A 72,089-nucleotide genomic window follows, 5' to 3' on the forward strand; every position below is an offset into this window, starting at 1 on the left:
AAAGAGGGCAACATTACGAGGGACAGAATTAAATCGACACACGGACTCGGCAAATGTGCATGTAATCGCAGAGAGAGCGAATGCCTCGAACCAAGGGTCAAAGTGGGTCGGGTGCGCGAATTCTGGTTATGTGCAGCACAATTTTTCACCACACACTCCCACGACACAGAGAGTGAGAGAAGAAACTACAAAAACGAACCCCGAAAACCGTGATCGAATTATCGAAGTGATAAGTGGTGAACGAGGCAACATGAGGAAAGTAACGCATAAATGCGTTCGAAACCGCTACCTAGCGTTTCCCAGGATTTAACAAAAACAAAAATGAATATTCGTCGGAGTCATGATGTATCAGAACCGATGTAACGCAATATCGATGTTTAACGCTTGTTTAATTTTCTTTGCTCAATTCAAAATAACCATGTTAAGTTGTGACACGTACGCGCGCGTTGTAAGGAATAGCAGCAAAACTTGAGGACAATCGATGGTTCATGATGGAAGAAGGGTATACATTTTTTTAAAAATAACCCGTGGCCATTTGACCACTGGTCATTTTTAAAAGGGCGGAATGTTGTATACTAACCCTTCTTCCATAATTGAGATTAATAATATTTGATGATTTTTATATATTATCTTTTTACTTGTTTTTTTAATGAGTGAAACACACCAAGCGCAGCAAACTGCAAAACACCAGGTGTTGTTAAGTAATGAACCGGAGGAGGGCTAGGATGGCAGAATTTACAACGTTGCTTCAAGGGAAGATAAGGCCTGATGAACGGGCACATGTCACCCGTGCAGGCGGCAGAGACAGTGGGAGTGTCAGCCAGACATAGTTAAGGCAAAAGCCCAATCATCCTGCATGGTTTTAAAGTAACGTCAAAATTCGAAATTCAACAACAGAGTAGGCTAAATTATCGATCCTCGCGCTCGCTCAAACTGGAGACCAGGCTGCGAGCTACATCAATGAACCATTGCCCATTTGCTAATCCAATACTGAATGTTAATATTACTGAAGTCAAAACGAATTCTATGACCTCAGCACATGGGCAAATAATAGGGCAGTGTCGACTCAAAGGCAATGGAAGAAAACAGAGGCGCCTTTGTCTAAATCACAACCACAGAAAGCCAGGAATCATCACTGATTGTGTGTTCAGGAATTCCGAGCTAGTTAGAACACGTGCACAGGGGGGGAGCTGATGTAAACAACCCTGCGCGTCTGGATGTGAGGGGGCCTTTGACCTGAAAGTAAGAATAACACTCCCAGAGCAGAAGGTTGGATGACCACAGTGAGACGAGAATAAGAGTGGTGTATATCTCTCAAGGAGGCAGACCCAGCTGAACAACAAGGCTGCGGGGTCACCAGAAGTTCGCATTCGCCTAGTTAAGACAAAAAGCTCAATTATTCTGTATTGCTATTAAAGTAACGTTAAAGTCGGAATTTAACAACAGGGTAGGCTAAAGTTATCGATATTCACACCCACTCCAATTAAACCAGGCCACAAGTTACGCCTACTGAACCATCACCATTATTAAGTCAATATGAAATGTTATTTCCATACTTCAATACTTTCTATACAATTCGACCCGAAGCATATGACAATCAGAACCTTCCTAAGTCAAAATTGAATCGCACCCAGACAGGAGCGAATAGTCAATATAAGGTTGAAGAGGGAAGGAAATCAAGAGCACGGCGAACTGCAAACGTAAGCAAAAAGCCGGGAACAACACCAGCCCAGCAACAGCGAGTGGGGCTTCGACAGGCCATAAAGTAGAATAATAACTCCCGGGGTCAGGGGACACAAGAAGAAGCAGGCAGACAAAAACCAGAACTGACTCCAAGGTTCAACCGCCCTCACCTACTCAGGAGGGACGGAAATTAATGAGGCCTTGAATTAACGGCAGCTGGACTGCAACAACAACGGCGAGCAGAGATAGGGTGGGGCAAAGACTGCGGGCTATGGAATGCAACTTCGTGTCAGTAAAGCCCTGACAAACAAGTTAAGTTAAAGACATCACAATACATAATATCGCACATAACATCAATGTTAACGCTATTCACCGTAAACTATATTCCGCTTATATAACCATCCAGGCACCAAGGAATACGAATTCCTAGGATCAAGAAACTTACCCCTTAACCTAAGATATCGGGAATAAATTAATAGTAATAAGTATATGCATGAAAAGACAAAAGTAAAACTTATGGAAAAGCCAGGATAACGGGATGAATCACCACCAGGTCGAATATAAATACATAATAAAAAAAAACAATGTTAAACCCAGGGTCGGAGAGAAAGGGAGATCCCGGCCGTCTTTGTATCCCCGCAGCGCGGGATAGGAGTGTGTGTACGCTCGGGGAAACACCTACACTTGGGTCGGGAACCACGATGGGAAACGACAGACCTTAGGTTACATACAGAATCATAACTGTGAAATAGTAAGGGACAAATGTTAACTTAAAACTTTTAACCATTTCTTTGTGCGCCGGGTCGGAGAGAGTGTTGCCCCTCCCCCCAGGTTGTGCAACACGAACAAAGACGCCTATGAGACGATTTGTAACGTCTGTGTTTTGGGTTCATGAAGAAGGCCAGACAAGAGATAAATTGCACCCAGACAGAGAGACGACTTCGAGACAATTTGTAACATCTGGTTGTTTGCTCGTGGGTTTTATGGAGGGAGTTGACAACGGAATATACCGTCAGTGATGCACACAAGGACATACGGACACACACATGGACACACCTGCCTACGGACAGATCCTGACACAGCAAAAATCGGAAGCCCCGCCTTGTGGGCGGGATCCAGGGGGATTTTTCAGCATAAAGGAACGGATCCTGAACATTGGAAACCAGTGCGACGGGAGGGTCCACTCAGAAGCTCGACCGGGAGGGTCGACTCAGAACGAGTGCGACGGGAGGGTCCACTCAGAAGCTCGACCGGGAGGGTCGACTCAGGAGGAGTGCGACGGGAGGGTCCACTCAGAAGCTCGACCGGGAGGGTCGACTCAGGAACGAGTGCGACCAGAGCGGGTCCACTCAGGAGTGCGACCAGAGAGTCGACTCAGGAGCGAGGGCGACCAGCGGGTCGACCCAGGAGCGAGCTCGACCGGGAGGGTCGACTCAGGAGCGAGCTGCGACCAGCGGGTCGGCTCGACTCATCTTCAGCTCGTCAATCTCTGCTGCCGCCGGAGATCTCCGCTGCCGCCGGTGGTGAGCGTCGCGACTTGGCGACGATCCAACGCTGCACGCTACGAGCGAGTTGTGGGCGCCACCTACCGACCGGGTTCCGAACTGCGACAGCGTATCAACAGCCATCCGAGCCAATTCACCACGGTGACAGGAGAGCGCCTGATACGTATGACGCGCACCGCCCCCTCACCACACGACCACCAGGCGTCTGTTTGACATAAAGAATCGACTCCGAACACTGACTATTCAAGACAACTCTTACCACTCAAACACACTCGAACCCATAAGTCATCCGTGGCTGGGAAGGCATCACAACGAGACCGAGTGGTGGCCATCCGTCGTATAAGAGTATTCTTAATTTTTATCTTTAATATTTAGTGGGCTGTACTCTTAATCGCATAAATTCCCAACAGATCCATCAATACGAACTGATTCTTGGCACCTCCTTCCGCCGAGCCACGCTCACGTGGGGAGTGGTGGCCACCGGATCCTTATCAGGTGATCTGGTCCCCAATTAGTAAACTTGGTATAAGATAACGATCTTCGGAAAAGGAGCACCGTCGCAGGCCCTTACTCCGAGCCGTTCTGCTGTCAGATAACCTGCCGATGTATCTGTTGAGATTGGTGCCTTTAAGAATAGTAACTGTTTTGATTGTGTTTTTTTTTTATCGCCGTATAATCTTTCAAGTATCCTTCAGTCATAATCGCCGCACGTACTCGCATCCTCTACAGAATATTCAACTGTCCCGTGACCCAAGGTGTTAACAACGTGATAAGGGTTGCGTATGATCAATAAGGAGTGCGGTACTGCGTGAACAATATTGAGTATAATCATTCATTAACGTTAAGGTTTTCTTAGCATAGTATTTGCATGTTTTAACGACTCTCTCTCTCACTAACAACCATCGCGTTATGCGGGATCCATGTGCAGTTGTCAAAGTGAAATCAGACAATCGTTGATGATACTGTATTGATGCCGTATTGACGTTCCCGGATTGAGAGTTCGCATACTATATCATAGTTAAGGTTGAATTAGTAATAAATTGATCAATACAGAAGTGGTTGTGTGATTCTTTCCTGAAATCTATGCATAAGATCTGCTTCTGCGTTGAGATTTGAACTTGGTGACCTTAATAAACACACTAATACATACTCAGTAAATGTTAAAGCGATAACGGGGTGAACCGGGGTCTGGTTATCATAACGACTTGCGTTATCATAATTACACCCACTCGCATAATTAATACGATTACCTCTCGAATTGGCATAATTAAAATGTGCGTAATTACATAATTAACATATTTCCGGATAATTACACATTTGGCCAAATTTCATTAATTATTATTATTTCCACTGAATATTCATAACCCACACATACAACATAATAATTCACCCACGCACGCATACAACATAACAAATTTTCATAACCAACATATACAACAGCCATATGGTATGATTATTAAGCATGTGTTTGCAATAACAACGTTGTATAAGTAACTTAGTAAAGTAATCACACGTTCCATAATTTGATAGTGTTCCTATGTGCTGGAGAGAGATGGGCCACAGTCTAAATTAATAGACCACAGTTACAGCAGTCAATCAGCAGCAAGCGTGCGGTGGGGCAAAGTGTGGGTACTCCTTCTTCCAAGACATCTGACCTGCGTGGAAGAGTAGGCCAATGATGCCCTCTCAACGCGGATATGTAGAGCACCTCTAGAGGATGCCTTCCACCAGCAGTGCTGTGAGCGAGCAATTGCAGGGCTGCACCTCTCCTCTGGTCGATGTCAGTTGCAGTTGTATACATGTACCGTTGAACTTCTTTCGTACCGTATGCAGCCAACTGTGCTAATAGGTGCGGGGAAGGGCAACAGCAGTTGATTTTTTTAACTCCCCATCGGTCCAGACCTTGTGAGATCCGAAACGCGCATTGACGTTGGGAACAAATTTGTGAAAGTATCTGGTTGTTGCGTTCCTCAACTCCTTGGTCCGGAAAACGTAAATCAGCACATTTGCGATTGGCACGAGAAAAATGGAAATCTGAAATGCGCAGCGCAGGTTCCTCACGAAGTCGCTTTGGAAGTCCTTCACGATGCGTGGCACCAACGTGCATATGAACACAGCCGAGAAGCAGATGGCGAGAGCCGAGAAGTGCGTGACCAAAGTGTAAAATGTCTTCCTGTTGAAATCACTGGACTTCATTCGGATGCACTGCTGAATGATTTTGTAGTAGCTGCAGGCTATGGCGCAGAGTGGGAGCGCGACAGTCGAAGCAATGACCCACGTGCCGTACGCCTCGTTCACGCCAGTGTTTGAAGTCGCCAGTCGGAGTATCCCCGCGTGATCGCAGAACATCCCCTGCACGTGCTCATCGGCCTCGCTGAACTCCAGACGTTTCAGGAGAACGTTGATGACAATTTCTATGGCGACGCTGACCATCCATATGAGCAGCGAGCCGAGCAGAGCCCTCTTCGTTGTGACGATGGCGTGGTAGTGCAGCGGGGAGCAGATGGCCACGTAGCGGTCGAAGGACATGGCGGCCAGCGTGAAGAATTCATTGGAGACGAAACAATTGACCCAGAACATCTGCGCGAAACAGAAGACGCGCAAGATGTGCTTGTCGCGCGTCAGGAAGATGTGCAGCTGCTTGGGCACGACGCTCGTGCTGCCGATGATGTCGCCGATGGCGAGGTTGCACAGGAAGATGTACATGGGCTTGTGCAGCTCCGCGCAAGTCGCTACCACCACGAGTACCAGCAGGTTGACGAGAACTGTGATGAGGTAAAGGGGCAGGCACATGCTGAATATGAGCAGAATCACTTCATGGGAGGCTTCAAATGTTGAAAGATAGAAAAAAGAGCTGCTGTTTTCCATTTGTGTGCGAGTTTGTTTCCTTCTTCCCTGCACGGTGCAATGAATGTTGAGATTGAATGGTTTAACTCTCTTAAAGTCCTGAAGTAAAAGAGAGAAGAAAACAACAATCAAACGTGCAAGAATGTAATAGAGACATTACTGGGAACTTAATATTCCACCGAGTGACCTTTATGTTTTTCAAATGATACCTGCACACACATTGGCGTTGCTCTTACCACCCAGATCACCCAGCATCAACAGTACACCAGATGGCACTGCGGGTAATGCAGCGAGTATCACAGTGCTGCTGAAATTCGGTGACTTTGTGAGAGCCAGCTCAAGCGAACAGGCTGGCCGCTGTGCAACCCACAATACCCAGGCGATTAGTTATAATTACACATCTCATTATCGGTAACGTGGTCAGAAATAGCTTACGCCGTGATACTTTGCGTATCAAGGTGGTAAATGTGCAGCCCTGCAATGTCTTGCTCGAGCCTCCACTGACAGGGACCTGTCGAGAGCCCCCTCCACAGGGTATTTGGCCTGCTCTTCCACACTGGCCACATGTCTTGGAAGAGGTTGGGGATCACCCACACTTCACTCCATCGCGACCTGCTGACCAACTAACCCGTGCAGTACCAATTGATACACAGGTGCTGGGGTCATAGAAACTTGCTCCATTAAACACAAACCAAACTATGTTTTAAATGTATCAGGTAAGGCCCACTGAGCTATGTAGATTGTTTTCAGAAGTGACCTAGTCACAAATGATAGGTCAACGAAGTGGGTTGTCACGTGGAAATTTATAGCAGCCAAATACCTAAACGCATGTTGATTTTAAATGTGGAGAGAAAAAACCCGGAGAAGCTGGAGAATAATCCAGGCGACCACGGGGAAAACAGGCGAACTCCAAATATACAGGCGTCAGGGTCGGGATGAAAGCCACGACCTCCTGTATACCAGTCGAGGTAGTTAACATCTCCTAGCCACCATAGCGCCCACATTGTTTCACCTGCCACGTTGGCTCACCACGGCATCATCGATAGTTTTACGGTAGCCACTCTATAGAACTGAGTTTGATTGCCAAATTGTAACAATCAAGTCACTCGCAATTACACTTCGTAATTATATTACTGCATTTGAATAATTGATTCTCATCACCAGTGCACTTCAAACACAATGTAATAAAGCCTCTACAACAGTTGACGATTATTCGGAGCATCCCCGCTGCTCCAACAGCTGCTTATTAAAAGCAGCATTTGCTGGATGTGTGTTGTCTTGTCGATACCAACTGCTACAATTTTCCATTCAATAGTTTAATTCTCACTCTCGTAGTTTATAACTGCGAGGATATTTTCCTTTGTAACCGACACGTTTTTGCCATGTCATGAAATAAACGTCGTAATCGGAAACAAGTTAGCAATGTTCCCACCATGCCCAATGGCATGCCTACATCCTTTTAATGTAAGTTTGAAAATAAGACATCGCTCAAGCACAATTTGGCCTTGTCTAACTCTCCGCTCGAAAAAAATAACACCTTCCTTCCTTCCTCATATATTGTCCCTTCACGGAGTGTGTCTGACTGCTGATGAGTCAGCGGATGTTGAAACCTGTCGAGGGTGTTTCACTCACGTGAGACAAATGCTTCTGAAGATGCACTCCCCCCCCAAAAAATGTGTGGCCGATTCGATTGCGTATGAATACCGTTTATATTCACGTGACAGGAGTGACGCTTGATGATTATTTTGGTTTATAATTATCAAGCCTTGTAACTGTAGTGTTAAGAATATGGACGGTGCGAAAAAAGTTCAACGTGCATCGAACCGGGAGTCTTACCTCTGAGCTGGGTTTCTCACACAGGAATGTCCACCGCGTGTATTGGCAGCATATTTATATACAATACATATATATGCCGCTGCGAATCACGTGGCCACTTCCTCGAATGGCTTGCCAGGGGTAAAATGTTGTTTTAATGAACCGTTCCATATTAAGATACCTATTTTAATTTACAACTGCTTCTGTTTAATTGGATCGCTCACACAGCTGTGCCAAGAATCCCCGAAGGTGGCTATAGTTGCAGACTGCGTGGACAGCTCGCTGTTGATGCTGCTGTGAGCCAGTTGAGCTGCAGTGGAAGTTGTATTCCTCTTACCCAAGCAGAAACTTCAGTCGGAAATTATAAAGACGGATTATTATTATTTGTGTTACTTTTGTTGTTGTTGTTTACCACCCAACAATTTCCGGAGTGAATTACATAATTACCAAACGGGAAATTATATTTAGTTTTACCTGTGATTAAATGTTTCTAGAATGTGTCAATTGTGTGCCAATGAAATACTGAATTGAACAGCAACAAAAGATTAGGAACATAATACCTGTTCCTATGTTATCTCAACAGCCAGGTTTCCCTTGAAAATAAAATATTTAGGACAGCCAACGCTCACTATTGCACTGCATGCTTTAACACTCACGAATACAACATTTGAACACTTGGTTTTGCTAAAAATCTCCCCGTTTAACGTGTGAAAGGTTTTAACTAAATAGTAATTATTATATGGCTAGAGGAGGGTGGGACGTTGCCAGCCCCAGTTGCTAGCATTGTCGAAATTCCTGCTTGCAACCTTCATCAGCTACAGTAGATGGCATTGTGTGATGCATGGTTGCTACCAGAATAAAAGTATGGTAGGCGCATCTTACAGATGACATGCCGACGGTCAATAGGAAGATCCACTCCATGGTAGGTCCTGGTGTTCAGGATGTGTGCCCACATTCGACATCATGACCCACTCGGGAATTTAAAGTCACCCAAGAGGATGAATCATTCCTGAAGGGCCACTTTAGCCAGTACCTGGGACATGAGGTCATAGAAGGCATCTGACTTTTTAGCCTTGTCTGCATATCTCCACTGATATGTATCTGCTAGGGAGAGTAGGGCACCACCACCATCCCTCTCCTCCCGTTAATGGGGAGGCGAGTCCACAGTAGCCTGGGGCTCACAGCTTCCCACACCTCGCATCCAAGCTCCCACACCTCTTCATTCTTTTGTTCAAAATAAGTAATATTTAAAAACACGTTTTTAAAAACACGCTTTAATGAAATGTACCTTACTAGTAATGGAAGAACTCCACGACTCCAGTAAGTGGCCCCGAAGCTTGTCATAACGTAAGGGACCGTGGTGAATTACAGCCAACGTCAGGTGACCGTGGACAATTAGACCCAAGCCGAAAATAACATATGAAAAATAATGTTTTAAAATATGTTTTTATTTAATTTTTTATGATAGAATATAGTATTGTCATCAGTATGACATAAGTATACCAATTTTGCAGTCGATACCACATTGGGAAGTGGGTAATAATTGAGTTAAAAGATTTGAGGATACAACAACGACAACAACGACAACAACAACAGAGTGATAATTGTTTTTTTACCCTTCTATCTGGCAACAAAACTGACACCTTTTTACAAGGAGTCATGTTTGCATAGACCGCAATACCTGCAGTCATCTGGTCCAACCCATGTGAGACTAGGCTCTAAGGAAAGCTGTCTCGGGTGTGGACCAATCAACTTCAAGGACAGTGCACATTATCAGAGTTATGTCCTTTGTTTGTATTATCACTGCAGGTATTGCGGTCTATGCAAACATGACTCCTTGTAAAAAGGTGTCAGTTTTGTTGCCAGATAGAAGGGTAAAAAAACAATTATCATATTTTTTACTGGCAAAAGAGGTTCCCATAGTGTAGTTAACAACAGAGTGAGTTAAATAAAAGTGTGTAATAATAAGTCCCACTCCCTGTTGTCTGGCAGTTTCCGACGCTGAGTGGAGAACTGTCTACCGCTCATGGTGACTGGAGTCAGGACTAGACCACCGGATCTGGAAGCGGTACCGGTCCAGCTCCCGACAGAGGAATGGAAGCCTCTCCTCTGTCGTGAGCATTCGGATCGTCATAGACGTCTTGTAATGCCACAGCCACAAAGCCGCTCTGCGGGCGCCCCACCTACGACCCCACTACCACCAAGCGACAGGGCTGACGTGGCTTCCCCCTCACCAACCCCCCGCACAAACACACACACACTCACCCCCACATAGAGCCTCGCGTGGAAGCCACCTGGCCCACAGGTTTTCACCCAGGAGCCCCCCTGTAGGGAGAACACACTCCACGGTTTTCCCTGAGGCCAGGGAATTGACTGAGGCTTTCCTCAGGCTGAATTACTCTGCGGCGCCGTGAATTAACATGGAAATGCACGATCACGACGAGGCTACGCAGCTACCGCGGATATAAAAACACACCCAGGTCGGCAGGCAGGTAGGGGGCGGAGCCACAAACGGTGGGAAAACAGGGCCGCCCCTCTGATTGGTCGGGCGCTTAGCGGCAAACTCAGATGCGGACGTCGCTGAAATCAATGGTCCGAGTGGAGCAGGGGTACAGGCGAGCGATCTAATTGGCCGGAAAACCCAGCGCTCTGATTGGCCGGCGGATCGGGCTCCGCACTCCCTTTGATGTAGGTAACGAAAAAAGAATGATAGAAAAGGGCAAGAGGCTCTCTTCTGCTGGAGTGGAGATTGGAGTAGTCACCTAGCCGGCCACTAGAACGTCCGTGAGACGTGTCTCAGCGCAGCCAGGCCCCAGGAGGACTTCGTGCAACCTTGCCTCTCCACGGCTTCCCATACATCCGAGCTGAACCGTGAGTACGTGAGGGAGAGTTGGAATTTAGGGTAAAATTGGAAGGAGGTTAATTTCCGGTAGGCGAGGTAGATCGGGTTTAGACGGCCGGGAGATAGATTAGCCCTGCCCTGCTGATTCCGACTGATTTGGCGAGAGTGATTCGCAGACACGCTGAGAATAAATCGTTAGTAATTGATCACAACCTCGTGTGATTTCTACGAGTGTGAGGGAAGTGCATGGTGGTGTGTGTGCGCTCACTGTAACGTGTGGCTGGGTGCACAACGTCCCGGTGGAAGAAACGCTGCACCCGCCGGGCTCCGCGAGGGCGCGTCTCGTCCTGTGGCCCCTGACCTCCGCGCTGCATGTGTGGGCATAGATGTGAACGATAGGTTAACGCGTGGACGTTACCCTCTATTCGGTTATCATTACGCTTACGCTGCGTTAACTGTTTAGTATGTGCCCACGGTGAGCAACGGCAGACTCGCAAGGGTACATGTGGGATTATTCATACGGCTGTTGTTTAGCGTGTACCCACGGGGAGTGTTGAAAATGCTTGGTGGCGTGTGGGTACGATCGCCGTAACGTGTGTGTTCGGTGCTCCACGGGTGTATGCTTCGTTCTGGGGCTGCGGACACCCATGCTGTGTGCGGGCTCACACTCACCGCGAACACCCGCCCCCACGGCCCTTTAAACGAGCGCTATTATCCACCCACGGCGGCCGTACGTGTACGCGTGACGTCACTGCCCTCCGACCTCTGACCCCCTCCCCCCCCCCCCCCCGTTCAGCGTGAGTGATTGGTGCGCGGGGTTGTGAGAGCGGAGACGTCGCGTTTGAGTGGCGGTGCGTATACGTGTGAGGGCTGTGGTGTGCCAAGGGAGTCTCCTACTAATGTTTGAGGGAATGCACGAAGACAGTGGGTGTGAATGACCCGAGGTGGCCCAGGGCCAGCCAGGAGTTGTGTTTCGCAGGGTGGAAACAGCAGCAGCGATGGAAGAAGAAGAGGAGCAGGAAGGGGGAGAGGAATCGGGAGCCAGCAGCCTCAACATTCTGTCTTCCCCAGAGACTCCAGCACAAGCTGAAATAGGTGTTTTCATCGTGGTTACTGGTAAAAGTTCGTGTTACACGTGAAGGGGTTACCAGACCCACGCACATTCTGAACTTGTTGCATACGCACACAAACAGACATGTACACCCCCATTTGTACGCCCACCCCCACGAACACCCACCCCAGCCTCACCCCCCCCCCCTCTCAGATAAACTCCACTGCTCTTACCCGCACACTGCACCATGTGCCACACCCATACACTGCACCACACACACAGCAACACAGCACCCCACATCTCCATACCTTTTTCCATAACCACGCTCCCCTGCTCCTGAACTTTGCACCCCTGACCTTGCGCCCTTCCCCCCAAAACTTCGTGCCTGTCCCCCAGAGGTCACAAACGGGTTTTGATTCCTTACCCGTACCCGTACCCGGCCGGGTACGGGTAAGGGTAGCCGTTTGCAGGGGCGGTTTCTTCATTAGGGCATCACCAATGTCATTCAACCACAGAGTCATGCTAGCCGTCACTGTGCCTCTGGATATAGTCCAATCAGCGTCATGTCACGTTCTGTGGAGTACCGCCTCTTTTTGGGCGATTTCACTCTGGCTGAGAATCGCCCCGAGTGGCCCCATAGACTTACATTCAAAGATGTTTTTTTTCGACCGGGGGGCGCTGCAATGCATTCTCTATGGCTTCCGGGAGGGCTCGCCCTAACGTGCTTACGTCATCATACGTAAGCACGTTTCATCCAACAATATAATTTGTCGCCACCTAGTGGAATCTTTAATAAAAGAAACTTGAGTGGATTTTATTAATAGTGAGTATAGAAACAAACAAGATGTATTGTAAGAGTCACTTTATTTTTCATTAATATTAAAGAAGTGTAGTTGCCTTTACATGCTTAAGCTGTTAATTTATCCATTGCATGGGTGGACCTTATCCTTATAAATCATTCAGACATTTGCCCCCCCTGAGAGATTTTGCAGGAGCCGCCACTGGCCGTTTGTGACCCTGGTGCGGCCGGGTACGGGTAGCCGGGTATCGGGTAGGGTACAGGTAATTGCCGTCCCCCCCCCAACCTCGCCCCCCTCCTCCCATAACCCCGTGCCCCTCCCCCCAAATCTCACGCCCCTCCCTCAAAACCCCGTGCCCCTCCCCCCTATCACGGCCACGCGCGACGCACTGCTGAGGGCGCGCGCTCCCCCGGCTTGCTGCGCGGCCTCGCGGCCCCAGGGGCAACCTCAGGCACAAGGAGGCCCCTGGGGCGAGTCGCTCACAGGCGATGCTCCGGGGGAGTGACAGAGCAGGGGCGGGGGGTGCAGCTGTTTCAGGGCACAAGCGAGGGATGGTGGTGCCCATCCGATTTGGTGATGGTTTCTATGCCCCCCGCCCCAAGGTGTATGATTACACGGGCAGGTTGAGTATTAATGTGTGGAGCGCGGGCGATGTTTTAGTGTTCCCCCAAATAAATGGATCACGATCCCTCTGTGGTTGATTAAAGGAGTGGAAGATCGACAGCGGTTTGCCTTGTGGGGTGGGTTACCAACCGTGCAAGTCGAGTGGCGACTGCGCGAAACTTCAGTGTGGTGGCTATTCACCTCTAGGCTGCGTTCTTGTTATGTTCACCTGGTTATGTATGTAAGACACTAAGCTCTTAAGTGCAGATACGTATATGCAGATAAACGTGTGTGTGTACACGTGTGTATGTGTGTGCACGTGTGTATGTGTGTACACGTGTGTATGTGTGTACACGTGTGTATGTGTGTGCACGTGTGTATGTGTGTACACGTGTGTATGTGTGTACACGTGTGTATGTGCAATGTGTGACCAATTTGTCTCGCGCTTCTGGCCCATTGATCTTCAGCGACTGAGAGGGCGGCGGGTTCGTCAGCGTGACCTCGCGTTGTCACACTTCACGAGTAACTCTTCCGCGGTGTATTCTTTGTTTCAACTCTCCCGTCAATTTATTTGACCAATTTGCAGCGCGCCCGCGCCTCCACTCTCCCACGCGCCCGCCATCGCACTCAGGAAGAAGACGACGGCGGTGATGGTGTTGTTGATGTTCATGAGCCGCAACGGCGTCCGTTTATTGCCACAACCACCAACAGCGCCCAGCAACGTGATCACGCAGCCTCGCAAGACGCAAGCGCTCGCCCACCTCCTCCTCCTTAAACCGCTCCCTCTCAGCTGTTGAGTCAATTCGCTGTCCCCTGCGCATCCCCGCTGGAAAGGCACTGGGTTTAAAGTCACCGCGCCGATCCACCCTCCCTTCCCGAGACAAATCGCGAACAGGAAAAAGGGGGGCGACGACTTCCCAAGTGCTGCCCGAACGCCCTCGGCAAATCGCGACATCGGCGGTGTCCACGCGCCGCGTGCAAGTCGAGGCGCGGTGTCGTTCGAGGGCGCGCCACGCACATGCGCGCGATATATTCACGAACGTAATCACCACACATTGTCGCATACCCAACCATCGTCAACCCGTACGGTTTACCCCGTATTCTTCTGCAGGGATATTGATTTTCAAGTTCAGACGGCGTACAGCCGTTTCAATACGGGCAAAAAAATGTTTTTGATTTTCTCCGTTGTGATGGGACTTTTGTAGGATGAACGTTGAGGTTCATAATTGTAATGAGGTAAGCACTGATAAGAGGTTGACATGTATGCATATGGATCGAGTGGTAGTATAAGCGCAATGTGATCATAACACGGCGACCAGATATAGATTTCTGGCCACTGCTAACAGTGATGAGTGACATTATAACTGGCCTAGGCACCCCCTATGTCAAATCAACAATATAAACAAGAATAATAGGGTTTTCCCCTTTTTTCTGGCAACAAAACTGAAACCTTTTTGCAAGGATTCATGCAAACAAGCCTCAAAAGAAAGCCGTCCCTTAGTGTGGACCAATCAGTTTCAAGGACAATGCATATATTATCATAGTATGTTTTTTGTTTAAATTTTGACTGCAAGTATTGTGGTTAATGCAGACATGAATCCTTGTAAAAAGGTTTCAGTTTGTTGCCAGAAAAAAAGGGGAAACCCCTATTATCATAGTTTTTGTTTCTGGCAAAGGAGGTCTAATGATAAAATATAAACAAGCTCATGGTATAATGCTCCGCACGCAATTCGCAATCTCCTCTACATACTAAAAGGACCAGGAACTTCCCTACCAGGCGTCGTTTCTCCACGGTCGCCCCCGTTCTGACTGGAACGCAATCACACGGCACTTACCTCGCAGCATTCAATCGACACGATGGCCCACCTCTTTCGCCTGGCTTTCGAGTGGCACTGAGCCCCGCGGAGTTACGGTCATTGAAGTCCGCGGAATATCGCGTGCGTTATAAATTGGTGCACGTTGAACAATGGCCGTAACTCCGCGGGGCTCAGTGCCAGAGGCCGTGTACGGATTGTATCCAGCTCCGCATGGGAAATAGCCAGTGGAAACGCAACCATGTCACGAGGACCCCCTGCGTTGGCTCGGCTCAGATGTGCCACCCTTTGTCCAACCTTAGATTGGCAGCCGTTTTCAGTGTGAACCGGCATCCATCCATTCCATGCCTTCCAGCAAATTGAACAGAGCAATATATTTCTGTTTCGGTAGAACTAATGGAGAAAAAATAGAAATCGCTCATCATTCCTGCGTGGACCTGAAAAAGTGTGAATAAACGTGAATACATCAGTAACATTTTTTGACGTTTAAAATTGGAATTTAAAACAGCACGAAATCACGCATGCTGGCCAGACATTTGTTGCAAATATAGCAGTTCACCAGGCTCAACACGGACAGAGGAAGCCCCATGCCTGCAGCAGCAGCGGTGAGCATGTAATTGTACAAATGCACAGGAGGTTACTTTCCACCCACTCTGCCACTGAGAGTAGTACTGTTGGTCACTTGACATTCAAATTTACGTTTGTAATTTTCTGAGTTGGAATGTTTGTCCACATTCAGTGCAGGAACCAAATTGAATGTGAAGTCTGCTCCTCGTGTAGACATTGGCATACTAGGCTGAGACCGCTACGCTTGAAAATCCCATTTCATCACAAGCGGCTGCCTGAATTCTTAACCCTTGAATCTCAGAGGCACTTTGCTTAGCTTCACGCTCTGACCACAGCCACCCAGGCACCTCAAGGCATCAGCATTAAAAGACCATCATCCAGCAGTGGATAACAACTGATGCCTCCGATTTGCACGGTTGGCAATGTATGGTGCGAAAAAAGTTCAACATACGTACAATGATAAAACATTATTCTAAAATCAAATTAAATTCGGTAAAAACGTACGCTAATGAAAATATTATATTATATATAAGTGGTGCCCAAACACAAATAAAAACAGAACTCAATATTTTTCCAAAAAATGCTCCTTATATTTAAATGACCAGGCAGAGAGGCTGATTAGCTGTTCCACAAACATTCGCCGACGACGCAATACATTTAACTTCGTCATGAGCAGGGCTTAATATGTCACTCAATCTGTTCTGTGTCGCTGGTAGATTGGATGCGCCCGTGTGACTCTGGTAGCCAGAGGCGGAGTGAGAGGCACAGGGAAGCTGACCTGGACAAACTGGCCCTAGGTTCAGAGTCAATGATGATGGTGCAGGTGGTGTAAACATGAGATTAGCACTGCCTCAATGCTCATTTGAGCAGAGCATCACTTTTACTAAAGCTTCTACGTGAGCGACATTTTACCCTGCTTTAGGACGTTGCTCTGCGCTGCGTGCCTACGCACCTGACCGTTCAGGAAGAAGCGTTCAAAACCGATACCTTGTGGACCTTCGCTCCGCACAAATTGCTCGGAATAATCGCACGGAGCCAATGCGTCATCTCCTTCCTCAGCTCCTTCGTTCTGAACACGTAGATGCTGACGTTGGCCATGGGGATGAAGAAGGTGGAGAAGCCGGAGGCGTAGCGCATGTTCCTCGCTTGGACGCTCTGCAGGTCCTTGACCACGCGCGACACGAGGACCGAGAGGAAGATCGCGACGAAGAAAACGGCGAGCATGAAGAAGTGCGTGAGAAAGGTGTTCACCGCTTTCGCCTTGAAATCGCTCCGCTGCGTCCTCACGCACTCGACTGATAACCCTCGCGTACGTGTACGCGATCAGCAACAGCGGCACCACGAAGAGCACCACGACCATCGCCGTGCTGTAGACCGCCTGGAGCTGCGTGTCGCCCTGCGACAGCCGGACGAACCCCATGTAATCGCATATCACGCCCTGTATCTGCCTGTCGCCGTCTCTCAGCTTTAGCGCGTTGACGAGAATGGTAAGGGGCACAAGCACAGGCCCCCACGAAGCCCCAGATGGCAGCGATGGCCATCAGCGTCCGTTTGCCGGTGACGATGGCGTGGTAGCGAAGTGGGTGGCAGATGGCGATGTAGCGGTCGACGGACATCGAGGCGAGGGCGAAACACTCGATGCCGACGAACAGGTTCATGGAAAACATCTGCGCGATGCAGCAAGAGCGCGGGATGCGCGTGTCCCTCGTCAGAAATATGTAGAGCTGCTGGGGCAAGCTGCCCGTGCAGCCAATGATGTCGGCGATAATGAGGTTGGACATGAAGGCGTACACGGGCTTGTGCAGCTGTGGGCGCACGACCACCGAGAGCAGCACCAGGAGGTTGGCGAGCAGCGAGGCGACAAAGACGGTCAGGCACAGGGTGAATGCGAGCACGCGAACGTTGTAGGGAGCTTCCAGTGTCCCCAAGATGACATAGGAGTCGTTGCCTTCCATCACGCGCAAGTCCTACAAATGGTATACGGTCATCCCCTAAGGCCTGCGTGGGAGTGACATTTATGGGCACAAATTGCAAGGTCTTGGTTAGTATAGCAGTTATGTCTCAATTGAACATTTATGAATTCTGTAAAAAATACTGCAAATAATACATTGAAATGAGATACAACCACATTAGCTGTTGTGTTCAACCACCACACTGCAGGCCACCTCCCTTCTCTTTCTTACCTCGCACAGCTCCCGCTTTGTAATTCCCTCCTCCCCATCATTGTTTCTTACCCCTCCCCCCCCCCCCAAGTCTCCAAAATAACTAAAAAAATTGTCTTACGTAGAAAAAAAAAATCCATTCGTGCGTTATCTGTTGCTGGCCGCTTGGTATGTCGGGCTTTTGGGCTGCGCTCGGCAACCCTAAAGATGACGATCCGAGCATAAAACCGCCGGTTTTCGGTTCCACTTTGAGTGGCGCGACGCCTCTGCCGTGACGTCGAGCGATCGCACGCGAACGCAGCGGCAGTGTTACACCCTGAATAAAGCGGATACCTCTCTCTATCTCTTTCTGGTCAGCACTTTCCAAGAATAGCCTCTGCCTGTTGAAGCGGCAATTTAGATTGGGGTTTACTTCGTTTTTTTGGCGTGAACGATTATCGTGAAAGTTTTCGCAAAACAATTTACAATTGATTATTATTTTTTTATTTAAACCATTCCTGGTTTTCAGATTCATACGCTATGTTGGTTTTCATTTTACAAAAAAAAAACCCGCAAATGCTCCACTTGGCTCAAAAGTGCTCGCACACTGGAGCGAGCACCGCTAAAATTAACAAAGTACCACCGTGCCTACGTGCGTGCCATTGCACTGAGCACTGTGCGACAATGCTGCATCCCGCCTGCATGCTGTCATTGTAAGTAAATGCGTATTGTTATATTATTGGAAGCGTTCGTACCTGCGGGTTACGGAGTTTGTCAAATGGCTCTTCGCCGTGGTAGAAATAAAGGTGGCCAGTCCCCGCATGTGTTGGAATCTAACCTCGGCGCCAGGTGTCTTGATAGCGACGGAAGTTGCGGCGTGCCGACGGAGGGAAGATTTTTATACACCGCAGAGCACCACGTGGTCACGTCATCTAATGGGTGTGGCCAACGATGTTTAATTACCCCTTCTGCATCTCGGCGGTTTTCATGGATGTAACGACTCCCCGTGCGGCCAAAAAAGATGCGTGTGTGTGTGTGTTTTTTTAAAAATATAAACTGCAGTCTTAATTGGTTCACCGAGCGCTCGTTCCCCGGCGCGTTCCAACGTCCTGGCAGTTTAGTCTGCAGTGGAAGGTCGCTCGCTTGTTGATTTCTGTAGGGAATTTTAAAAGAACGAACCTTCTTATATATATATATATAGGTAAACACACAGACAATGTCTCCTGCCTACGTCTGTTCCAAATATAAAACACACAGGCATTATAGAGGTTTTTTTGGGTTTGATCGCATGACTATAAATGTGTCATTAAACCCGCCAACACTCGACACAGCCAATTAGTAAGGTTTCTCACGTAAACAGAACATTCCAATTCGTTACTAGTACAGCACACAGCAAATCCACAACATTTACAATCTGAGTACGACGTTTCATCAATAATTGCAACTAGCTTCATCAGGCGACAGCCAAATTTGTGGAGAAATCCTGTTTCGTTCGTTAAATTGAGGGATAGATGTGATAACGTCACTTGTGAGCCCCTCTTGTACAAAGGGGGGGAGTTAATGAATGCACATACATGACATCATATGGTAATCAACTTGCATTATGCAATCACATTATGCATGCACATTGTTCTTGTACCTCCTGTCGTTCGCGTGCAATAAAATAGTAATACAGTAAAACCTTGGATTGCGAGTAACTTGGTCTGCGAGTGTTTTGCAAGACGAACAATTTTTTTTAAATAAATATTAATTTGATAAACGAGCGAGGTCTTGCAATACGAATAGTACGTATACGCTTTGTCTGCCGAGCGTCACGTGATCACAACTGATATAGGAGTGCTTTGATATACGAGTGCTTTGGATTACAAACACGTTTCCGGAACGAATTATGCTCGCAATCCAAGGTTTTACTGTACCTATCATTATCTGCGTACACGTATAATCCCCATTGATGTATGGAGACTTTTATAGTCATGCATTCAAACAAAGTATTATTTGATAATTTGCTTCCAAGCAATACTAAGCCTGTAGCTATCCAAACAGTTAATTAATTTGTATTTATCTCAAATTCGATAGATTATCTAATTAGTATTGGCCAGTAGTAACTATTTTGCACAGAACTTAAACATTATAAAAATCAATTGAGTGTCCTTATTGGCAAGCGTCTTCTCGCACTGCAGACAGTTGTATTTTGGAGTATTTAATATTTATTTGGTGTTCTTTAAGTCTCTTTTACTCATAATATATTTAAAAAACAATATTATGGATGATATGGGTCGCGAAAGTCTACGTGTTAAACAAACACAGGTATATATTTACACATCCTATCAGCCACACATTCACCAATACAAAGACGCCCCCCCCCCCCATAGCCTTAATATACTTTAGGGGCAAGTGCTCTTAGCGAGCACCTAAACAACTATTTGTATCTCAACAGGTGAGGCACACTGAGCTATACAGCTATTTTGCAGAAGCGACTTGACCACGAATGATAGCTCAACGAAGTGGCTTATCATCTTGTGGAAATGGAACTTGCTGATCCACCCATGCTGGACAACTGTGAAAATGAGCTTCATAACTCATCATATTCCTCCTGCAGTCGAAATAAAGATTCTGCTTCTCTATAGCAGCCACTTACTCCAAACCTATGAAGACACATACGCAGAGACATACAAACTATCTTTCTAACCTATAAAAGGCATTTCTTGTCTGTCCGTCCGTCTGTCCGTCTGTGTACACGCAAATTGCGAAGGATTTGGCTCGCGAACCGTGGGGTATTCGTTAGAAAAATGTAGCCGGGTACCGCGTTGTAAGCCCCCTGGTGAGCCAGCGCTATTCCGTTTTCCTATCTTTAAACTTTAAAGTAGTTTAATTCACAATTTAGTGAAATTCAACATTTTTAGATTTAAAGCTTTCGTGACTACAGGGATTCATCTTCTTGGTTTTTTCGGTAAAGTCACGTAGATGGGAAGTAATAAAATAATAAAAATAAAACATAATAAAATAATTTTCACGACGTTTCGGCTACAACACAAGCAGCCGTCTTCAGGTGAAGAATGAGAAACTGCCAAGCTAGGAGCTTATATATAAGCTGAGTTGGAGGTGGAAGAAGAGCACCTTAACAAAATAATGTGCATATCAAGAGGAATTTAGCATATTCATGGAAAATGCGTAGGAGGTGGGCGGGGGGGTTTCAAAATCATATTATGCCAATGCATTATGCAGGATCAGCAGCACCAAAGGGAGGGGGCAGGGGGTAGCATGAACAAAGGGAGGGAATGTTAATAGTGTAGGGATGTTGGAGAGAGGGCCGTTATGCATGGCAGCCTATGGGAAAGAAACACAGTGGGCGGAGCTACGTGTGTGCACAGGGAGATGCCCTCTGCGACGTCCGAGCCAGACACCCTGGGGGGGGGCTGGTTCGGCGTTACGATCCCCCGGGGCCCCACCCCTCAAGGAGGGTTGGGTATAAAAAGGGGTCGTTATATGGGCTTAGTCAGTTATGTTATAGTTAAGCTAAGAAGTCGGAAGACGTCGTAGCTAGAGCCCTGGACTCCCCCTGATCGCCGCCCTTATCAGGGCCCCACGGGATCAGGCTCGAGCCAGTGGCGTGGTCCCGTGAACCAGAGCCAGTGCTCTGGGACTCCGGGTACCGAGCCCGATTACCAGTGTCGGGCCAGACAGCCTCCCCTAGCTCTTAGTGGAGGACTCAGGGGATAGGCTATGGATAGCTAGGGGTATTCCCTGAGTTATACGGGTGAGGGGGCCGCTACCCCCTCTAGGGCTGTCCTGTACTGGCAACTTGTTAAATAAATATACGTGTGCCTCAACTCCGTTGTCAAGCGTCCTCGACGGGTACTTCATCTGGCGTCAGAAGTGGTAAAAATGGAAACGCGCCATACAGCTCGGACCAGGGTACCACAAGAGGAGGACGCCGCGGAGATCGCCGAGCCCGAGACAGAGCAACAAGATGGGGTGCAGCCGGAGCCTGGCGCCTTCTCACCGGGACGTCAGCATGGAGAGGGGCCGCAGCCAGATGCACTACGACTGGCTCACGAACGGCTGGCGGAGCTACTTTATGCCGCTGCCGCCACACTGGAAGGCATTACGCGGTTGGGGGTTGGTGGTCCACCGCAGGGCGAGGAGAACCGGCGGCCGGAGCACTTTCCCGCCATTTCAGCGACTTCAAAATTTGAATTTCCCGCAATGGACGCCGCGGCTGTTCGGGGCGTGGCCAGCTTAGACATCGGCTCCGACATCGCCGTCGCCGGGGCTGCAGCGTCATCGCAGCCGAAGGATGCGTCATCGCTGCCGCGACAGGCGATGCCATCGGCCAGTCGCGCCGAGGCACCGCCAAGGGGAGGTGAAAGCAACCTGCGGGAGTCCACATCGACCGCTGCGCTTCACCAAAGACTGCCCCCGCTGAAGGAATTCATCGGTGCGGAGGGTGACTGGGGCGGCTTCCGGCGACGCTTCCTCGCCCATCAGGAGATGGCGCGGTGGTCCGACGAGGAGGCCCTTTGCGCGCTGCCGGCGCTCCTCGATGGGGACGCGCTCGCCGCACTCACGTCGGCGCCAAAAGAGAAGCGGGCTACACTACCAATGGCGCTACAGCTGCTGGCCGGGGTCTATGGACCTTCAGCCGAATGCCGTCAGCAGTTCTACGATCGCAGGCGGGGTGAAAAAGAGTCGCCTCTGGCTTTGCGGACAAGTCTTCTGGCGCTGGCAAAAACAGCCTTTCCCCGCATGGACGACGACGGCGTGGACTGCAATGGTCGCGGAGAAGATCCTCCTCTTGGCGGACGACCTCGACATCGTCGTCATCGCACAAGGGGATGCAGAAATGACCTCCCTCCAGGCTGCGCGACTCCTCCACGCCAACCTTCTGCAGCAGCGGCGAAAGGCAAACAGGGCATCGGCTGGGCGTGCGGTGGCTGCAGCCACCCTTCCGTCAGAAGAACTTTATGCCGTCGACCATCGACGGCAACAGACGACGGGGGCGCGGCCGGGTCGGGACGGGCCGAGGCGTTTCGACCGTCCATCGTCTCCATCGGCGCTCCCGCGGTGCTTCAACTGCGGCATCCGGGGCCATGTCGCCTCGGGGTGCCGTTCTCCTCGACAGCGGGGGACGACGCCTCGACAGGACGCCGGCCCTCCTCTTCCTCCTCCCAAGCTCCAGCACCATGATCCGGCGAGTCGCGGCACCTCACATGTTTGGCCAACGCACCCACCTGTCGCACACTCTCGCACCGTAACGAACGGGGGGCCGGTGGGGCGCTGCGATGGACCGGCGCGGATCACTGCGGGGACTCAAATCGAGCCCGAGCGGTGGTCCGTGTTGGCCCATCGCGTGGTGGCCGCGGCGTCGGGATCGTCGGCCGTGGTCGGTTACATTGATGGGGTGGAGGTACGCATCATAGTCGATACAGGGGCATCGGCGACAATTATTTCGGAACTAATTTACAATATTCTACCGGTGCAGAGCCGTCCTTTGCTACCGGTTAATGTCCCTTTCTATGCCGCTAACGGGGGCTCTCTCGGCATCGTGGGACAGATTCGAGCGCAAATTTCTATCGGGGACATCAAATTGTCGGGGCCGATTTTTGTCTCCTCCTCACTGGCAGTTCCGTGCCTGCTGGGGACGGACTTCTTGGGCAGGATGCCAATTCGTATTTTGATCGACCAAGGATGCATTGAGCTTCCGTCGGGGCGACGTATGGCGTTCCTGCCTTCCCCTGTAGCGACTCGGACGGCGTTCGCGACGGTACCGGCGTTCGTCGTAAAAACAGTGCGTGTGCCGCCGGGGGCACAAATGCTGGTACCTCTTAAACTTCGTAGGCCCTTCGCTAAGGGTGTTGGGGATCAGGGTGTTGTGCTGGGGCCGTCTAGGGCCGGGGTTAATGGGCCTCATTTAATTCCGGCCCAGACCATCGTAAGGGGGGACGAGGATCCCTTCATCGCGGTCCTCAATGTCGGGTCGCAGACAGTAGTGGTTCCCCAAGGGACTGTGCTCGCTCACGCGACGCCGGTGCCCTGCGAGGAACCTGCCGTGAACCACATTGACACTGCTGCTCGGACGCACCCGCATTCGGACGGCGATGAAGGGTGGCTCGACGCGCTTTGTGCGGGATCGACGAACCTGTCCAATTTAGAGCGCCAACGGCTTAGATCGCTGCTAAAGGAATTTTCCGACGTTTTCAGTCGGAATAAATACGATTTGGGTTGTACTCACCTGCTGCGTCACCATATTGACACGGGTGACAGCGCGCCTATTCGCCAAAATCCTTTTCGGTTGAGTCCCGCCGAAAAGGACCATGTCAAATCGGCTGTCGATGACATGTTAGCCGCCGACATTATCTCTCCCTCTACCAGCCCTTGGGGAGCACCGATTGTCCTGGTTAAGAAACAGGATGGCTCGTTGCGGTTTTGCGTAGATTTCCGTCGCCTTAATAAGGTTTCGGTTGCCGACGCATACCCGCTCCCACGGATGGACGAATCGCTGGACGCCTTGGCGGGAGCGCGATTCTTCTCCACACTAGATTTACTTTCGGGATTCTGGCAGCTTCCTCTGGACGATGACTCGAAGCCTAAAACCGCTTTCCGTACACCGCACGGCCTGTTCCAATTCAACCGGTTGCCGATGGGCTTACACTCAGCGCCGGCAACCTTCCAGCGGTTGATGGAATTGGTCTTGGCTGGATTGCAATGGGAATCGTGCCTGATTTATTTGGATGACGTAATTGTTTTTGGAAGAACCTTTGACGAACATCTCCAGAGGCTGCGGGCGGTTTTCCAAAGGATGCGGGCTGCTAATTTGAAATTTAAGCCCCAAAAATGCTATTTGTTTCGCGAGTCAGTGCGTTATTTGGGGCACATCGTGGGGCGCTCGGGTATTGCTACCGATCCCGCCAAAACGCAGTGTGTCAGCTCCTGGCCAATTCCGACCTCGGTGGGGGAGGTGAGGAGTTTTATTGGCTTCGCTTCATATTACCGACGGTTCGTCGCTAATTTTGCTACAATTGCCAAACCCCTACATGCTTTGACATCAAAAGGGGTTCGGTTCCACTGGGGTCGGGATGAGGAAGTAGCTTTCTGCTCCCTTCGGGATGCATTGGTGAAGGCTCCTCCTTTGACTTACCCCGATTTTTCGAGGCCGTTTTTGCTCGACACCGACGCGAGCAACACAGGTATCGGAGGCGTGCTTTCCCAGGTGGTTGATGGCGTGGAACGGGTGGTTGCGTACGGCAGTCGGGTGTTGTCTCCAGCGGAGCAAAAATATTGTGTCACCCGTAGAGAACTGTTGGCAATTGTTTTCTTCATCCAACAGTACCGCCCATATCTGTACGGTCAGCATTTCACTGTCCGTACGGATCATGCGGCACTGCAGTACGCCCTGAAGGTTCAACAGCCATCGGGACAATTGTCCCGATGGCTGGAGGTCCTCCAGGATTTCGATTTTGACACCACCTATCGTAAGGGCATTCGCCACACAAATGCGGACGCTCTGTCGCGCATGCCAACCACCTCCGAATGCGCATGCCTCCTGGGGTCGGGGCGTTGCAAGCCAGCTGGGGACATGACGGTTCCAGTCCTGGCGGCCGCCGCCGATGTTGACACATCGCTCCCCGATGAGATCGGGAAACAGGGAAGGGATTCCCTGCTTGGGTTGCCTGTGATTGAGTGGGGACGCCTCCAGATGGAGGACGCCTCCCTCCTCGCGCTGCGTCGTCGCGCCAGGGAGAGGGGGTGTGGGACGGGTGATGCCGACAATTGGGAAATACACGCGGGCTTGCTCATGCATTGGGACGGTAAATCCCACCGTCACCGGCTGGTAGTTCCTGCGGGGTTACGGGGTAAGGTGGTGTGGGCTGCTCATGAGCGCCTCCTCCACCTGGGTACCCAAAAGACCCTCGCCTCGCTCCAGCTGGATTTTTTTTGGCCGGGCATGACACGGGATGTCACGGATCTGCTGGCAGCATGCCCCCGGTGTGCGCAACGCAAACCACCAGCTCGGGAGTCGAACCCGCCGTTGCAGTCCATCACAGTCTCCAGGGTGAACGAACTCGTAGCGTTGGATATCCTGGGGCCGTTTCCCGCCACCCCTAGGGGCAATAGATATTTGCTAACAGGGGTCGAATACTTCACACGCTGGCCTATGGCCTGGCCCCTGGCAAATCAGTCGGCAGCAGCCATCGTGGACGCCTTTGTCCAAGGCTACGTCATGGACAAAGGTGCTCCGGAGCGGCTGCTGACCGACCAGGGTAAAAATTTTTCCGGGAACCTCCTCAAACAAGTCTGTGATCTCCTAGGTACAAAGAAGATTCGTACCTCTCCCTATCACCCACAAACTGACGGGATGGTCGAGCGTCTGCATCGTACCATCACGTCTATGTTGTCGCACCTGGTTTCGGAGTCACAGACCAATTGGGACTTGCAAATTCAAGGGGTCCTGGCAGCATATCGATTGGCCCCCCATGCTGCCACGGGATTTTCACCCTTCTTTCTCATGTATGGTCGCGAACATGACCCACCTGTTCGGGCACAGCTGCAGATCCCCGCGCCTCTAGGTAAAATTAAATTGGACGAGCACGTTAAATTTAACCTTCAAAAGCTAACTGAGGCGCGGGATGCTGCCATGCTCAATTCCCGCATGCGCCAAAAGGCGAATGAGCGCCTCAGACTCGCGCGCGCGCACGTGCTGCAGTGGAAGCCAGGGGACAGGGCATGGCTGCACTGTCCCCAGGTACCGCTTGCGACCTCCTCGAAACTGGTACGGCCATGGCGGGGCCCCGTCGAGGTGGTCGAGGTTTTGCGACCGCAGTGCGTTCGTATCAAGTGGGGGAGGCGCCGGTGGTTCGTTCACCCCTCTAGACTAAAACCCTTCGTTGCGGTGCGGGACTCTGCTCCACACGCGCAGGGCCAAGCATGTGAGGGGTCGACCGACCCGGAGGGTCCGCCTCTGTTGATCTCACCTGACGTCTTGCCGGTTGCCCCGCCCCCAGGTTCTCCCGGAATGACGGGCTCGCGCACATCCCTCACGGGGGATGCCGAGGGTCCCGCCACTCCAATTGCGGACTCGCCTCGGATGGGACAGCGGCCACCGAATGGTCCGCCATCTGAGGTTGGCCCTTGTGACGGGCCTGCGGCAAGGACGCGCGCTAAAATGCGCAGACTCTTATAAAAACACTGGAACGCGAACAAGAAGTGAAAACGAAACGAAAATAAGAAGAAAATTTTTTTTTTTTTGCGTTTTCTGGTACACTTTCGTGTGCTATTGTTACTGGACGCTGCGTTCGTGTGGCGCTCTTGGCGCGTTGTTGTATTATGGCTGTGTGTGTGTGTGCGTCTTGTGTGCGTGTTGTGCGTGCGCTGAGGATTCCGGGAAATGTACATATCTTGCCTCTACGGATTTCGTATTTATTCGGGGGGGGGGGCGCGTCGGTTTGTTCTCCCTTTAGGGGCATTGTTAGTGTTGTTGTTCAATTCTCGTTCTGTTAAATGAAAAAAAAATGGGGCACACACGGGGGGAGTCAAGGGGTAAAGATTCATTTGTTGAAATTGTTGCAGCCGGGACGGCTGCGAGCTATGCGGGGGGGAGTGATGTAGGGATGTTGGAGAGAGGGCCGTTATGCATGGCAGCCTATGGGAAAGAAACACAGTGGGCGGAGCTACGTGTGTGCACAGGGAGATGCCCTCTGCGACGTCCGAGCCAGACACCCTGGGGGGGGGCTGGTTCGGCGTTACGATCCCCCGGGGCCCCACCCCTCAAGGAGGGTTGGGTATAAAAAGGGGTCGTTATATGGGCTTAGTCAGTTATGTTATAGTTAAGCTAAGAAGTCGGAAGACGTCGTAGCTAGAGCCCTGGACTCCCCCTGATCGCCGCCCTTATCAGGGCCCCACGGGATCAGGCTCGAGCCAGTGGCGTGGTCCCGTGAACCAGAGCCAGTGCTCTGGGACTCCGGGTACCGAGCCCGATTACCAGTGTCGGGCCAGACAGCCTCCCCTAGCTCTTAGTGGAGGACTCAGGGGATAGGCTATGGATAGCTAGGGGTATTCCCTGAGTTATACGGGTGAGGGGGCCGCTACTCCCTCTAGGGCTGTCCTGTACTGGCAACTTGTTAAATAAATATACGTGTGCCTCAACTCCGTTGTCAAGCGTCCTCGACGGGTACTTCAATAGTATGTAGAAGCAATGAAACATGTGAATGGGAGAGCGGTGGCAGGAGACCCGCAGCGGAGCAAATAATGCATTCCCTGTGGAGAACACAAGATACACAGTTAATGCCAGTGAGTGGACTGCGGTCTGAAAGTCACCGTAAACGTGAACAACAATCAGTTAGGATCCGAAATGGTTTATTACGTCCTTCCAATGATTGCTGAGCCAGAATCCATCTTCTCGGTTGAAATTGTTTCTGTGTTTGTATATGTGGATTGCCTCATGAACGAATCGACATTTCCCCCCCCCCCCCCCCCCGACCAACTCCCCGGATACGATGGCGCAAAGCGAGGAGGGAGGTGTCCTCCATTTGGAGGCGCCCCCATTCCGCAACAGACAACCCCAGCAGAGAATCCCTCCCTTCGTGCTCGATAGGACCGGCAACCGAAGGCGCATCAGCGGCAGCCGCAAGGACTGGATCAGAGATCATATTCGGAGGTTTACAATGCCCCGAACCCAGGAGGCAAGCGCACTCGGAGGTGGGCGGCAAACGCGACAGAGCGTCTGCGTTCGTGTGGCGAACGCCCTTACGATAAGTAGTTTCAAAATCTAAATCCTGGAGAATCTCCAACCATCGAGACAATTGTCCCGATGGCTGTTGAACTCGCAAGGCGTACTGCAGCGCTGCATGATCTGTGCGGACGGTGAAATGACGACCGTACAGATATGGGCGATACTGTTGAATGAAGTAAACGATTGCCAATAGTTCCTGATGGGTAACACAGTACCTTTGTTCCGCCGGAGACAACACCCGACTGCCATACGCTACCACATGTTCTACGCTCTCAATAACCTGCGAAAGCACGCCCCCAATGCCCGTGTTGCTTGCGTCCATATTGAGCAGGAAGGGTTTTGTGAAGTCAGGATTACTCAATGGCGGAGCCCCCAATAGAGCGTCCCGGAGGGAGCGAAAAGCAGCCTCCTCCTCCTGTCCCCAGTGAAACTTGACCCCCTTCGATGTTAAGGCATGTAAGGGTTTTGCAATTGTCGCGAAATCAGCGACAAAGCGTCGGTAGTATGACGCAAATCCAACTAAACTCCTGACCTCCCCCACGGAGGTGGGAGTGGCCAGGAGCTGACACATTTCGTTTTGGTGGGATCAGTGGAAATTCCTGAGCGTCCGACAATGTGGCCCAAATACCGCACCGATTCGCGTAGCAAATGACACTTCTGGGGTTTGAATTTCAAATTAGCAGCCCGTATTTTGAGGAAAACCGCACGCAACCTCTGGAGGTGTTCATCAAATGTTTTACTGAAGACGATAACATAGTCTAAATAAATCAAACATGAATCCCATTGCAACCCAGCCAAGACCAATTTCATTAATCGCTGAAAAGTTGCCGGCGCTGAGTGGAGCCCCATCGGCAAGCGGTTAAATGGGAAAAGGCCGTGCGGTGTACGGAAAGCAGTTTTAGGTTTAGATTCATCATCCAGAGGGAGCTGCCAGAATCCTAAAAGCAAATCCAATGTGGAGAAGAACCGCGCCCCTGTCAAGGCATCAAGCGATTCATCCATCCGAGGAAGCGGGTATGCGTCGGCTACAGAAATTTTGTTCAGCTGACGAAAATCGACACAAAAGCGCAATGAGCCGTCATGTTTTTTAACTAAGACGATCGGCGCACCCCAAGGGCTGGTAGAAGGGGATATAATATCCGCGGCTAACATGTCATCTATGGCCGATTTTACATGGTCTTTTTCGGCGGGACTCAAACGAAAAGGATTTTGGCATATTGTCGCGCTGTCACCCGTGTCAATATGGTGTCGCAGCAGTTTAGTACAACCAAGATCGTATTTGTGTTGACTAAAAACGTCGGAAAACTCGCGCAGGAGGATACGAAGCCTCTCACGCTGTGAGTCGGACAGGTCCGACGATCCCGCACAAAGCGCATCGAGCCACCCTTCATCACGGTCCGCATGTGGTTGCGACGGGGGAGCAGTGCTCACCTGACTAATGACGGGTTCCTCACAGGGTACCGGCGTCGCGTGCGCAAGCACGGTCCCTTGAGGAACCACAGTCGTTCGCGATCCCACATTGAGGACCGCGATGAAGGGGTCCCCAACTCCTTTCACAATGGTCTGGGCCATTATCAAGTCAGGTCCGTTGACCCCGGCTCTAGATGGTCCCAACAGAACCCCCTGTTCCCCAATCCCCTTAGCAAAAGGTCGACACAGCCTAAGAGGCACGAGCATCTGAGCTCCCGGCGGTACGCGTACCGTCCTCGCAACCAGCGCCTGTACCGTCGCAAATGCCGTCCGAACCTTAGCGGGGAAGGACAGGAACGTAACATGTCGGCCCGACTATAGTTAAATGCAACCCTGGTCGACTAGGATATGAATCGGCATTTTGGCCAAGAAATCTGTCCCCAACAGGCACGGAACCACCAGCGAGGAGGAGACCAATATTGGGCCGGATAATTTGATGTCCCAAATACAAATTTGCGCGCGGATCTGTCTGATAATGCCCAGTGAGCCCCCGTTATCAGCGTAGCATGGAACATCAAGGGGAGCAAGGGACGGCTTTGAATGGGGAGAATGTTACAAATCAAATCGGACACAATAGTTGCCGATGCTCCCGTATCAACTAAGATCCGCACCTCAACCCCATCAATTGGCCCCACAACGACCAACGACCCCGACGACGTGGCAACAACGCGATGGGCTAACTCGGACCACTGGCCCGGTTGGAACGCACTCCCCACAGTTGCATGTTTCGGCGCGACGACAGGCAATTTACGACCCCCGTCCGTTGCAGTGCGTGAGTGTGTCACAGGTGTGTGCGTAGGCCAACCATGTGGGGTGCCACGACTCGCCGGAGTTTGCTGGTGAGGCCTGGTACGAGCCGTTCGTTTCGTGTCCATCATTTTAGAAGAACACTTCTGACTCCAGATGTAGTGTGGTTCAAGGAGACTTGGACGACGTAGTTGGAGGCATACTTATTTATTAAGTACAAAGTACAAAACAGGCCAGGATGTACAACACTTGAAGGGGTATTGGCCCCTTCACCCGTCCAACTGGGAGATCAACACTCTATCTCACAGCTCGCCTACTCCTAGGTCCTCCACTACCGGGCTAGGGGAGGCTAGCTAACCCAGCCCTGGTTAAGCTGGGATTACGGCACCCTGAGTCCCCAGACCGGCTCTGATAAGAGCATCGGCTCTGGGCTCTCGGGGCCACGCCACTGGCTCTGCCTGGTCGGCCTTGAGAAGGACAGCGATCCAGGGGAGTCCCAGGGCCTATCTAGCAGATCTTCTTTCTTTACTGGTTAAAGTTGAACACTCCCCCGAGCCCTCGGGCTCACCGCCTTATATATCAACTCCCCCACTGAGGGGTGGGGCCGCGGGGGATCCCAGCTCCGTGTCAGCCCCACAGGCTGAACGGTGCGTACGTCGCTATAAGCACCTCCTCGCGTACAGACATAGTCACGCCCAGTGTGTTTGTTTCCCATCCGTAACAACTCTACAACACCCCCTCCGTAACACCTCTACACAAGCAGAAAGACATCACAAAGACACACAGAGAGAGAGAACACGTATCAGCACAAAGAGAGAGGTCGTTTCTGTGACGAGGCCTTAAATATAGAGAGGGGCAGTCACGAAAGCTCCGAAATTGAGATTGCAACAGGGATGTCCTCTGGCTCCCACATTATTTTAAATATATTTTGACCACGTAGTTCGTGAAGCCATCAATGGCTGTACTGCTAGAATTTCCATTTTGTACAGATACAATGGGAGGCTGATCGATGCCCTGGTGCGGTCAAGGGATGGCTCCCTATTGCTCAACCACGCTACGTATGCCGATGATCTGCTAATTGCTGCTCACTTGGAGGAGGAGTTCAGGTGCTGCTGCTGAACCTGGAGCTTGCCACTAAGAGGGAATGGCCTTACCATCAGCCCCACCAAAACTCAGCACCTGCCTGGGTATTTTCTATCATCGGACACTCCACCCCCACAACTTCCAATTGGTGATGGGGCAGTTGTGGAGACAGTCGAGAGTATCCCATACCTTGCCAGTGTGCTAATGACCGGCTCCGGTTTAGCAGCAGAGGTCTCACTCCCAAACAGTCGAGCCACATTATCTTTTCATTGGTTGCATAACACTGTGTGGAAGCTACCTGGTCTATCACTCCGCATGAAGCTTCAGGTCTTCTCGGCCATGGTCATTCCCTCCCTTCTCTATGCTTGCGCCCCCCTAATGGAACATCTTCACCGGTTGTAAACATTTAGGATGGCCTGCCTATGATCCATCCTGGATTTTACCACGCTGGATTGTGTGGTGAGGAGCTCACAAATCCTTGAAAGATGTGGACAAAGTCCCATCGGTGAGCTCCTCCGCCAGGTAAGGCTGCGTTGCCTGAACCATGTAGCCCACATGGCCAGACACCGCATGCATAAACATCTTTTGTTCGGCCGGATCGAGGGGGCTAAACGGCCCGGCACGGGCTAGACAAGACATGGAGTGATGTGGTACAGGAGGACATGGAGCTGAGTGGACTTGCCGATGACTGGTACCAGCGGTGTCAAGATCGGCCTCTGTGGAGGAGCCTCCTGAAGGACCCTACTGGACAGTTGGAGGCATTCGCCCTCCAACAACAACGGAGGGCGGAGGAGCGACGCTCACAACAACGAGCGGAGCGCCGGGTGTCTAAAGCACAGCAAGTTGCCACAGTAGGGGGCACAGGTGGTGCATCAGCCAGTCGTCTCAGTCAGTCGACCTGTGCCATCTGGGTCTGCCCCGTGACGTCCTGCCAGCGGGCGTTCGACACTTTACGTGGCCTCAAGGTGCACATAGCCTCGTACAAGCGTTGTGGTGATGTCACCGACATTTACTGGCGAATGGCGGTTCTTGTTGTTCAGTCTATGTATGTATGTGTGAGTCGATATATGTGTATAACTCTACGTGTGTGTGTCAGTCTATTTGTGTGTGTAACTACATGTGTGTCTGCCTTGTTCGCCCGGGCAACGCCGGGTACTCACCGCTAGTCATTAAATAAACGTTTAAAATTCATGCTGTGCCCAGGGGCCACCTCGGGCACGAGGTCCCTGTGCCCAGGGGCACGTGGAAGCCCCTGGGGCGAGTCGCTCACAGGCGATGCCCCGGAGGAGTGACCGAGCAGGGGAGGGGGGGGGGGTGCAGCTGTTTCTGGACACAAGCGAGGGATGGTGGTGCCCTTCCGATTTGGTGGTGGTGCCGATGCCCCCTGCCCCTCCCCCAAGGTGCATGATTACACGGGCAGGTTGAGTATTAATGCGTGGAGCGCAGGCGATGTTTTTGTTCCCCAAACAAATGGCTCACGATCCCTCTGTGGTTGATTAAATGAGTGCCTTGTGGGGAGGGTTACCAACCGCATATTTAACGCTTGGGGGGGAGTCATCAGTGAAAGAGAACGTGAAAGAATGCTTCAGATTCGTAATCTTTATTTCGACTGGAGGAGGAGGAATCCGAAGAGCTGTGAAGCTCTTTTTCACAGATGTCCAGTATGAGGCACGGGGTCAGCGAGTAACAATGACAAAAATCTAACAGACAAAATATATACGAGTGCAACATAGAGAAACAGGTAAGCAAGTCACGAATATAAATGAACACGAAGTAAATTAATTATGTAAGCTTGGGCAAGGCAGCAAAAACAACAAGAAAACAGTGCCAGACCACTGCAAGATAACACTCAGTATTATTGTTTAATTTGGGTCTTTCGGTGAAGTCACGTAGATCGGTTCAAAGAAAAAGAATGAACCTATCTACGTGACTTTACCTAAATACCCAAAGAATATACATTTCTGCAGTCATGAAAGCTTTAAGTCAAGATTTACGCAGTAGTAGTCTCTCAATAAAATTGCACATTAACATTGAACTATCGATACACAAGGTAAGGGTCAAAGTTACAAATGACATTTGCAAATGTGGCTATACCCAGCACGAATCATATGCTTCAGAATATTTTTTGAAGGAAGATTTACGATGTTAAGGGAGGAAAGAGGGTTTTTCCATAAACTTCTAGATTTGAAGTTTTCGTGACTGCAAGGATTCATACTCTTTGGTTAATCGGTAAAGCCACGTAGGTAAAAAATAAATAAATGAAAAAACAACTAAATTAAATCAAGCTTCGGGCGCAACACAAGCATCCTTCAGGTGGAGACAACGTAGCGAAAGCACAACCGCTTAAGTGGTTTATTCATTTATTTAATTTTTTACCTACATGACTTTTCCGAAAAAACCAAAGAGTATTTGTTCCAGAAACGTTGGTGCTGCAACGACAAATGCTTCGGCACCGATTCCAATTCTTGCGCCGGGCGATATTTAAAAGTCAGTTAGATGGACGCCTTTGGTTTCTTGAGCGTGACAATGGCGATAATGAATGAGCTAAGCGGAGCGCAGATTTGCCTTAACGGATTTCATGGATGAACAGGGCCCACTGTAGGTGTCTTCTTGCGTCAAGTGATGCGAGATTTGGATTTCAAGTCGAGTTCACAGCGCTTACGTCAATCTCATCAACCGTGGGCCTACACGCCAGGTCTCCGTACAAGCAACAGTCGCACAGCATGTGTCATATCATGTCACGGGGGTCCTCACCTTTTGCCATTGATCCTTTATTGAAATGTAGACATGGTGGGGATAGTGGTGGTGTAGCGGTCAGCGCGCTGCGCTATGAACCTGGCCACCACAGTGCGATTCTCGCTCACGACCAACGCCAGTGATAATTATCTGAACTGGTCCTGGGCCTCCCCTAGGTCGACTCAGCCTCAAATGAGTACCTGGTGCGTTGCATGAAAACATCGCCACTAGGGAGACAAAGGCGGACGGGCGTGGTGCTGGCCACCCACCCCCTCGTGTGCCATTCCGAGAAATCATAGGTGCTCGCTAACGTCGTTTGCCCCAACGGTTTGTTACAGGCTATACGAGGAATATTTGTCTTTGTTGGTGGGTGTGTTGGACGCTTGTTCATGGGGATGTTGGTGGGGGTGTTGTTGGAGGTGTTGGTGACTTGGTAGTATAAGCGAAATGTGCTCAGAACACGGCGACCAGATATTTATTTCTGGACACTGCTAACAGTGATGAGTGACATTATAACTGGCCTAGGCACCCCCTATGTCAAATCAATAATATAAACAAGCTCATGGTATAACGCTACACACACAATTCGCAATCTCCTCTCCATACCAAAAGGACCACGAACTTCTCTACCAGGCGTCGTTTCTCCGCAGTCGCCCCCCGTTCTGACTGGAATGCAATCACAGTGCACGTACCTCGCAACATTCAATCGACACGAGGCCCCACCTCTTTCGCCTGGCTTTGGAGTGGCACTGAGCCCCGCGGAGTTACGGTCATTGAAGTCTTCGGAATTTCGGGTGCGTTATGAATTGCATTGTTCATCGTGCACCAGAGGCCGTGTACGGATTGTATCCAGCTCCGCATGGGAAATAGCTTGTGGAAAAGCAACCATGCCACGTGGACCCCGCGTTGGCTCGGCTCAGATGTGCCACCCTTTGTCCAACCTTAGATTGGCAGCCGTTTTCAGTGTGAATTGGCATCCATCCATCCCATGCCTTCCAGCAAATTGAACAGAGCAATATATTTCTATTTCGTTAGAACTAATAGAGAAAAAATGCTAAACGCTCATCATTCCTGCGTGGACCTGAAAATTTGTAAAGAAACGTGAATACATCGTTAAAATGTTTGACTTTTAAAAATTTGGAATTTAAAACAACAACACGAAATCACGCATGCTGGCCAGCCATTTGTAGCAGATATAGCAGTTCACCAGGCTCAACACGGACAGAGGAAGTCCCATGCCTACAGCAGCAGCGGTGAGCATGTAATTGTACAAATGGACAGGTCACTTTCCCACCCACTCTGCCACTGAGAGTAGTACTGTTGGTCACTTGGCATTCAAATTTACGTTTGTAATTTTTTTAGTTGGAATGTTTGTTTACATTCATTGCAGGAACCAAATTGAATGTGAAGTCTGCTTCTCGTGTAGACATTGGTATACCAGGCTGAGACCGCTACGCTTGAAAATCCCGTTTCATCACAAGCGGCTGCCTGAATTCTTAACCCTTGGATCTCAGAGGCACTTTGCTTAGCTTCACGCTCTGATCACAGCCACCCAGGCACCTCAAGGCATCAGCATTAAAAGACCATCATCCAGCAGTGGATAACAACTGATGCCTCCGATTTGCACGGTTGGCAATGTAAGGTGCGAAAGAAGTTAAACATACATACAATGATAAAACATTATTCTAAGAACAAATTAAATTCGGTAAAAAAAGTACACTAATGACAAACCGTGCTTAAGTTAAGCCCTGGGCTCAGAGCCAATGATGATGGTGCAGGTGGTGAAATTTTGTTTTTTTTAATCGTGTCATTAATTTACGTTTGATAAATATTGCAGTTCTTTTGAAGAGATATAAGAATAGCTGATAGCATTCTGTGGTCAAAAGCCAATATGGGGTTAAGGGCGCCACGGTGGCGAGATGTTAACGCCGTCGCCTGGTATACAGGAGGTCGTGGGTTTGATCCCGACCCAAACCCTGATTTATGTATATTTTGAGTTTGCGTGTCTCACCCTGGCCGCATGGATTTCTCCGGGTCTTCCAGTTTTCCCTCTACATTTAAAAACATGCGCTTAGAGTATTTGGCTCCTGCTATAAATTTCCACATGATGATAGGCCACTTCGTTGAGCTATCATTTATGGCCAGGTTGCTTCTGAAAATAGATGTACAGTATAGCTCAGTGGGCCTTACCTGGTAAAAAAAATTGTTATTAAGAGTATAGTTTTCGCTACAGGTGGCACATACGTAGGGCGAGAAGCCTGCTAGTGCATGGTTGAGAGTTCAATTCCTGGTCGGTGGCTGACTCAACCCATCATCCAACTGGGGCCAATAAAATAAATGCGACTTTGTGGGAAAGTCACAATTAGTTGTCCTGTGAATAGACTTGCCCCCGTTATTGGAATGTGGCCTCTCTACCACCGGCTCGGGATTGTAAACATGAGGTTAGCACTGCCTCAATGCTCATTTGAGCAGAACATCACTTTGACTGAAGCTTCTACATGAACGACATTTTACCCAGCTTACGACGTTGCTCTGCACTGCGTGCCTACGCACTGACCGTTCAGGAAGGAGCGTTCAGAACCCCTCTAAACGATTGCCGATACATTGTGGACCCTCGCTCCGCAGAAATCGCTCGGAATAATCGCACGGAGGCAATGCGTCATCTCCCTCCTCAGTTCCTTTGTTCTGAACACGTAGATGCTGACGTTGGCCATGGGGATGAAGAAGATGGTAAAGCCGGCGGCGTAGCGCATGTTCCTCGCTTGGGCGCTCTGCAGGTCCTTGACCACGCGCGACACGAGAATCGAGAGGAAGATCGCGACGAAGAAAACGGCGAGCATGAAGAAGTGCGTGAGAAAGGTGTTCACCGCTTTCGCCTTGAAATCGCTCCGCCGCGTCCTCGCGCACTCGACGATGACCCTCGCGTACGTGTACGCGATCAGCAACAGCGGCACCACGAAGAGCACCACGACCATCGCCGTGCTGTAGACCGCCTGGAGCTGCGTGTCGCCCTGCGACAGCCGGACGAACCCCATGTAATCGCATATCACGCCCTGTATCTGCCTGTCACCGTCTCTCAGCTTTAGCGCGTTGACGAGAATGGTAAGGGGCACAAGCACAGCCCCCACGAAGCCCCAGATGGCAGCGATGGCCATCAGCGTCCGTTTGCCGGTGACGATGGCGTGGTAGCGAAGTGGGTGGCAGATGGCGATGTAGCGGTCGACGGACATCGAGGCAAGGGCGAAACACTCGATGCCGATGAACAGGTTTATGGAAAACATCTGCGCGATGCAAGAGGAGCGCGGGATGCGCGTGTCCCCCGTCAGAAAGATGTAGAGCTGCTGGGGCAAGCTGACCGTGCAGCCAATGATGTCGGCCGTCATGAGGTTGCACATGAAGGTGTACACGGGCTTGTGCAGCTGTGGGCGCACGACCACCGAAAGCAGCACCAGGAGGTTGGCGAGCAGTGAGGCGACGAAGACGGTCAGGCACAGGGTGAATGCGAGCACGCGAACGTTGTGGGGAGCTTCCAGTGTCCCCAGGATGACATAGGAGTCGTTGCCTTCCATCGCGCGCAAGTCCTACAAATGGTATACGGTCATCCCCTAGGGCCTGCGTGGGAGTGACATTTACGGGCACAAAATGCAAGATCTTGGTTAGTATGGCAGTCGTGCCTCAATTGAACATTCATGAATTCTTTAAAATTACGGCAAATAATACATTAAAATGAGATACAACCACATTGGCTGTTGTGTTCAACCACCACACTGCAGGTCACCTCCCTTCTCTTCTCTTTCTTACCTCGCACAGCTCCCGCTTTGTAATTCCCTCCTCCCCATCATTATTTCTTACACCCCCCCCCCCCCGAAGTCATTAAAATAACATTTGCTATTTTTTTTGTCTTAGGTAGCAAAAAAAAATCTAAAATTGGTTTTATCTCGCATTACACATCCATTCGTGCTTCATCTGTTGCTGGCCGCTTGGTATGTCTGGCTTTTGGGCTGCACTCGGCAACCCTAAAGATGACGATCTGAGCATAAAACCGCCGCTTCGTGGTGCCACTTTGAGTGGCGCGACGCCTCTGCCGTGACGGCGAGCGGTCGCACGCGAACGCAGCGGCAGTGTTACACTCTGAATAAAGCGGATACCTCTCTCTATCTCTCTCTGGTCAGCACTTTCCAAGAATAGCCTCTGCCTGTTGAAGCTCAAATTTAGATTGGGGTTTACTTAGTTTTTTTTTGCTAGAAGGATAATTGGGAAAGCTTTCGCGAATTTTTTCTACAATGGATTTTTATTTAACCCATTCCAGGTTTTCAGATTCAAACGCTTTGTTGGTTTTAATTAAAAAAAAAACCTGCAAATGCTTCACCGCCGTGCCTACGTGCGTGCCATTGCACTGAGCAATGTGCGACAATGCTGCATCCCGCCTGCATGCTGTCATTGTAAGTAAATGCGTATTGTTATATTTTAAGGAGTGTTCGTACCTGCGGGTTACGGAGTTTGTCAAATGGCTCTTCGCCGTGGTAGAAATAAAGGTGGCCGGTCCCCGCATGTGTTGGAATCTAACCTCGGCGCCAGGTGTCTTGACAGTGACAGGAGTTGCGGCGTGCCGATGGAGGGAAGATTTTTATACACTGCAGAGCACCGTGTGGTGACGTCACCTGATGGGTGTGGCCAGCAATGTTTAATTATCACTTCTGGATCTCGGCGGTTTTCATGGATGTAACGACTCCCCATGCGGCCAAAAAAGATGCGTGTGTGTGTGTGTGTTTTAAATATAAACTGCAATTTTAATTGGTTCACCGAGCGCTCGTTCCCCGGCGCGTTCCGACGTGGCCTGGGTGGACCCAGTTGCCGTGCTGGCAGTTAAGTCTGCAGTAGAAGGTCGCTCGCTCAGTGATGTCTGCAGGGATTTTTAAAAGAACGAACCATCTTTTATATATATAGGTAAACACGCAGACAATGTCTTCTGCCTACGTTTGTTCCCAATATAAAAACAAGCATAATATAGGTTTTTATGTGGGTTAGATCGCATGAATGCAAATGTGTCATTAAACCCGCCACCACCCGACGCAGCCAAGTAGTAAGGTTTGTCATGTAAACAGAACATGCCAAATTCTTAGGTTTTTTCGGTAAAGTCACGTAGGTTAAAACATTAAAAAGTAAAATAAAATAAAAATCACGACGTTTCGGAGGCAACACAAGCTTCCGTCTTCAGGTGGAACCGTCACAGCCACGGCAGACGGAAGCTTGTGTTGCCTCCGAAACGTCGTGATTTTTATTTTTATTTTATTTTACTTTTTAATGTTTTTACCTACGTGACTTTACCGACAAAACCTAAGAATATGAATCATTGCAGTCACGAAAGCTTCAAATCTAGAAAGAACATGCCAATTCGTTACTAGTACAGCACACCGGTATGTTGGACAGAAAATCCATAACATTTACAACCTGAGTATGACGTTTCATCAATTATTGCAACTACATCAGGCGACAGACACATTTGTGCAGAAATCCTCCTGTTTCGTTCGTTAAATTGCGAGATAGATGTGATGACGTCACTTGTGAGCCCCTCTTGTGCGAAGGGGGAGGGGATTAATTAAGGCACATAAATGACATCATATGGTAATATACTTACATTATGCATGCTCATTGTTCTTGTACCTTCTATCGTTCGCGTGCAATAAAATAGCAGTGCCTGTCATTATCTGCGTACACGTAATCCCCATTGATGTACAGTAGAACCTCTGGTCACGACTATAATTCGTTCCATAACTTTGGTCGCAACCCGATTTGGTCGTGACTCGAACCTAATTTCCCCATTGGATTGTATGTAAATACGATTAATCTGTTCCAGACTCCTACGAACTGTATATAAATATTGTTTTAAACATATTTTTTTAGCATCAAAAATAGTTAATTATTCAATAGAATTCACAGTGTAATAGTAAACTAAATGTAAAAACATTGAATAACACTGATAAAACCTTGAACAACAAAGAAAACTAACATTGCCGCGTCAAGGTTTAGAATCGTTCAACAAGATGATTGTTTCGTCTGCTACATCAGTCGGTCGATCCTGAGAGAGAGAATATTCGTATGAGCAATTCATGTTTCTATTGAAAGTAAGTTAACAGTAATATTTGGGTACAGTATTGTTTTTGAAGCATTCACTGTAATATCGTGTGAACGTTTACTTCACCGCATCATCGTATGAATGATGCGAGAAGAGATTAACGAGTTCTTGTGTTAGCGATTTGCGTACTCAGCGCTTTCGCTCTCTAAATTACGGCTTGAATGAGGGGGGAGGGGTAATATCTTACTAAGCGAGACTGACTGAGCAAGCGGCCACACGTGGGTCGCTGTTGTTTGTAACAAACAACAGGAAATTTGGCGCTTACAAAAAAATGGCGCGGAAGGGGAAACTGGCTGCGACCGTGTTTGATCGCCACCCGAGTTTGTGTTCGTGACCAGATTCCAAAAAAATGTGCATTTTTTGGTCGAAACCGATTTGGTCGTGTTCAGAAGTGTTCGTGACCAGAGGTTCTACTGTATCATGACTTTTATAAGCATTGTTCTGCCTCATGGCAGGTGTGGGGGCGTGTGTACACAGGAATTTCCTGTTTTGATGTTGAGTTTGGTCACGTGACCAGGAAGTTACGATTTAAGATTCTCCCAGCCACGCGGCAGGGTGTCAGCTATTACACAGAGTACAAAATGGTGGCACAAATAGCGTCTCAGTATCAGAATCAGAAACTGTTTTAATCGCCATGAAAGTTTACACATACACGGAATTTACTATGGCCGGAAGGTGCATACATTCAACATTTAGCAATCTTAAAAACTCGAATAGGTGATATACAGTCTAAGTATACTAACGTTACAAAGCATAACTAATACTAACGGTCTAAAGTATTTAAAATTATGAATAAGTAGACCATATAAAATGTGAAATGTAAAATGTGAATTAGCCATAATATACAATCTTAGAATACAAAAATACGAATAAGATAACACGTTGTAAGTATGACTAGGTGTAATTATGTAGATAAAATGTTATAGTAAATGTAAAAGTCATTTTAAGGATTCATATTCTTAGGTTTTTTCGGTAAAGTCACGTAGGTAAAACATCAAAATTAATGAAAATAAATAAAATAAAACAAAAATCACGACGTTTCGGAGGCAACACAAGTCTCCGTCATCAGGTGGGACCGTCACAGCCGAATTAGCTGCATCAAGTGAGGCAATGATTCAAGATGTAATCCCTTATAAGCAAGTTGAGTTAAGTGTAAAAGTAATTTTAACCCCTTTGCCTTGTTGAAGAGGCCAACAGCGGATGGGAAGAAACTGTTTTTATGACGTGAGGTTTTGGTCCTGATGGACTGCAGCCTTCTGCCGGAGGGGAGTATCTGGAACAGAGAGTGTCCAGGGTGAGAGGAATCGTCCACAATCTTCCTCGCTTGCCTCAGGGTCCTCAAGGTGTGCAAGTCCTCAAGGGTTGGTAGATTACAGCCAATCACCTTCTCAGCAGTGCGGATGATACGCTGCAGTCTGCTCTTGTCCTTGGCAGTGGCAGCAGCGTACCAGATGGTGATGGAGGAGGTGAGGATGATGGCTGTATAGAAGTGCACCATCATTGTCTTTGGCAGATTAAATTTCTTCAGCTGCCGTAGGAAGTACATCCTCTGTTGAGCTTTCTTGATAAGGGAGCTGATGTTCAGTTCCCACTTGAGGTCATGGGAAAGAATAGTGCCCAGGAAGCAGAAGGACTCCACATTGTTAACTGGGGAGTCGCACAACAGGGTGATGGGGGTGAGTGGGGCTGTATTCTTCCTGAAGTCCACAACCATCTCCACGGTCTTAAGAGCATTAAGCTCCAGGTTGTTCTGGCTACACCAGGTCACCAGGTTGTCAGCTTCCCTCCTATAATCAGACTCATCCCCATTAGAGATGAGCCCAATTAGGGTGGTGTCGTCCGCAAACTTCAAGAGATTGACGGACGGGTGACTGGAGGTGCAGCTGTTGGTGTACAGGGTGAAGAGCAGAGGGGAAAGGACGCAGCCCTGAGGAGATCCGGTGCTGATGGACCTGGAGGCAGAAATTTGTAATCCCAGCTTAACGCACTGCTTCCTGTCAGACAGGAAGTCTGTGATCCATCTGCAGGTGGAGTCTGGCACGTTCAGCAGAGAGAGCTTGTCCTGAAGCAGGGCAGGGATGATGGTGTTAAAAGCCGAGCTAAAGTCCACAAACAGGATCCTGGCGTAGGATGCTGTGGAGTCCAGATGCTGTAGGGTGAAGTGGAGAGCCATGTTAACTGCGTCATCCACAGACCTGTTGGCTCTGTAGGCAAAATGAAGGGGGTCCAGGAGAGGGCCTGTGATGGCTTTGAGGTGTGCCAGGACCAGGTGCTCAAAAGACTTCATTACCACGGAGGTAAGGGCGATGGGTCTGTAATCATTTAGTCTGTTCATTGTGGGACTTTAAGAAGCATTGTCTCTAAGTTCGTTAATGTTCTTATGATACTGGGAATGATGTTATAATGTTACAATGGCCGTTATAATGCTGTACATGCCTTTATAATACTGTTACATTGTTATGACAAATATGAGGCCTAGTTAACAACGAAGCCTGCCACTTTCCTTGTTGTGAATGTTACTTGTAATTGAATTAGTCGAGTCAGACTTGTATCCATGTAACCATATTGCGATCTTGAAAGCAAGGATGACGAAATGTCGCATCCACAGTTCAGTGTTATGTGTAGTGCTGTACATTTAGGGGGCAGTGTGATGATTACGCGATGTGCCTTCATTTAAACACAGTAGCTTATTCTCTTGTATAGCTATTCAGTACGAATGTATAGGTGCCTGGTCCATCCAGGATCTATTGTTGAGTTTCATGTTATCTAAGATAATGTTATGATGCTGTAGTGTTCATTCATTGTATTGACATTTCCAAGTATTAACAGATGCTGTATCTGTGCTGTGGTTTTCCATCAATTTTACCTCGTTCAATTCATTAAATACGTTTCGAGTCGGATGTTCACCCTGGCTCTGAAGGTTTATTGAATGCGAGGTTATCTACTCGGATAGTGGTGCAACGCAGCGCACAGCGAGGCCGAGACAGGCATGCATTCAAACAAAGTATTATTTGATGATTTGCTTCCAAACAGCACAACGCCTGTAGCTATCCAAACTGTTAAATAATTTGTATTTCTCTCAATTTCGATAGATTATCTAATTAGTCTTGGCCAGTAGTAAGTATTTTCACAGAACGTCAACATTATCAAAATCAATTGAGTGTCCTTATTTGCACACGTGTTCTGCCACTGCCGACAGTTGTATTTTGGAGTATTTAATATTTATTTGGTGTTCTTTAATTCTCTTTTACTTATAATATATATATAAATATTATGAATAATATGGGTCGCGAAAGTCTACGTGCTAAACACAGGTATATTCTAGATTTGAAGCTTTCGTGACTGCATGGATTCATATTCTTAGGTTTTTTCGGTAAAGTCACGTAGGAAAAAAAATTAATAAAAATAAAATAAAATAAAAATAAAATTTAAATCACGACGTTTCGGAGGCAACACAAGCTTACGTCTTCAGGTGGAACCGTCACAGCCCGACAGCCCGACAGCCCGACAGCTGTGACGGTTCCACCTGAAGACGGAAGCTTGTGTTGCCTCCGAAATGTCGTGATTTTTATTTTTATTTTATTTTACTTTTATTAATTTTAATTTTAATTTTTTACCTACGTGACTTTACCGAAAAAACCTAATAACACAGCTATAGATTTACACATCCCATCAGCCACGCATTCACTAATACTCAAAGACAAAGACCTAACCCCCCCCCCCCACCCCCAATAGCCCTAATAGACTTTGGGGCAAGTGCTGTTAGCGAGCACCTAAATAACAATTTTATTTCAACAGGTGAGGCCCACTGAGCTATACAGCTCTTTTTTGCTGAAGCGACCTGGCCACGAATGATAGCTCGACGAAGTGGCTTTTCATAGTGTGGAAATGTAACTTGCTGACCCGCCCATACTGGACAACTGTGAAAAGGAGCTTCATATCTCAGATTCCTCCTGCAGTCTAAATAAAGATTCTGATTCTCTACAGCAGCCAATTACTCTAAACCTATTAAGACTTACGCAGAGGCATACAAACTAACACATATATAAACATCCCCCCTATAGACTTAAAGACTCATGGGACAAGCGCTGTTATCAAGCGCCTATGAAGGCCAACACAGCACAAGAGGGGTGGGTGACCAGCACCACTCCTGGTCGCCTTTGCCTCTCCGGAGCTACTGTTTGCACAACACACTATGTCTTCATTTGAGGCTGAGTTGACCTGTGCTAACCGCCAACCACCGCTCCCATCATCCATCACACAAATCAAATACACTTGCTATCATCACAAATACACTCACTGTCACAAATACACTATCATCACAAATACAAAGAAACCCAAAGCACAAACGCACATGTGCACATACTCTTTGGTTCTTTTGGTAAAGTCACATAGGTAAAAAATAAAATAAATAAAGAGATACAAATAGAAATAAATAAAAGTAAATTAAATCACGGAAGTGGAGAAAGATGGTAAGCTACGATTCCTGGATGTTTTGTTTGAGAAGCAAACTGATGGCTCTTTGGGACATTCTGTCTACAGGAAAGTTACCCACACGGATTCCTATCTGAAACTTGAATCCCATCACTATCCAGCACAGAAGAATTCCCTCATCAAAACACCTCACCATAGGGCCCACTGCATTTCTGACCAACACCACCTCGCCAGTGAACTGGAATACGTACACCAGACCCTTAAGATGAATGGATACTCGGACGGCATTATCCGCAAAGCGGTTTCTCCAACCATGGAAAAACAACCCCTTGAGACGCCGATCAAAACCATCACGTTACCATACATAGCAGGCGTTACCAAAAAAATTGCCAAAATCTTAGAAAAACATAAGATCCAGGTCCGATTCAGTACAGTACGTAAAATCCGTGATCTAATCCCATCTGTGAAGGATGTCATCCCTGATTTGTAATTCCATGGAGTCTACAAACTAAGTTGCATCTGTGGTGATTGTTACTTTGGGGAAACGAAACGTCATGTCTCTGATCGTTTCCGCGAGCACAAGTCAGATCTGAAACATGGCAAAACTAATTCTTCCGCCATTGCTGATCATTGTTATAACGCGGTGGGTTCTCATGATATTGTTTTTCCCGAGACCAAGGTGCTCTGCAAACCGTCTGGCTACTATCAAAGGTTTGTTCATGAAGCCATCCAGATATACAAACATAGACATAACGTCAACCATGAAGATGGGTACAAATTGAGCAATCATTGGAAAGATGTTAGTAACCATGTAAAAAGAGATTTAACTGCGCATTGTTGTCCCATCTTCTTTAACAGGTACTATTCTATTTTACCAAGTCAATTGCATCCCCAGCGTTTAACAGTGCTGCTGTTTTGCTTTGGGCGCCAACATCGGCTGTAACTGCAGTCGCCACGGCGTAGCTCTCTCTCCCCTCGCCCTTCTCTCCCTCAACCTCTCGCTTCTAGCCCCGCCCACTCCCCCCGCACAGTCTCACGTCCCAGTCCCTGACGTCCACACTTATATAAACTCCTTAGCCTCGGCATTTTTCCCCACTTTAGTAAAAACAATTCTAGCTGTGATTCTCACACCTGATGATGATTGCTTGTGTTGCAATCGAAACGTCGTGATTTAATTAACTTTTTTCTATTTTTATCTCTTATTTTTATTTTTTTACCTACGTGACTCTACCAAAAGAACCAAAGAGTATGGATCCTTGCAGTCACGAAAAATTCAAATCTAGAAAGCACATGTGCACAATCACATACACTCCCCACAGACACTCACCGCCACAAATAAACAAAACAAAGATGCCCCATTTGGCCTCTTAACAGACTGTGAGCGAGCACCTATTAAGGCTGGCACGGCACACGATAGATACACACAAACACTCATTCTCACGTGCACGTAAATACATTCCCGCTTAATGTAGCACAATCTAACAATGATACACATGCACTATAACTTCACACACTTCACGCTCATTGTCTCGGTCTCGCTGTGCGCTGCGTTGCACCACTATCCGAGTAGATAACCTCGCATTCATCCGACTCCAAACGTATGTAATGAATTGAACGAGGTAAAACTGTTGGAAAAACAAAGCACAAATACAGTATCTGATAATACTTGGAAATATCAATACAATGAATGAACAATACAGCATCATAACATTGTCTTAGATAACATGAAACGACAACAAAAGATCGTGGATGGCCCAGGCACCTACATTAGAACTGAATAGCTATACAAGATAATAATGCTACTGTGTTAAGTAAGGGCTCATCGTGTAATTACGATACTGCAGCCTAAATGTACAGCACTACACATAACACTGAACTGTGGATGAGATATTTCGTCATGCTTGCTCTCAAGATCACAATAAGGTTATATGGGTATAAGTCTGACTCGATTTATTCAGTTACAAGTAACATTCACAACAAGGCAAGTGGCAGGCTTCGTTGTTAACTAGGCCTCATATTTGTCATAATTTAACAGCATTATAGAGGCCATTCTAACATTATAACAGCATTCCCAGAATTATAAGAACATAAACTTGCAGAAAATGCTTCTTAAATTCACACAATGAACAGTTGCACCAGTCTTCACTGGGACGCTATTTGTGCCACCGTTTTGTACTCTGTGTAATGGCTGATACCCTGCCGCATGGCTTAGAGCAGGCATGTCCAAAGTCCGGCCCGTGGGCCAATCACGGCCCGCGGTCAGATTTCATACGGCCCGCAGCTTCGGTCTTATAATGTGCTATTTATGGCTCGCTAGCTCTGTCAGAATAAATAAATCATAATACTTTAAAGATGTAATTCCTCCTTTCACCACACGGTGGCAGCACCATTCTAATGCTATCTGGCTCTGCATCCGTGCCGCGAACCCTTCTCGAATAATTTCTGCCATGGCGACCGCAAAAAAAAGAGAAAAGGTGACAGTGAGGGCCGCCGCTTTCAGGAGCGGTGGGAATTACAATACTTCTTCACCGAAAATCGAGGCAATTGTGTTTGTCTAATTTGTAAAGAGACGGTTGCCTTGTTTAAGGATTTCAACGTAAAGAGGCACTACGAGACTAAACATGCTACAACATACGACAAGCTAACAGGGAGTGACCGCGCTGAAAAAGTGAAGCAACTCCAAGCTGCTCTGGCATCGCAACAGCGATTCTTTATGCGGGCCTGTGAGTCAAAGGAAAACATCACCAATGCCAGCTACGAAGTGGCCATGTTAATAGCTAAACATGGCAAACCTTTTACTGAAGGTGCGTTTATCAAAGACTGTGTCATGAAAATGGTGGAGAACATTTGCCCCGAGAAGAAGCAAGACTTTATGAATGTTTGCCTGGCACGCAACACTGGCACGGAGAGTTGAGGACATATCGTCAGATATTCAGAGACAACTGATTATTTCTCATTAGCCTGCGATGAAAGCACCGATGCATCTGACACTGCACAACTACTTATTTTTTAAGAGGAGTTGACAACATGAACGTGACAGAGGAGCTGCTTGACCTCAAAAGCCTTAAAGAGCAAACCAGAAGAACAGATGTATTCGTTTCTGTTTGTGAAGCTGTTGATGATATGAAACTACCATGGAGTAAAGTTTCTGGGATCATTACCGATGGTGCGCCTGCCATGGCTGGTGAGCGAAGTGGATTGTCCACACTGATCTGCAATAAAGTCAGCGAAGAAGCAAGTAACGCTATTAAACTTCACTGTATCATTCACCAGCAGACTCTCTGCGCCAAACATCTCAAATTTGACGATGTTATGAAACCAGTGGCAAAGGCAATCAATTATATTCGCTCTAAAGGTTTATCCCACATACAGTTTCAGCAGTTCTTGCGTGACATCCAGGCTGAATACGGTGACGTAATATATCACAACGATGTGATATTGCTAAGTCGGGGGTCCGCACTGCAGCGATTTTTTTCTCTCAAAGAGGAAATTGAACTTGTTTTGGGTGAGAAGGGACAACCAATGAAAGAACTGTCCGATCCTGTATGGCTGGCAAATCTGGCTTTTTTGGTTGACATAATGAAGCATCTGAATGCGCTGAATGTTAATCTTCATGGAAAAGATGAGCCAGCTATATGCTCACATCAAGGCCTTTGGAACCAAACTGCAACTTTTCCAAAGACACTTGTCCCAAACAGAGCCCTGCACCACGCACTTCCCAGCTTTGAAAGAGGTCATTGACAGTTTCCCACAAGACAACATTGGTGTGCAAATGAAGCGTTATGCAACAGCTATCGCATCTCTTTCTGTGGAATTTAACAAACGCTTTCGGGACTTTGCAGTTATTGAAAAGGACATGTTGCTTTTCTCTTCTCCATTCTCCGTGGACCTTGATGATGCTCCTCCACAGCTGCAGCTGGAGCTCATTGAGCTGCAGTGTGACGATGAGTGCCGCGGAAAACACCAGCAGTGTTCTCTTGTTGACTTTTACCGGCAGCTGGACAAAAACAGGTTTTCAGAAATGCGGTCATTCGCTAAGAAAATGCTGAGCTTATTCGGCTCCACATATTTGTGTGAGCAAACATTCTCAGTCATGAACTTAAACAATAACCGATTGAGGTCAAGGATGAGTGACTCCCACCTGCATGACATTTTACGCATCTCAACCACTGCCCTCAAGCCAGATCTGGTCTTTTTACTGAAATCTAGATATCAGTATCACCCTTATCATTAGTGTCAGCAAGTTTTCTGTTCTTCGATCAATCTGAAATTGAGTGTTTTGAACGGTAACATCTGTCACTATTAACAGTGAAAAACCTAAAGCACACTAATGCACTTGGACTTATGGCACTTTTTTTTTTATTAAACTCTCGAATAAGATTTGGTTATAATTGTTGATGTTATGTACCTCTAGATGTGACACAAACTATTGCTTTCTGAAAGATCTTGTAAAAGACAAGGGCAAAATTCACTTGTTTTAAAGTTTAATGATAACAGACCACTTTGCATTACTTATAGCTCCTGTTTAAAATGTTCATGAGGCAAATATATTTAACTCATGGTAATTTAAGGTATTCTATACAGTTTGTTCAATGTTATCTGACTGAATAAAAGGCAGAATTGTGTTTTTAGAGTTGTTTACGTCTGCCTGAGTGGCTTATATTTGGTTACATTGTCATTTGAAAAATAAAGGTAATTGTGACAATGAATTTTTTTATAACAGTGTGTATTTTCACATAACTTTTGTAGTTAAAAAAATGTCAGAGGGAACTATTGGCCCCCGGGCATCTTCACTTTATCAAATTTGGCCCTCTTTGCAAAAGTTTGGACACCCCTGGCTTAGAGGATGTCAAATCGTAACTTCCTGGTCACGTGACCAAACTCAACATCCAAACAAGAAATTCCTGCGTACACATACCCCCACACCTGCCGTGAGGCAGTACACTCACAATTAAATGCACATAAATAACATTTTTTAATAGCATTAATAATATAAATATACAAATTATTTTTGCCACAGCATAGGCGTTGACGTCACGGCGGCCATGTTGCACGGGGACTTGAAGGAACAACGGTAGCCATGTTGCATCGGGATTGTTTTTTTGCATCTGATTGGCTGGTGTAGCAGGAATGATCAAGTAACCCCTTGCAACCACTGACGAGAATCTTTGTGAAGTTACACACACAGATATTCTGTGTTTTGCACTATACACTTGCAGAGTGCACGCATATCAATGTCTCGCAGGATTTACGCAGTTTTTTCCGTACCCACCCCACAGATCTTCGCACGGTTAGCCTTCATAAAATATTTCTTCTCATTAATCTTGACACATCAGAAGTTTCATGACTCCCTTGTAACAGTCATACTACACGCTCGTCATTTGAACTGTGCAGCCCAGTTTCTTTTTCAGTAAAATTAATAATGGACGGACACTGTCAAATGGACTTGCTTAATTTATATATCCGACTTTCGCATATCCACCCTGACCAATTAACCAGCCACCCCCAGTGTAGGCCTCTCTGCATGGTGTTAATAGTCACTTTGTATAGATAATCACAAATGTGAACTTTTCACACAGGTCATGTGGTCATGTACACTCGCTCATTTCTAAAGGGCAGTAATGCGTTTCCCCAAGTTTATCGCAGTTTGTAATGTACAGATTTTGATGTCGAGTAACATCTTCTTACTCTTATGTTTTTTTGGTAAAGTCACGTAGGTAAAAAATTTAAATTAATAAAAGTAAAATAAAACAAATTTAAAATTCACGACGTTTCGGAAGCAACACAAGCCTCCGTCTTCAGGTGAAACCGTCACAGCCACGACAGCTGTATCAAGTAAATGAGAGATCACAAGAAATACTACCCCGTATATATAATGGTTGAGGGGGGAAGGGCCAGGAACGGCACACTTTTTTATTAATATGGTAAGGTGAGGCTTAAGACCAAGAGTAGACTGCATAACAAAGGACTGAGCCTTTGTTATGGAGAGGTGCGGTTTGTAACTAACACATGGCATACATAACAAAAGTGTGAAAAAATAAAAGCAAGTAAAAACTAAAACTGGTAAAACAACAAACTGGCTGTCTATCAATAACCTGTAATAGTTGTCTGTTAAATAAGATGGTCCAAATAAGTGTAGTTACATCTTTTTTGCATGGTTAATCACATCTTTCCAATGATTACTCAGTTTGTAACCCTCATCACGGTTGAAATTATGTCTGTGTTTGTATATTTGTATGGCTTCATGTACAAACCTTTGATGGTAGCCAGGAGGTTTGCAGAGCACCTTGGTCTCGGAAAAGACAATTTCATGAGAGCCCACAAATTGTCTTTTCCGAGACCAAGGTGCTCTGCAAACCTCCTGGCTACAATCAAAGGTTTGTACACGAAGCCATACAGATATACAAACACAGACATAATTTCAACCGTGATGAGGGTTACAAACTGAGTAATCATTGGAAAGATGTGATTAACCATGCAAAAAAGATGTAACTACACTTATTTGGACCATTGCGTTATATGTCAGCAACGAAATATGTCAATGGAAGAGTGGTAGTAGGAGACTTGCCGCGGAGCAAAGAATCCATTCCCTGCGGAGAATACAAGATATATAGTCATGCCAGTGAGTGGACTGCGGTCTGAAAGTCACCGTAAACGTGAACACAATCAGTTAAGATCCGAAATGGTTTATTACGTACTTCCAAAGATTGCTGAGCCATAATCCATCTTCTCGGTTGAAATTGTCTCTGTGTTTGTATATGTGGATCGCCTCATGAATGAATCTCTCATGGTAGCCAGATGTCTTGCAGAGAACCTCTGTCTTGGAGAAGACTTTACCGAAAGAACTAAGAAGATGAATCGCTGCAGTCACGAAAGCTTTAAATCGAAATTAAGTCGAGTAACATATTTGTACATGGTGTAACTATTACTCGTTTTGTATATATATTTAGTTGTTCGGATATCGGACCTTTTCACATTTCCGCCAAAACCCCAGTCGCCAGCAAGAGGAATATGCGACGTTGTACCGTACTTCCGTCTACAGCCACTTCTGTAGAGGTGGAAGGCTTTGCTCACCTGATCATTGGTGTTCTGCCATCCCTACTTCCAGGGTATCAGATGACAGGCGATGTGCCACCACACCTGGCCATTATGGGAGGATTATCCCATGGAGGCTTGGAACCCCAGTTACGTGAAGCGTTGATCCGGGGCTCATGACTGTAGATCCAGTTAGGGTTTCCACCTGTCAGGGTTTGATCTGTGCAAGTCCTGCAATCTGCCTCTGTGCTCAGGTTACATGAATAGTGTTTCAACCAAGGTCTGGTACCGGCATCGCTGTTTTATGCAGAGGGGGCACAGTGTTGATGATATAGACTGAGAAATGAAACGTGTTTAGTCTACAGCGCAAAACGTGGCGATTCTACTAGATAACGTGTTCACCATTCAAGCACCGGTAGCGAACTTAACTGCTTCGTGCTTCGTGGCAACTGTGGTGGACTGCTCTGATTTCTATCAGTGTTCTGATTTACATCACTGCTATGATTTACATCACTTTCTATGATTTATATCACTGCTATGATTTCTGTCACTGCTATGATTTATATTACTGCTATGATTTCTATCACTGCTCTGATTTATATCACTGCTATGATTTATATTACTGCAATGATTTATATTACTGCAATTATTTATATCATTGCTATGATTTACATCACTGCAATGATTCATATCACTGCTATAATTTACATCACTTTCTATGATTTACATCACTGCTATAATTTACATCACTTTCTATGATTTATATCACTGCTATGATTTCTGTCACTGCTATGATTTATATTACTGCTATGATTTCTATCACTGCTCTGATTTCTATCACTGCTCTGATTTATATCACTGCTATGATTTCTATCACTGCTATGATTTATATCACTGCTCTGATTTCTATCACTGCTCTGATTTATATCACTGCTATTATTTACATCACTGCAATGATTCATATCACTGTTATGATTTATATCACTGCAATGATTCATATCACTGTTATGATTTATATCACTGCAATGATTCATATCACTGTTATGCCATTACATTGCACATTTTTAACACAAGGGGAAGGATTCATTTAGCTCAGAAACACAATTTTAACCAAATGTGGTATTTCTTTTAATAACGCATGCATGAGAAAATTACATTGATTAAAAATACAGCATTCGTTTCAGGTTACCATTGCAAAACATTTGATGGAGATGTTTATTCCAGGATAAAACAGCATGTCAACAGTGCGATTGGAAAAACAAAATCACGACATTGCACGGACAAGCATTGTTTGCATTCTCAGCAGACAGAGCCAGCTCAGCGTCTTAGCAAGATGTTTCAAAATGCATTCATTAATCCACACGCGGGAGCAACCGATGAAGCGACATTCCATTCGAAGACCTGACAAAGTGAGTCCAACCCACAAGGGGACGGATCGAATAGCCCAAGAGACAGATTGAACTTCCACAGAATAATATGGGCTAAGGCATTAGCTTAGAGAGAGAAAGAGAGAGGTCTTATGTTACCAAGGCTAGCAATGAAGGATGATTGTGAAAGGCTAAAACACGTGTAATGACAATGGAGCCTGCATGCAGTGTGAGGGGACTGGTGGCCACGGAAGGTAGTGACAAGGGTGTCAGTTGTGAGTGTTAAGGGACTGGTGGCTACGGGAATGTTCTAGAAGGGAGCGTAGTCAGGTGACGGAAGGGAATGGCAACGTCTGCCGGTGGAGTGAGTGTCCAGAGTCAGGGGGGCGTGGCCTCGTGATGCTATATAAGGGTCTGTTGAAGTGGGTTTTCCACCTGATGTCAAGTGAACGTGTCTTCAACAAAGTGCCATCTCAAGAGAAGTGTGTCAAGTCGTCACATGTATAAACTAGCTATCTCAGATTCGAACTCTTTAAGTGCTGCGTTATTTGATCGCGTGCCAAGATTACACCGTTACGCCTCGAACTTGCATAGGACGCTGTCTGCTTGCTATGTGCCTGAAGTTGTGCTGCGCTTTGCGCGGTGTTGGGCAGGGCCACAGCCGCACTGTGGAAGTTCGGGGAGTCTCACGAGCGAGTGGTTCCCCGCGATTCTGGGATAAATCGCCGATAGCAGCCGCGATGTTCGCCCCACGATTTCGTCACGGACACAACTGGTTTCACAAAACCATAATTACATTGATGATCAGAATCATAACGTTTGCTTGTACTGGAGGAATCCGATGAGCTTTAAAGTGATTTATCACAGATGTCCAGTGGTTTCACAGATGCTCATTAGAGGCTCGCGGAGCCAGATTAAAGCACCTACCTCGAGGTAATAGAATATTCAAATAAGTAAAAGCAGCTCCTCCAGAAGAATAAGTGCAATATATATATCGGTATGCGCCACGATGAATATTGATCAGAATCAGAATATGTATTTACATTGGAGGAATCCGATGAGCTATAAAGCTCTTTTTTACAGATGTCCAGTAGGGGCGGGTAAGAACGTTACAACAAACAATACAAAAACATAACAGTCATTGAAAGTACAAGAAAGGTAAAAATGAAATCACCCAAACACACACAAATTAAACTCAACCATCCCCATACTACCAGACAAAGCCCCCACTGTGATATTAACTTGTGTTTCAGAAGCAACCTGGCCACAAATGATAGCTCAACAGAGTGGCCCGTCATTTGGACATTTATAGCACCTACTGACTCTCACTGCCTGCTATCCGTGCACTACTGCGCATTTAAAGGTACCACCATCAGCACAACCAGCATTTATGTCACCTGCACGACTGGAGAAAAGCGCAGCTCGAAAAAAAAAAGCCAGGAATTTTTTCGCCCAAACTATTTCGGGTGCCTCTGAGCCACGAGGACCCGTTGAGAGGACGTGTAACGCTGTGGGACAGGTTGAATGTGAGACTTTTTGTCGCTCGCAAGTGAATGACCACTCACTTCACGATCGCACACACTCTGCGAGGCCTCGAGTCGCGAAGGCCACTCGGGAACATTTTCCGAAGCAAAGTCGCCGCCTCCTTCCTGAGCGCTCGGGTTCTGAAGAAGTAAATGCCGACGTTCGCGATCGGGATGAAGAAGGTCGCGAACTGCGAGGCGCAGCGGATGTTCCTCGCGCGTGCGTTCGGCTCGTTCCTCACCAACCTGGGGACGAGAATGGAGACGAAGAGCGTGGTGAAGAAGACCGTGAGCAAGAAGGAGTGCGTGAGCAGCGTGTGCGTCGCCTTCCTCTTGAACCCGCTCGCCTGCGTCCTCTTGCACTCCAGAAGGATCTTGCAGTACGTGACGCTGATGACGCACAGCGGCAACACAAAGAGCAGCGCGACCATGCCTGAGCTGTACGCTTCTGGGACGCTCGTGTCGTCGGCGGAGAGACGAATGAATCCCATGTAGTCGCAGAAAATGCCCGGCATTTGCCGATCGTTGTCCTTCAGCGTGAGCGGCACGACGAGGATCGTGAGCGGCACGAGCAGCGCCGCCGTGAAGCTCCACGCGGCCACTACGACGAGCAGCGTCCGTCTGGCGGTCACGATGGCGTGGTAGTGCAGCGGGTGGCAGATGGCCACGTAGCGGTCGACGGACATGACGGTGAGCGTGACGCACTCGGTGCAAATGAACACGTTCATACAAAACATCTGCGCGACGCAGGACGCGCGCGACACCTCGTTGTCGCCCGTGAGGAAGATGTGCAGTTGCTTGGGCAAAATGACCGTGCAGCCGATGAGGTCGCCCAAAACGAGGTTGCACATGAACGCGTACATGGGCTTGTGCAGCTCCCTCTGCACGGCCACTGTGCCGAGCACCAGCAGGTTGGACAGCGCCGTGACGACGAATAGCGGCAGGCACAGGCCGAACGCGAGCAGCTGCACGCCGTACGGAGCTTCGAGTGTTCCGAGGAGGATGAAGGATTTGTTGCCTTCCATGGTCGCCTTCAGCTGTGGGGAGCAAACAGAGGCACGCATTGCACCCCCGCGCTCGTCGTAACTGCGCACTTGATTGTAATGTGCGAGACAAGGGCTCACATTTCATTTTAAAGAGTATAACCCAACCTCTTATGTGCACTGCACTCAACACAAATGCAAGACGTGCGAACAACCACGTCAGATATATCTCGAGTGAAATTGGGCAGAGTGAATAAATACAGACAAGCATCATCTGCGCACAGCCTGTAATGCACACTGCCTGCCGAGACGGATACAGCAGCCTGTGTTAAATCCAACCGGTTGTGCATTGCATGGCCGGATCACAAAACAAAATATAAAGATGCCCCCCTATAGCCTTTAATATACTGTTGGGGCAAGTGATGTTAGCGCGCACGGCACAAGAGGTGGTGGGTGGCCAGCACTACGCCCGGCCGCCTGTGTCTCCCTAGTGGCGATGTTTACACACCACACCAGGCAATCATTTGAGGCTGAGTCGACCTAGGGCAGGCCCAGAAAAGATTCCGATAATCGTCACTGGCGCTTTTGGCCGTAAGCGAGAATCGAACTCGGGTCGCCGAGTTCGAAGCGCAGCGCGCGAACTTGTGCACGACTGTTACAGGTCACACACACTGGAAATGCTGTTTTGCATGAGTGTATGCACTGGCTCTCGTAGCAATGCAGTGCTCACTGTATTCACTAATTATACGTTTGGTTATGCAGTGTTAATGTACAGAGATGGGTGCATTTTTATTTATAAATGAAAGCTTTATTGGTTGGCGACACGTTAAAATGTTACGTCTCATTTAACACCTTCCATTCCACTAGATTCCACTTGACTTACATGTGTACTGACACTCATGATGAAAGACTTAAAGTTAACGTAGCATTGCTTTTGAATGTCCTTCCAAGCACAAACGTAGGTTTGTTTTGTTGAGGTTGTGAGCAAGCTGGCCAGGGCTGGGCGAGAACTTAGAGACTCAGCACCGCCAATACTCAGCCAAGCAACAGAGGACACTTTTCTCAGATTATTTATTGACATCACTAGAACAACACTTGCAACAGATTTAAGAATGCACAATTAAATACTGTATATGCAGTACGTGTAAAATTAAGGATTGAAATAAAATAAAAACTAAAAACTATTAAACTTAAAATACTCTGCCTCGTATTTTACCAGCAGCATGATTTTACTCGAAGGTTCATCTGGCCTCCATTTGGCTCTCAACGGGCAATATGAAGGTGACTGTGGCACAGATATTGACACCTTACCTGGCAGCGAGGGTTCTTCGCTGTGGTGGGTTCTGCGCGGGCTGCATATTTATACACCTCCGAGCATCACGTGGTCACCCCATCTAACGGCTTGCCGCTCATGGAATTCTTAATTGACCCCGCCGCATCAAGGTATTTAATTTCCCCTAACAGCTCCCCCACACCGAACATGCTTTTTGGTGAAGGGCAATTTAATTGCTTCACTCAGACTTGTGCTAAGCGTCCCTTGAGGTAGCCGGTTTGCCGTCAGTGCACTCACCCTGAATGCCACCGACTCTGTATATCCGTCACGTGGTGGGGAGCGATGTCGCTGTGGTTAGTGCGCTGCGCCACGAACCCGGCGGGCCCGAGTTCAACTCCCGCCCACGGCCAAAAAGAGTGGCGAAATATTCGTGACCGGTCCTGTGTCTCCGCTTGGTCGATTGAGCCTGAAACGAGAACCCGGCGTGGTGTGTAATATCAACACTGCGGAGACAAAGGTGGCTGGGTGTGGTGTTTTCCACCCACACTATCGTGCGCCGTGGCTACGTGGGCTGACGTCCACTCAGAGGACTGTAGTTGCGCAGTCCTGGATAACAGAATGCCACGGTGGCGGGATGTTAACTACCTCGCCTGGCATGAAGGGGGTGGGGGGGGAAATGAGGACTAAAAAAATACCATGATTTTTGTCCAAGTTTCTGTGGGTGTCTCTCTGCCCTATCGCTAACGATATATTGGGGGGTTCTGACCACCCGTGGCACCCACGGTGGCTGTACCTTCGCTGTCTACACTAATCCCCTTGTCTTGACCCCTGTGAGCGGCCGCGGTGGCGAGATGTTTACTACCTCGCCTGGTATACAGGGGATTGTGGGTTCGATCCCGACCCTGACGCCTGTTTATTTGGAGTTTGGATGCCCTTCTCGTGTTAGCGTGGAATTTTTCTGCGGGTCCTCCGGTTTGTCCCTCCACATTTGGCTGCTATAAATGTCCACGCGATAACAAGCCACTTCATTGAAATGAAACGACGACGATGAGGAGGAGGAGCACAGATGAGAAAGCCCTGATGTACGTGCAGTTAGGTGCAGATGTGGCTGCACCACAAGTCGGGGGTGGGGTCCGAGCTGCAGCACACACGTCGCACCCTTTATTTTCCTCCTGGTACACCTGCACGCGCGTGCGTATCAGACAGATTACAGCCCGATTTGGTGTCGGTGGGGATTGTGCCACGGACACCAACACGCCGGTGGAATTCTCGTCAAGCTGTCCCTAGCTTTGGAAGCCTTTGTGGAATGGACTCGTGCCCCGGGCCATCCACTATCGCTCCTTTATCGCTGGCACATCTTCGTGGCATGGGATTTTTTCCACTGGTCATTTGCCGATCCGAGCCAGAACCAACCCGTTATACGCTGGCCTCACAAAACATTAAAATCTGGCTCGGGGTCAAGCAGGGCCAAGGGTGGGGCTAACGGCGCTTTCATTTTCATGTGACGTCTGCAGGATGACTCGGCGTCTGCTGTGGGAAGGACAAAAAATACAATAATGGTTAATCTGGGGCCTCTTGAGGCGTGCTGCGCTGGCTCGGCACGGTTCTGTGCAGCTCGGTTTCACCGTGGATAAGGGGTAAACGTGAGTTAGGCTCGCACCAGGGGTCGGCAACCAAAATAACAAGAAGATACATTGTTTTTTCCAATTCGGCTAAAATAAACCAACTCAATATTTAAAGAGCCTCCGTAATGCGTTGTGGTGAATACGAGACGGTGGTGGTCCTTAATAAATAACTGTCACGTAGCATAAGTGCTTAAAAAGAGCCGCATGCTGCTCCGCAGCTGCAGGTTTCTGACCCCGGCCCACGGTAAACTGGACTTCCATTGTAAATTGGACTTCCATGATAAACTGGACTCCCATGGTAAACTGGACTTCCATGGTAAACTGGACTTCCATGGTAAACTGAACTCCCATGGTAAACTGGAATTCCAAGGTAAACTGGACTATCATGGTAAACTGGACTCCCATGGTAAACTGAACTCCCATGGTAAACTGGACTTCCATGGTAAACTGGACTCCCATTGTCAACTGGACTGCCATGGTAAACTGGACCCCCATGGTAAACTGAACTCCCATGATCAGGGGCTGGCAACCAAAATAACAATAATAGCCATATATTATTTCGAATTTTGAAAAAACCCCTCAATATTTCAAGAGCCGCACTGCAGTCCTTACAGAGCCGCACACCGCTGACCCCTGGGCAAGCAACAAAGGTCGTCATCGCGGAACCTTCCACACAACACTGAAATCAGTTTGGTTACGTGAATTGCACCCCTGATATCCGTGTTACGCCGCCCACACTTCCCAGCCTCTGCATTATAAATACGCATCACCACTACCGTGTCAGCCGCTCTGATCATTCTGTAATAACAGCCATAGAGGGTTCACGTGGGGATTGGCTTGCCGGTCCTGCTCGTAGCCAATAAGGGTTGAGATTGGGACCATGGCCCATGCGTCATCACGACAGATCATCAGAAGTGATTGGCCTAGCCATTCGGGGCCCCAGCTAATGGGGAGCCGGATGAGGGGCGTGGTCCCGGGATTGACAGGGAACCATCGAGAAGGGTCGAAGCTGTCCATACACGATTGGCTGGGGGAACCACGTGACGAAGGTCTTAAGAGCGAGCGAGAGGGAACGATCGCGAGCAGACTGAAACTAACAAGAGCAGGGTCACGCGCGGACGGGGCCTCGGGTTGCCACGTGCGCGAAGGGGACTTCGTGCGTAGTCTGTCCTCTCTCCGTTGTCTGCCAGCAACGGAGAGTGAGTGAGGAAAGTGTATGGTGGAGTGGAAATAAAAAGGACTGATTCCGAAGCCGTCTCCTGGAAGATTATTACATTGGTGTCAGAAGTAATTCTGCGACTGTTTGGACGATCGTCAAGATGTCTAAGCACCTCAGAAAAAGAACCTGCCCGTGCCTCTGTCGGAGGAAGAGGTCGAGACGGATGAAGATGAGCTGTTGGGAGCTACAGCCCTGGTGCCGCCGGCTGACGACGCTCGCCTCGACGCCTCTCAGCGTCGACCGGGGGAGGACGCGACCACCGCAGGACCGAGAGACGAATGGCGGCTGATGGCGGAGCAGATTGAGTCGTTGCGCGCAATTCTGCTGAGCTTGGTGACCGCGGTGGCGTCCTCACCAGCCGTGGGTCGCCAGATCGCCGATCAGCTGGACGCTGCGGGAAGGGGTCCTGCTATGGAAGCAGGACCCGCCATTGCTCCTGCCACGCGGAAGGACGTCGTCGTCTTGGGAGGGGCGGCTGCGCCGGAGTCGTCGGCCGCCATTTTGGGCGCGCCTACCACCACGCGGCCGCCGGACGCCATTTTGTCTGCACCGAGCGGAGAGCGGGAACGGCGGCCGGAGACGCCCGCGGCACGCGCCTGCCACCGCGGGCATCGCCTTTCACAAATAAAATAATTTTTCGCCGGGGGCGATTGGAGTGCTTTCACGTGGCGTTTCGAGTCAGCTTTCAGATCTGTCAACTGGACGGAGGAAGAAGCGCTGGGTGCGCTGCCTACGCTGCTCGATGATGTGTCTCTAGGAGTCTTCCGCTCCATCCCGGCGTCCAAGAAGAAGACACTGCGGGATGCGTTCACTGAGATGGCGGAATTTTACGACCCGCCGACATCGGCCACCAGAAAATTTATGTCGCGTCGCCGGGCACCGGAGGAATCGCCGTTGGCCTATCGGGGGGCGTTGATGGCGATGGCCATGGCCGCCTACCCCGACGCGACGGCCGAGCATTTGGATCCTCTCATCCTTTCCCGCATGCTGGAGTTGTCTCAGGAGCTCAACATCTCTCTACCGGTGTGCGGCCACGAACCGCTTTCGTCGCGGTGGGTGGCGCGCTGCCTGGACGCTAAGTTTAATATCAAGCGGTGGGACCAGATGGCGGCGTGGACGGGGAAACCCGAGATCGACGGGCCGCCTCTGGGGTGGTCTCCGCGACTGGTTGTCCACTGCTCCGATGACTCGGGCGACGACGACATGCTGGCTGCTGCTGTCCCGCATAGGGTTCCGGGCCGGCGGCTGCGCAACCAGCGGGGCGACTACACGGGCCGACCGCGTGCGAGGGCCGGGTCGTCCGACCGCCGGCCGACGTCGGCCGCGTGTTTCAAGTGCGGCAGACGGGGCCACTTCGCCCGTGACTGCCGCTGCCGACCTCTGCTGTCGCCTGCTCCGCCGAGGGGACCTCTATCTCCTCTACCTGTCGCGGAGCTGCAACAACCTCGGGCGAGTCGGCACAAATCGGACACCCGGCAGGTCGTGTCACATCACTCATCCACTCGCACTCATGCTTACACTCCTCAGGGTAATTTTACTTCTCCTGCTCCATTGACACGCTCTGCTACTCAGTGGAAGAAATTGGCTTGCAGGGTCGTGGCTGCGGCGTCGGGCTCGTCAACGGTACGTGGTACCATCGACGGCGTTGACATCCGTATTTTGGTGGACACTGGCGCATCGGCTACCATCGTTTCGGATGTCATTTTTCATTTGTTGTCCATTCCTGCGTCGAGAATACGCAAAGTTAATGATGCTTGTGTGGCCGCCAATGGGGGGAGCATGGGTATCTGCGGACAGGTGGATGTGAGCATCACTATTGGAAATATTACCGCCGCAGGACCACTGTTAATATCTCGCTCGCTAGCTGTTCCATGCTTGCTGGGTACTGATTTTCTGCGTCGGATGCCGTTGCGAATACGGGTCGACCAGGACTGTTTGGAAATGCCGGGGGGTCGTAGGATGGCATTCCTGCCTTCCCTGCTGGCCAAGGCGCCTACAGGTAACGCGGTTACTGCTGTAGTTGCGGCTACGGTGGAGGTTCCATCGGGAGCACAAATGCTTATTCCGCTACGTTACCGAAAACCACTTCATATGGGAAGGGATGCGAAAGGTGTGCTATTATCCCCGTCGAATTCCGTGTTGAAATCTTTTTCTTTGGCGGCGGCACAAACGATCGTACGCCCGGGTCAGGCACCTTTCATACAGGTCTTGAATGGGGGACCTGATCGAGTTGTTGTTCCGGAGGGATCGGTGCTGGCTCACGCCACTACCGATTTCGCCTCTTGTGAAAAACCGCCGCGCGCTCGGATGGCCGCGGTTGGGCCTCCGCATGATCGTTCACAAGAACGCTGGATCGCCGATTTATGCGGAGAGAATTCTTCCTTGTCAAATGAACATAGGAACGCATTGCGTTCGCTGTTGCTGCAGTACACTGATGTGTTCAGCAAAAATGATTTGGACCTCGGACGCACATCGCTTTTGTCGCACCATATTGAAACCGGTGCGTCGCCGCCTGTCTGTATGCACCCTCACCGCTTGAGCCCGGCGGAAAGGGAACACGTGCGTGGGGCTGTAGATGAATTGCTGGCGGCGGATATTATCTCACCATCCAATAGTCCTTGGGGCGCGCCCGTCGTTCTGGTTAAGAAAAAGGATGGTGGTACGAGGTTTTGCGTTGATTTCCGCCGGCTGAACAAAATCTCGGTAGCGGACGCGTACCCCTTACCGAGGATGGATGACTCATTGGATGCTTTATCGGGTGCTAAATTCTTTTCCACCCTCGATCTGTCCTCGGGCTTTTGGCAGCTTCCCCTCGATGATGAGTCAAAACCCAAAACGGCATTCCGCACGCCGCAAGGCCTCTTTGAATTTAATCGGTTGCCGATGGGCCTGAACGCGGCTCCGGCCACGTTTCAGCGGCTCATAGAATTGGTGTTGATGGGACTGCAGTGGGAAACGTGCCTCATATATCTGGACGATATAATTGTCTTTAGCCGCACGTTCGAGGAACATCTCCTACGCCTTGAGACAGTTTTTCAAAGAATGCGTGCGGCTGACCTTAAGTTTAAACCGAGGAAATGCCACCTCCTGCAACACTCCGTCCGTTACCTGGGTCATATTGTCAGTTCGGACGGTGTATCCACTGACCCTCTGAAAACGAAGTGTGTATGTGAGTGGCCCACACCCACTTCGGTGGGTGATGTTCGGCGGTTTATTGGATTCGCTTCCTATTATCGCCGCTTCGTTAAGAACTTTGCGACGTTGGCTAAACCATTGCACGTTCTGACTGGCAAAAATCAGAGGTTTAAATGGGGGGCGGAGGAAGAAATTTCCTTCATGGCACTTCGGGACCACCTCGCCACGGCGCCTACGTTAGATTACCCAGATTTTTCACAGCCGTTCATCCTTGATACGGACGCTAGTGATATCAGCATTGGGGCCGTTTTGTCGCAACGTAAGGACGGTGTTGAGAGGGTGGTGGCGTATGGCAGCAGGGTTCTGTACCCTGCAGAAACGCGATATTGCGTGACAAGGCGGGAACTTTTGGCCATTGTCCATTTTCTTCGATTATACCGACCGTACCTGTATGGACGGAAATTCCTGGTCCGCACTGATCATGCGGCTTTGCAATATTCCCTCAAATTGGATCAGCCATCGGGCCAATTGGCCCGGTGGTTGGAATCGTTACAGGAATTTTCCTTCGATATAACATACCGAAAGGGGGCCCGTCATGCGAACGCTGATGCACTCTCAAGGCTGCCGCCCGTTCCTCCGTGCACTTGCCTGAAGGGCACGCACCGCTGCGCCGCACCGCCTACGTCGCCCTGCCCAGTTATGGGGGCGATAGCGAATGAGGACGACGCAGGGGCGAAAGCGAAAGAGGACGACCAGCAGGTGTCGGTGGACACCGATGATACCTTACGGCTGCCGCACGCAGTCTGGTTGCGCGAGCAGGAGGCCGATGCCTCGCTGTCTCCACTATGTAAATTGGTTGGGAAACAGAAATCGCAATTGGCGGGCTGGAAGTGGCAGATGTTCCGGGGTAAGTCGGGATTGTTAACGTGTACCGACGGGGTGACTGACCGACCACGCTTGGTGGTGCCTACTTCGCTTCGCTACGACCTGCTCCGTGCTCTGCACGCTGATAAGTTGATGCACCTCGGCGTCCAAAAGACTGTTGCCGCAATGCAGAAAGATTTTTTCTGGGCCGGTATGACGGCGGACATCAATGATTTCGTCCGCTCCTGCCATGACTGTGCGAAAAGGAAGCCGCCTCAGAACCACTATGTTCCACCGTTGCGTTCCATTGAAGTGTCCCGTATCAACGAATTGGTGGCTCTCGACATTCTGGGGCCGTTTTCCCCGTCGGCTAGGGGCAATAAATACCTTCTGGTAGGGGTGGAATATTTTTCTCGATGGCCGATGGCCTGGCCTCTGCCCGACCAAACGGCAGCGTCTATCACCGACGCTTTCTTGAACGGGTACGTCATGGACAAGGGCGCACCTGAAAGGCTGCTCACAGATCTGGGCCGGAATTTCTCCTCGAAATTGCTTAGGGAAGTTTGTGATGCGCTAGGTACAAAGAAAGTTCGCACCTCCCCATACCATCCACAAACAGATGGTATGGTGGAACGATTCAACCATACCCTTTCCGCTATGCTTTGTCACACGGTCAGTGAAAAGCAAACCGATTGGGACTTGCACATACCAGGCGTCTTGGCGGCATACCGCATGGTTCTGCACACGTCCACGGGATACTCGCCGTTTTTTTTTATGTATGGCCGTGAAAATGTCCCACCCATCGATGTGCAACTGGGTACGCCGGGTAAACAACCGTCCCGCTCCCTGCCTGACCACGTGCGTGACTCGCTTGAACGAGTAACGGAAGCGCGAGAGGCTGCCCGGTGTGCGACGGCCCGTGCTAAGGCAAGGAACGAACGGTACGCGCGCCGATCGCATTCTCGCATGCCTTGGTCAGTGGGAGACCTGGCGTGGCTCCACTGCCCCCAGGTACCGGCGGGCACATCCCCTAAACTGCACAGGCCATGGCGGGGGCCTGTGACGCTCGTGGATGTTCAGAACTCGCAAAGTATCCGCGTTCAATACGGCAAATGTCGTTGGTATGTTCATTCCTCGCGACTAAAACCCTATGTTGACGCGCGTATCGGTCCTTCATCCCCAATAACTGACCTGCCGGGTTCTGCCGGGCCGACCGCGCCGCTTGACACGCCCGTTGATCCCAAGGGGGACTGTGGTGTGCCTCCTGCAGATGAACAGATTCTAAGGGCTGAGGAAGCCCCCGCTGCCCCCCCCTCGAACGGGGCCCGCCCTGGACGTGACCAAGCACCAACAACCGACTTCTCCTTCAAGCCTGCCACCTCCTATTCGTCCGGAAGCGAAGCGACCTTGCGCTGGGAGCGGAGAGGGTCCCGCGTCGCGTACGCGGTCGAAGTCTCTTCCGTTTCGCTAACGCTTGATCGTTTGCTTAAGTCCTGTCGTTACCGCGCTGCAGGGGCGCCCTAATGTATGTTGTGATTTTCTTATAATTATTATGGGTGAGTGTTTTATATGTTGTTAGGCGCGGGAACACCTGTTCACCCTCTGATTGTTAAACGCACCTTGGCGGCCTAATAAGATGTCACGGAATTGGTTCTTCACCCCTTTCCCAGCCGAAACGGCTCAATTTTTTTCACCGGGGGGGGGGGGGGGGGTGATGTAATAACAGCCATAGAGGGTTCACGTGGGGATTGGCTTGCCGGTCCTGCTCGTAGCCAATAAGGGTTGAGATTGGGACCATGGCCCATGCGTCATCACGACAGGTCATCAGAAGTGATTGGCCTAGCCATTCGGGGCCCCAGCTAATGGGGAGCCGGATGAGGGGCGTGGTCCCGGGATTGACAGGGAACCATCGAGAAGGGTCGAAGCTGTCCATACACGATTGGCTGGGGGAACCACGTGACGAAGGTCTTAAGAGCGAGCGAGAGGGAACGATCGCGAGCAGACTGAAACTAACAAGAGCAGGGTCACGCGCGGACGGGGCCTCGGGTTGCCACGTGCGCGAAGGGGACTTCGTGCGTAGTCTGTCCTCTCTCCGTTGTCTGCCAGCAACGGAGAGTGAGTGAGGAAAGTGTATGGTGGAGTGGAAATAAAAAGGACTGATTCCGAAGCCGTCTCCTGGAAGATTATTACAATTCCACCCTTGAGAACCCGGACCCTTAAAACAATAAGGGCAGCTCTGAACTATTGAACGATTTTCACCGTTAATCATCAGGCTGTAATACGCCAAACTTTTTTTGTAAATGTTATATTTGTTAGTTTATCGCAAAAAAACCTTGTAAATTATTTTACTGACATGTTTCAGAGAAAAACGATAAGACTGTGTGACAGAACACAAATATATGATATCGATATTGCAGACCATCCGATAGTGGCAGTCGTAAACTAAACTTAAAGTATTTATTTTTTACCAAGTATGGCCCATTGAGCTATATAGCTCTTTTTCAGAAGCGACCTGGCCAATAAAGTGGCTTGTCATGTGGAAATTAATTGCAGCCGTATACTCTAAACGCATGTTGATTGTAAATGTAGAGCGAAAAACCGGAAGACCCGGAGAAAAACCCACGCAAACCATGGGGAGAAAATGCAAATTCTACATATAAAGGCATTAGGCTCGGCATCGAACCCACGATCTCCTGTATATCAGGTGAGGTAGTTAAATCTGGCCACCGCGGCCGCTCACATGGGTCAAGATAAAGGGGATTAGTGCAGCCACTCTGGGTGCCACGGGTGTTCGGAGACCCCTAATAGGGTTAGAGATATGGCGGAGTGTCGCCAACAGAAACTTGGATAAAAATCATGTTTTCTTTTTAAGCACTAATCCCACCCCCCCCCCCCCTTCAAATTGTACGTAGGATGTTGAACTTCTTTCGCACCATACGCATCCAACCGTGCTATTCGGAGGTGCGTAGCCACACGCATCAAAATGTGGATCATCCCAATGGTGGAAACCTTCAACTGCACAGTAGAAAACCAACAACGGATAGGCTCCGCGTCAGAACACAGTCGTTGTGTCGAATGAATATAATTATGACTCTGTAGAACTCCAGTTGTCCATGATGTAGTGGAGGGTAAACCTCGCGTATCCCTCATAATCAACGTTTTTGGGTTTAGATCGCGTTATTTATAAATGTGTCGTAACCCTCCACCACCCGACACGACCAATCAGCAAAAAAGTGTCACGTTGACAAAAGACAAATAGTTCACTGCTTTAGCCCACAGGTGTGTTGAAGCGTGAAACCACAACATTTACAATTTTTGAGTATGACGTTTTGCTGGTAATTGCATCCAGCATCATCGGGCAATTCGCCAGAATGGTGAGGCTCTGCTCTGGCTCCCGGTCTTAAATAGAGCAGCAGCAGGGTGACGTCATCATTTAACTCATCAACTCATCAGGTGCAACGATTTGAGGGGGCGGGGTAATTATATACTAGACTAGCAGAAGTACTCGGCGTCGCCCGGGTGAAAAATATATTTCTTAATAACCTTACATATATACACAGATACTAAGGTATTGTCAAAGCCCGGTGGGCTTTGACAATACCTTTCACCACTCACCACTCACAACTCACCCTCACCACTCATCCTCACCACTCACTACTCACCCTCACCATTCACCATCACAACTCACCACTCACCAATCTCCCTCACCAATCTCCCTCACCCTCATCACTCACCCTCATCACTCACCCTCACCACTCACCAATCACCAATCACCACACACCCTCACCACTCACTCTCACCACTAACCCTCACCACTCACTCTCACCATTCACCCTGATCATTCAGCCTCACCACTCACCACTCACCCTCACCACTCACCCTCTCCCTCACCACTCACGAATACCACTCACCCTCACCACCACCACTCACCCTCACCACTCACGCTCACCACTCACTCTCTCCCTCTCCACTCACCCTCACCCTCACCACTCACCCTCACTACTCACTAATCACCCTCACCCTCACCACTCACCCTAACTACTCACTAATCACCCTCACCACTCACCACTCAACCTCACTACTTAGTACTCACCTTCACCACTCACCTTCACCACTGACCCTCACCACTCACCCTCACCACTCATCCCCACCACTCACCCCTAACCACTCACCCTCACTACTCACCATCACCACTTACCCTCACCACTCACCATTCACCACTCACCCTCACCACTCACCCTCACCACTCACCCTCACCACTCACTATCACCATAAACCCTAGCCACTCACCCTCACCACTAACCCTCACCACTCACCCTCACCACTAACCCTCACCCTCACCACTCACCCCTCACCATCACCACTCACCCTCACCACTCACCATCACCACTCACCCTCACTACTCACCACTCACCCTCACCACTCACCCTCACCACTCACGCTCACCACTCACCCTCACCACTCACCCTCACCACTCACCACCACCAATCACCCCTCACCACTAACCCTCACCACTCACCCTCACCACTCACCCTCACCACTAACCCTGACCCCTCACCACTGACCACTCACTCTCACCACTCACCCTTACTATTCACCACACACCCTCACGACTCACCCTCAACATCAACACTCACCCTCACCACTCACTATCATCACAAATCCTAACCACTCACCCTCACCACTCACTCTCACCACTCACTCTCACCACACCCTCAGCACTCACCCTCCCCACTCACCCTCACCACTTACCCTCACCACTTAACCTCACCACTCAACCTCACCACTCACCCTCACCACTTACCCTTACCATTCACCCTCAACAGTCACGCTCACCCCTCACCATCACCACTCATCCTCAACACTAACCCTGACCCGTCACCACTGACCACTCACTACTCACCCTCACCACCAACCCTCACCATCACCACTCACCCTTACTGCTCACCACTCAACCTCACCACTATTCGTCATCACTCACCCTCACCACTCACCCCTCACCACTCACCCCTCACCCTCACCACTGAACCTCACCACTCACCCTCAAAACTAACGACTCTCTCACCACTCACCCTCTCAACTCAGCACTCACCCTCACCACTCACCCTCACCACTCACGCTCACCACTCAGCACTCACCCATCACCACTCACAACTGCCACTCACCCTCACAACAACCACTCACCCTCACCGCTCACCACTCACCCTCACCACTCACCCTGACCACTCACCCTCACCACTAACCCTCACCACTCACCCTTACCACTCACCCTCACCACTAACCCTCACCATCACTACTCACCCTTACTACTCACCACTCAACGTCACCACTCTTCGTCACCACTCACACTCACCACACACCACTCACTCTCACCATTCAGCCTCACCACACACCCTCACGACTCACCCTCACCACTCACCGTCACAACCACCACTCACCCTCACCACTCACCGTCACCACTCAACCTCACCACTCAACCTCACCCTCATTACTCACCATTCATCCTGACCAATCACCACTGACCAATCACCACTCTCCACTAACCCTCACCACTCAACCTCAACACTCACCCTCAAAACTAAAGACTCTCTCACCACTCACCCTCACCACTCAGCACTCACCCTCGCCACTCACGCTCACCACTCACCACTCACTCATCACCACTCACAACTGCCACTCACCCTCTCAACAACCATTCACCCTCACCGCTCACCACTCACCCTCACCACTCACCCTGACCACTCACCCTCACCACTAACCCTCACCACTCACCCTTACCACTCACCTTCACCACTAACCCTCACCATCACCACTCACCCTTACTACTCACCACTCAACCTCACCACTCTTCGTCACCATTCACCCTCACCACTCACCCCTCACCCTCACCACTCTCCCTCACCACTCTCACCATTCACCCTCACCATTCAGCCTCACCACTCACCCTCACGACTCACCCTCACCACTCACCACTCACCGTCACAACCACCATTCACCCTCACGACTCACCCTCACCACTCACCACTCACCGTCACAACCACCACTCACCCTCACCACTCACCGTCACCAGTCAACTTCACCACTCAACCTCACCCTCACTACTCACCATTCATCCTGACCAATCACCACTGACCAATCACCACTCACCACTCTCCACTAACCCTTACCACTCAACCTCACCACTCACCCTCAACACTCACCCTTAAAACTAACCACTCTTTCACCCTCACCACTCAGCACTCACCCTCACCACTCACCCTCACCACTCACCCTCACCACTCACGCTCACCACTCACCACTCACCCCTCACCGCTCACCTATCACCACTCACAACTGCCACTCACCCTCACCACTCACCCTCACAACAACCACTCACCCTCACCGCTCACCACTCACACTCACGTTCACCACTCACCACTCATCCTCACCAATCACACCGTCACCAATCACCACTCACCCTCACTGCTCACCCTCACCACTCACCACTCACGCTCACCCTAACCCCTCACTAATCACCACTCACAACTGCCACTCACCCTCACCACTCACCCTCACCACTCACCCTCACTACTCACCACTCATCCTCACCAATCACACCCTCAACAATCACCACTGACCTTCACCACTTACCACTCACCCTCACCACTCACTACTCACCCTCACCACTCACCCTCACCATTCACCCTAACCACTCACCCTCACCACTCACCAGTCACACTCACCACTGACGCTCACCACTCACCCTCACCCTAACCACTCACCACTCATCCTCACCAATCACACCCTCACTAATCACCAATCAACCTCACCTTCACCACTCACCCTAACCACTCACCCTCACCACCACCACTCACCCTATTCCCGTTTAAAAAAAAAACTTGCTTACGTGTCGCCAAGTATGCTTTACATTTCTTACAGACACACACATTCACTAATTTAGATTTTGACATTACACATACAAAACGTCAGCTTGTACTACTGTCATGATAGCAGGTACCACCACCACAGTGATGGTGAGTGGTGAGGGTGAGTGGTGAGCGATGAGGGTGAGGGAGAGCGGTGAGTGGTGAGGGTGTATGGTGAGTGGTGAGGGTGAGTGGTCAGGGTGAGTGGTGAGGGTGAGTGGTGAATGGTGAGGGTGAGTGGTGAGGGTGAGTTGTGAGAGTGGTGAGTGGTGAGGGTGAGTGGTGTAGGTGAGGGTGAGTGGTGAGTGCTGAGGGTGAGTGGAGATGGTGAGTGGTTAAGGTGAGGGTGAGTGGTGAGGGAGAGTGGTGAGGGAAAGGGGTGAATGGTGAGGGTGAGTGGTGAGGGAGAGTGGTGAGGGTGAGTAGTGGTGGTGAGGGTGAGTAGTGAGTGATGAGGGTGAGTGGTGAGGGTGATTAGTGAGTGGTGAGGGTGAGTGGTGAGCGGTGAGGGAGAGGGGTGAGCGTGAGTGGTGAGGGTGAGTGGTGAGGGTGAGTGGTGAAAGTGAGTGTTGAGAGTGAGTGGTGAGGGTGAGTGGTGAGAGGTGAGAGGTGAGTGGTGAGAGGTGAGTGGTGAGGGTGAGTGGTGAGGGTGAGTGATGGTGAGTGTGAGTGGTGAGTGATAGTAAGTGGTGAGTGGTGAGGGTGAGTGAGGGAGAGTGGTGAGGGAGAGTGGTGAGGGTGTATATTTTTTTGCCTATGATGACAGCAGTACATGCTGACGTTTTGTATATTAAATGTAAAAGCAAAATGTGTGAATGTGTGTGTCTGCGACACGCAGTTTGTTAAAAAGGGAATAGGGCGATTCTAAAGTAATCTACAACCCTTGATTCCTTCGCAACGATTGCAAAGAATCGCTTCTTTTCGCGCTTGGGCTACATTTTTAATTACAGAGTTTTATTTGCATTGGTATGTTATGTTTGAAAGTTTTCAGGAGTTTTTAATTATATTTTTGCCCCGGTCAACGCCGGATATTTCCCATTCGTAGCAGTTTATATCGACTCTATAATCAACTTATTTTAAACGGGAACAGGGCGATTCTAAATAAATCTACAACCATCGATTCCTTTGCGCGATTCAGAGAATCGATTCTTGGCGCG

At 49.2% G+C, this 72,089-nt stretch overlaps 4 protein-coding genes across 4 annotated transcripts; all 4 read right to left on the bottom strand.

Annotated features, from left to right (window-relative positions):
- Window positions 1-4,633: 4,633 nt before the first annotated feature.
- LOC133357434 (putative gustatory receptor clone PTE01) lies at window positions 4,634-6,281 on the bottom strand. The gene has a single exon (XM_061575384.1). The coding sequence runs from the start codon at window positions 6,054-6,056 to the stop codon at window positions 5,031-5,033; it is 1,026 nt and encodes a 341-aa protein (XP_061431368.1). The 5' UTR covers window positions 6,057-6,281; the 3' UTR covers window positions 4,634-5,030.
- A 7,427-nt stretch (window positions 6,282-13,708) lies between these two features.
- On the bottom strand, window positions 13,709-18,525 carry LOC133357464 (olfactory receptor 2AT4-like). Its single transcript, XM_061575409.1, is given in 5 exon segments — window positions 13,709-14,017; window positions 16,515-16,823; window positions 16,825-17,031; window positions 17,033-17,525; window positions 18,424-18,525. Coding segments are annotated over 4 exon segments (1,275 nt in total). The 5' UTR covers window positions 17,483-17,525; window positions 18,424-18,525.
- Window positions 18,526-37,018: 18,493 nt separating this feature from the next.
- LOC133357575 (olfactory receptor 2AT4-like) lies at window positions 37,019-38,035 on the bottom strand. Its single transcript, XM_061575563.1, has one exon. It carries the CDS (start codon window positions 38,000-38,002, stop codon window positions 37,019-37,021), a length of 984 nt encoding a protein of 327 aa, XP_061431547.1. The 5' UTR covers window positions 38,003-38,035.
- A 16,931-nt stretch (window positions 38,036-54,966) lies between these two features.
- LOC133357561 (olfactory receptor 1M1-like) lies at window positions 54,967-55,953 on the bottom strand. The gene has a single exon (XM_061575547.1). The coding sequence runs from the start codon at window positions 55,951-55,953 to the stop codon at window positions 54,967-54,969; it is 987 nt and encodes a 328-aa protein (XP_061431531.1).
- Window positions 55,954-72,089: the final 16,136 nt, after the last annotated feature.

The sequence above is a fragment of the Lethenteron reissneri genome, chromosome 58 (assembly GCF_015708825.2).
Source record: "Lethenteron reissneri isolate LAM-NWPU_2019-01 chromosome 58, ASM1570882v1, whole genome shotgun sequence".
NCBI lineage: Eukaryota > Metazoa > Chordata > Hyperoartia > Petromyzontiformes > Petromyzontidae > Lethenteron > Lethenteron reissneri.

What these genes read in the sequence shown, in the direction of transcription:
- LOC133357434 (XM_061575384.1), bottom strand. Translation starts at nt 6,056, where the DNA reads ATGGAAAACAGCAGCTCTTTTTTCTATCTTTCAACATTTGAAGCCTCC.
- LOC133357575 (XM_061575563.1), bottom strand. Translation starts at nt 38,002, where the DNA reads ATGGAAGGCAACGACTCCTATGTCATCCTGGGGACACTGGAAGCTCCC.
- LOC133357561 (XM_061575547.1), bottom strand. Translation starts at nt 55,953, where the DNA reads ATGGAAGGCAACAAATCCTTCATCCTCCTCGGAACACTCGAAGCTCCG.